Genomic DNA, 72,089 nt, shown 5'->3' with positions numbered 1-72,089 from the left:
TTCATCTTATTTTCCTTTCTCTTGAATCCTAATGAGCTTTGGACTACAGTGAAAACAGTGCTTTATGACTTCTGAAGTCATAAAGTGTGTAACAGGCTATATAGTTTCTTCTGGTTCTCTAGGGACTGGCTCAGGAGACCTGGTCATCATCATGTGGCTAGAACATAGTGAGCAAGCTGTAGAGTAATTAAAGCTATGTGGAAGAGAGAGAGAGACTATGTCATTATTGGATATGAGTCATAAAACCTGTTCTTAAATTCTAGCTTTTCCAGGCAATTGTGTGACTTCAGCAGTCTGTTTCTTCATCAACAAAATGGACGCAACACATGAGATAGATTTTTAAGTTCTTCATTCTAATGTTGTATAATTTTACGACATTCTAAATAATGCAGGACTATAGCAATATTTAACCCCAAGGGAGTTATTCAAGCAAACTGCAATGATGCTTTCAAGTTGCAGAAGATGACAACTCTGATAATAATCAGTGAGGTTTATTTTCACATCTGAAGTTGAGATCATACAGGAACTTATCACGCAGAATATTTTAGTTATGGAGCAACATAATTTGGTTTCTGAAGATTCACTTGACTGCAGCCTTTCTCTGAATGTCTTGTGACAGGAAGTAGAAACCATTTCTGTGACACTTGTTTTATCTATTAGTTAGATGCGAAAACAAAATACAAACACACATTGACATCGAACAACAATATTCTAAAGAACAATAAACTTAAAAATATGGTGATGTCTTACAGTAATGTATAATTAATTGTTAAGTCCATGGTTAGACTCTGCTCACTATTCTGTACTTCCTTGCTATTGCATAGACATTTATAAGTCCCGTGTTTCTTTCTCATATCTTTGTTTTAAAACTTTTGAGTTCCTTGGAACTTCTTAAAACTTGAAATAATTTCTCAAGTCTTTTAAGAATCCTTGTTTATAGATCCCTTAAAGCTGACTCTTCTTGACAAGAATCCTTACCCATATTTTCCCTCTGGTAAATTATTATAAAATTTTCCCGTGGATTTCCCTGATTTTCTTTATATTTTATTCTGTGAAGCCCAAGCTCTAGAGGTGAGAGGAGATATCTTTTACACTTGCAAGATCCCCAAATATCTTTCTTTGCTTTGGAAAATCTTTAATGTCTTTGACAGGAGGAGGCACATGTTGATATCATAACCTCTCTTCATTCTCAAACCACTCAGTGTTTTCACAATCATGCACCCATTAATACTTAAAAGAAATACGCACTTATGTTCAACTCTTACAGAAAATGCAGTAATGCAATATTTCCCCCCTCACGCAGAAGGGCTCTAAGACTTTATGAGAATCATGCAAGCACTTGAGCTGTTAAATTAGAGTTTCTAAATTCTATTTTATCCTTTTCTGCAGAATATTCCTCCGTGGTCCCAGGGAAGCTCATATGTCACACTGTTGTGTGTGGCTAGTGAAACAGTTAAGGGATAAGGAGGAATTTAAGAATCATTGTTGGGATGAAAGCCATCCTGAACTCTTAGTTAGATTAATTCTTAATTAAGTTAAGAAACTTAAAAGTGATAAAAACATATATGAACCACATGTCTTGGCTAAAACAATTTTTTAACATATATAGTGTAATATTTTATGTGAGGATTTTTCAATTCTTCTGAGACAATAGGACTCAAACTTTGAGTGTAAGAAGAAGCTAGAGGGCTTGATAAAACACATATTGTCTGATTCACAATGACCTGAGATTATGCATAAAATTGCATTTCTAACAATTTCCCAAGTGATGTGGTGCTACTGGTCTAGGGAACCAGACTTTGAGAAACTGTATTAGAGAGCCTGGATATTGATGGCTCCTAATTAATGAATAATAGAAGCATTTTTTTTAAGATTTCACATACATAGGTGAGATTATATGGTATTTTCTTTGTCTTACCTAATTTATTTAGCATAATGCCCTCAAAGTCCATCCATATGGAAAGTTTTTAAGAGAATAGATCTTTAAAAGTTTATCACAAGAAAAAAATTTATAAATATGATGAGAGATATTAACTAGCCTAATGTGTCAATAAATCTCTCACTCTCTATATATGTATACCAATATATATAATATAGATTGACGTATATGTAATCATGTTGTATGCCTGAAACAAATATAATGTTACATATTATCTTAATTGCAATTTAAAACAAGTAAAGTTCATCTTTCTGGAAAGTGTATTTTATACCATTGAATCTTAAAATACAATATTATAGTTGTTTGATCAGGGATAGTATGTCTCAGGTACACCATGTACTTTGCAGAATACAATGCAAATTTTCTTCATGAAATTGTTGGCATCATTCCTATGGTGACATTTCTCATGGCTATCTCCAATATGGATGAACCTTCACTGCCACCTTCTGATTCTTGGACTCTGGTGATTTCCTTTTTCTTTCCCTCCTAATTATTTACTATTCAACCCAAACCATCCAGTTCACTCTCATACTAATTACTCTTATTGGATAGCCCTGTTAGTCCATCATGAAATCTCATGATGAATCCTCAACCACTTGCTGCCTCCACCTATCACCTTAAAGAAATGTCTAAGCAAAACTTTTCACTTACTCTTTGATAATATGATTAGTTTTCTCCATTCAAATTCAATTAATCTCTCTGCCCCATCTACTCCTGTCTCCTTAGGATTTGTCCTCTCTCTACTGTATTTTTTAGTCATTCAGATCAAGCCTTAAATGCAACTTCCTTAAGAAGTCTCCCCAAATTTGTAAAACTAGGGTAACCCACTGGGCACTTGCCATCACATCACATCCCTTATTTTATTGTTTTTCACAATTATTATCATCTAGTATTCCTCACTTATATGTTATTTATTGACTCATTTTTAAAAAAAGATTTATTTATTTATGCATACAAGAAATGGGGTCCAGGCCTGAGGTGCAGAGGGGTGAGAGGTTTCACCAGAGACAAAGTGGGAAGCAGAACGGGCAGGTCTATTGAAATACTCTTCTTGGGGGAGCAACAGGTGAGTCAGGAGAGGTCTGCTGTGTCATGTGGGTATCTCCCTGGCCAGGGATCAAACTCGTGCTGCAGAGGGTGCGAATAGCTTCATAGTGCTGAGACTTAACCCCTTGCACCACCAGGGAGGCCCTTGTTGACTCATTTTTTTACTACCTTGGGTATCTTATTTCTTGTTTGATCTTATTTTTCTTGTTTATTCCTCTAATCTCTGTGGCTAGATTCATGCTTAGAACATAGCAGAAGTTCAGTAAATATTGATAATAAGAGAATAACTGTATCCCCTAATATCTTTACTTCTCTTCCCATCGAGGCTATAAACAAGTGTTCTACTATTTTACTTTAAAAACCACAACAAACAAAAGAAGATAAAACTTTTCTTAAATTCTGATAGTAATTTTCTAGCCCAGGGATTGGCAAATTATGGCTCAGCAGACTGTTTTATAAAGTTTTAGTGGGAGAAGCCATGCACATCCACCTATATATTATCTGTGTCTGTTTTTGTTTCCCTCTACAGTGGTACGGTTGCATCTTTACCACAGAGACCATATGACCATAATCCTAAAATATTTACTATCTTGTTTCTTCAAAATATATTTGCTTACCTCAGGACTTACATTTTTTTTTTTTTACATTCAGCATTCTCTAAAGTATTAGTGTGCTACAATTTCTTGCAGTCTTTCAAATTCCATTCCTTCTTTGTCATCCTTTAGTCTGACTCAATCTTTAGCATGATACTACTTAAAAAACTTAAAAACATATCTCCAACTGAGGGTAAGAGGAAAATAGTACTCTCATACATTACTGATGATGTTGTAAATTGAGTTGATCCTTTCACAAGGCAATTTGGCAAGATCCAAGAAGAGAAAAAAAAACAGAAAAAAATCTTCCATATTTTTGGACTTAGTCATTCCTCTTCTGGGAATCTAGTCTAAGAAAATAATTCAAAATATGCATTCAGGTGCATGTCACACATTACTTATAATTGGAAAACACTGGATTGTTCAACACTAGGGAGTCATTAAGATGCAGCTAATTGATGAAATATTGCATATTTAAATGATGATTTGAAGTGCATATGGCAACTATAAGATTATTTTTGTTGTAATGTTAAGTGAAAAATAAGGACACCAAATGTTAGTATTTACTACGATTCCGATTGCATAACATTTTTTGGAAAAAAGGTCCAAAAGGAAACGCACTTAACTTCTAAATTATGATCTGATTTTATAATGAAGTTATATTTTAAAATAAACAAATATAAAAACTTATTTTAAACATCTATTCTGTTGTGTAGCTTTCTTTTTAAAATTAAAAGGATGTGTCAGTCTTGGTTACCCAGACAATGCTCAACTGAGTCTTGAATAATAGCTTTTCTGGTATCTAGCCCTCTCTAAGTCACTTCAGGACACAATTTTAGGAACTATAAAAACTACATATCAAGACCCACACATTGAATAATATATTGATAGGATATAGTCTAAGTTTCATATAACAATGAAAGGTGAAATAACAATTGTTAGAAGTTGAATATAACATGAAGAAGGCAAGTTACACCCAAAGCAGGAATCACTAGTGAATTAGATGGACAAATGCAAACAGAATGGCAAAGATTTAAGGTTTATATTGAGTCAGTATTGCACGATGATTTTAGTTCTCATGATTTTAATATCACATTCTGGATTTTGTCCTTTACTGTTAAGTGACTCTGTACAAGTTTTTAACTTCTTGGAGTTCTCATCTATATATTTAAAATAAGGAAAATATTTGTTTATCCACTGATAGTTTCCTTACACCCATCCTATTTGTCTTCTCCAGCTTTCTTCTCTCCACATTGCATATTCTGTCTATTTTACAGATATGCATATTTTCTGCAAAATCTGTCTCTCATTCTAGGGTTTCCAAATATCAGATCCTCACTTTCTTAGCCCTTCTCTAGTCTGATAAGTCTCATATGACCCAGTTCTGATCATTAAGTTGGAGGAAAACACCAGAATATCTCTAGGAGAGAGCCTCTCCCCACCAAAATATGCCTTCAGGGACAAAAAAGACCACTTTGGTGTTCTTGGCTTGATATGATCATTCCAAGTGTGATATCTGCATTTGTTTTGATCACCTGACCATGAAGGAGGCATCACTCACCCACAAAAGGTAGCAGAACAGAAAGATGGGCAGTCTGAACCTTTAATGACATCACTACCAAGAGATATGAGATAATACCTGGGCTTATTGTTTAAGTCAGTTTTAGTTGGTGCTCCTGGGGCTTGTGGCTGAAACCATCACAGTGTTTTATGTTAAATGAGATAATACAGGTGAAGTGCTCACTTAGCAAGAGAGTGGAATCTGGTGGTCAAAAGTACAGGCTTTTGACTCAGACTGAATTCTTATCTAATGCCAGCCATGTTCCCTTGCACAAACTGTCTAAACTCTTGTTTCCTTGATCATCTGTAAAATGAAGGTAATAGTAACACCTCCCTTATTGGATTTGTATAAGGAATGAAAAATGTAAAACACCTATGAAAATGTCTGGCAGCTATAAAAGTTTATTTATTAAGAATTAAATGTTAGTTATAGTACTATCATAAGGGTTTAATAAATGATATTTTGCTATGGATTGGTGGTTAGGAAGTAAACTTAAAGACTAGCGATTTTATAAAAAAGTTGTAGTGACTAATTATACAATCATATCGCCTAATTTTTAATTCAAGTATTATCCTAAAACATAATTGACATTACCTTTGCAGAAATATTGAGAGCTCTTTACTACATTTTCAATTATCATAAGTTTTATGTTTTAATATTTAGTACAGAGGTAGAATCAATGAATAGATATTAAAATGCCTCCAATTTAATTTGCATAATCTGGACTCTTTCATTAGACACAGTATATTCTTGATATATTTATGTATTTACTACTTTTAAAATAAGGAGCTAGTGAATTACATGAATATTTTTATGTCATAAATTGTTTAGAATAAATTCTGTGTAAACTTCTCAAGCAAGCTGGGTATAGTAAATTTTGCATGGTTTCTCAGAAGCATTCTCTTTTAGGTGTTTATGATTTATATCTTGAACTCTGTTGTAGATATCGGCAGATAAAAATTTTAATAGGTAACAAAACCATTATCATACTGAATATGACAACTTCTGCCACTTTATATGTGTATAGGGCCTCCCTAGTGGTGCAGGCGGTTGAGTGCAGCACTGTGAAGCTGTCCGCAGCCTCTGCAGCATGGGTTTGATCCCCCACCGGCAGGCTGGCGAGAATTTCACATGGCGAAGCAGACCTCTCCTGTCTCGCTGGCTGCTCCCCTCAGCAGTGTATTTCGTCCGTCTGTCTGTTCTGTTCCCCGTTCTGTCTATGGTGAATCCTCTTACCCTCATGTGCTTCTGGCCTGTACTCCGTTCTTGTATATATAAATAAATCTTTAAAAAATAATAAAAATGTGTATAATGTACAAGATAGAGTAGAAAGATTGTGAAGTGTTAACCTCTCTGATTATGAAAGAATCTATTGTGTGAGTGTTTTGTAAAATCACAGCATCACGTGACCTGAACTTAGGTCTAATCTAACCTACAACTACAGTTTCTAAAAATCAAGTGTCTTACTCCTAGCATCTAGAATAACTCAAAATAAAGTTCCATAAAATTCCAAAATGAATGAAAGAAAAAGTCACTAATTTTATTTCTGTATTCATTAAGTGAATTCATACATTGAGAGGACGAAAGTGTCTCACAAGTTAGTAAGCACAAGTCACATTAAGTACTACGAAGACATTAAAATGAAATGTTTTAAAGGATGACTAAGTGGAATAGTTGACAAGTTTAGATGAGGTGATCAGGGAAAACTTTTTTTTTTCCTTTTGTAATAGGTGGTTCTTTTATTTTTTAAATTTTTTTCTCTTTTATTTATTTTTTTATTATTTAAATTTTATTTTTATATTCCCCATACAATTACAACCCCCTTATTTTGACCCCAAGCCCTCCATTCCCTGCCCCCACCCCCCACAGAATGTCTCTGGTTCATAGTTGTTTCTTGATTTTGATATTTCTTTCTTATAGTTATTCTTTTTCCTGGTCTCTTATTTAAGTTCTCTAGATTCCTGCTATGAGTGAGACCATCCGATATTTTTCTTTTTCTTTCTGGCTTATTTCGCTGAGCATGATCCCTTCCGGCTCCATCCATGTTGGTGCAAATTGCATGTGTTTATCTTTTTTGAATGCTGAGTAGTATTCCATGGTGTATATGTACCACATCTTCTTGATCCAGTCATCTATTTTTGGGCAGTTGGGTTGTTTCCAAAGCTTAGCTATTGTAAATAGGGCTGCTATAAACATAGGGGTGCAGGTGCTTTTTGGAATTGATGTTTCTGTGTCCTTTGGGTAAATACCTAGGAGTGGAATTGCTGGATCATATGGAAGCTCTATGTTTAGTAAGTCCAGAAATCTCCACACAGCTCTCCATAGTGGTTGGACCAGTTTGCACTCCCACCAACAGTGCAGGAGAGTTCCTTTTTCTCCACACCCTCGCCAACATTTGTTGTTGCTAGTTTTTTTAATATGTGCCATTCTCACTGGTGTAAGATGGTATCTCATGGTAGTTTTGATTTGCATTTGATCAGGGAAAACTTTTTGATGATATGATATTAGTTGAGATCTGAAAGATGAGAAGAGACCAATATGTGGTTTTCTAGGGTGACTGTAGTATTCTAGGAGATAGTGTGTTCACAAGTCTGACATCAGGAGTTCACTTGGTGTGGACAAGCAAACAAAGAGAACCCCCCACCCTAAAAAAAAAAAAGCAGAAATAAATTTGAAATGCCTGAAGCATCAGCAACAAAGAAGGAACTAGTACACAGTGAGGCTGGAGAGGTTGACAAATACCCGGTCACATGAAATTCTGGTAGAGCATGGAAATTATTTCTCCAAGAACAATTGGAAGATGGGAATCTTAGTCATGCAATAAATGAGTAATCAGATATAAGGTGTTGATTTCTTACCCCTCAGGCACTGTTTACTTATTTCACTTGGCTTAACTTAGCTAATGTAGAGCAATTTTTTGAGGACTGATATGTTAAATGTTTCCCAAAGCTATTCTGCTAATGAGGAGTGCCAGGATTTGAAGTGGGCACTCTGGTTTCATAGTCTTTGTCAACTTCCTTAAACTTAAAGCTCTTTATGGAACTGTGAATGTAACATGCTAAGGAAGTTGGGGAACAGAATGCAGCTGGTCTAACGATAACTCATTGATGTCATAATGACCGCATGGCACTGGCTAAAATTCTGGGGTACAGAAATGAAGAAGATATTGACTTTTTCCCTAAAGAACTCACATATATATAAATATTTATATTGGAAGTGGACCTCTCTGGTGTATTTTACGAGTGCTCATTGATATCCAGTCATCGTCTCATTTGTGGGCCCATTTGCAGTGACGTTGGACCATGTGACTAATTTTGTCTATGGATTTTGAGTGTGTCTCTTTCTGGCTGAGGCATCAAAAGCTCTTGCACATTGGTTCAGTTTCTTCTCCTTCCTTGAAATGATTGAGGAAGCCTTATGTGGCCATGGCATAGACACAGTTGGAAGCAGTGTGGTGACTAATAAAGTCATTTGATGGAGAAGAACCATCCTGGGAAGTTAACAGACTCACATCAAGTTTTTTATAAGCAAGAAATACTTTGCTGGGATAACTGCTAAGATTTCAGACTGTACTTGTTACCATCGCCAGGCAGAGATTATGCTGTATTACTTTAAAAACATATGTGAGCTACAAGAGACAAACAATTTTGGCTAGTAAAATGAACATGTATCACAGAAGAAGGAATTTTTTAATTGTGTATACAAGATTAGAATGACTTAAAGCTCTTTATGGGACAGTCAGAAAGATTAAGCATGAGTTGAATAATGATCAGGAAGGCTATCATAGGAAATATATCAATTGAGTACAGAAAGCATAATTGAAAGTAAAAAAATACATTTGAAAGACAGAATTAAGGCCATGTGGCTAAAATGTCTGGGAATTAGTATAACATAATAAGAAAATAAAGGCTAATGATAGTGAGCTGTGAATGAAAAGATAGATTAGGAGCCACTTAATAAAAGGTACAATAAACCTAAGGACCTTGAACTTGACTTTGTAGAATCTGAGAGAGTAAGAGGTTTTGATGGAGGAAACATTTGCTCCAACCACTCAAGGACATTTAATGAATTGTCTGTAGAAATTATGATTTATTCCTTACCCAGTGTTGGTTGCAAACACAAATGAGATTTTATATTGCTCTAAGATGATTTGCTTAGGTGATTTTAAGTGTAAATCTGATGAATAAAAATACTATTAGAGCAGACTCACAGTGGAAATTATTTTTCTTCAGTGTGCAAGGTAGCTAAGGCTAAGACTTGTAGTAGGAGGTGGGAAGGAATAGACATAGGGGAAGTACTAACTTGAGTTATGAGCTGGGCTCTGGGACTGCATGTAGACTGTGCCTAGGAAAACAACTCAGGCCACAATGTGACTAAGGTCTGTAGTAATGATCCAGAAGAGAAAAATTGGGGCTCAAATTAAACAGCAGTAGTACGCACATGCAATTTGGAGATGAACTGAGTGGGTCAGAAGATCTTGGATGTGTACAAGTGTCTTCTTTGCGTATCTAAATGAAATGACATATATCATTAAATGTTCCCGGTGAGATAGAAGTAGTATATTTGAAGAACCATAAAGATCCGCTGATCTGTTTCAGTCTAAGAGTATAGGATACATGGTAGAAACACTGAACTAGAGGGAGACAGTCTTGCTTCTGATCATAACGTTTTTTCCTATACTTGGTCCTCTTCTGAGACATGAAAGATCTTAACAAAATTAACCCTCTGGATAACAGCACTGGTGTTATTAAGAATAGGACAAAGGGGACTACCTGGTGGCCTTGGGGTTAAGTCTCAGTGTTTTCACAGGGACAGCCCACCGCCACGGTCTGAGTTTGATCATGGCTACATGGCGCAGCAGACCTCTCCTTTCTCACCTGCTGCTCCCCTCAGCAGTGTATTTCAGGAGATCTGCCTCTTCTGCTCCCCACTCTGTCTCTGGTGAATGCTTTTACCCCTCTACTTCTAGCCCATACCACAATTCTTCCATGCATAAATAAATAAATAAGACCTTTTTTAAAAAAGAATAGGATGGAAAAAATAAGTAGAGAGTTATTTTTTCATTTGTAAATTTGTATAGGTAAAAAAAAACTCATCATAAAGAATACTATATTATTTTCAAGTATAAAGAGAAGTCATTATGAATAAAATATAAATCACTAAAAATTATACTGCATACTTACTTTTGTCATCACTGTAATTTTTTAATTACCTGACAATAAAAATATAATTATTATCATGAGCAGGATCTGCAAAGTTTTGGATATTAAAAAAAAAATCCTGACCATGGAAAGGTTGAGATTTTCTGCTCTGTTTCCTAGAAAGTTATTTATGTCACTGATACATAGCATTATATATCTGAGGGAATCTGAAATTAGCAAAATTATTTAGTAAATTAGTAAAATTCACTGTCTGACTTTGAATATACAGAAAAAAAAAGACCAGAGAGGGAGATGATCTTGCTTTGCATAGACCATAGTATAATATGTGCATATTTAAACAGGACAACTGTTAACCAGGAGTTCTGAGGATCTAGTAACTTTTAAAGATTATAAATCTGTGTGTATGGTGGGGAGGAGGAAGGTAGAAGTGGTGAGGTAGGGACTGTAGGAGGAATAGGAGGGATATACAAAGGCTTCAATGGACTTCTTAGCATGTGCCTCTGGAGGAAATCAGCAAGTTTGCCAGCTGTTCACAGCATTTTTAGATAAGTTTTTCATTTGAAACCTCTAGATTCTATGCTTCATGTTGCTTGTGAAGGCATCTGTTACAAACCATGTTGAAAATAGTTTTTTATTTTTTCCCTACCTGAGAATTGGATCCTTTGTGAGATGTTAACTGCAAACGTAGCATAACTTTGCTGAAAACATGTTGCTCAATGGAAGTACCAGAAGGTGATGCATTTTATTGTTATTTCACTGAAAAGTCAAGGAGGGTTTAAGTAAATGTTGTCCTAATAAATTGTATTGGGGAATCTGTAACTTCACTCAGTGGAAAAATCCAAAATAAGCAATTAGCAAAGGCACTGTTTGTTAAGAATGACATTTCCCTGGAAGTCAGTTGTTGCTATCCGCATGCACATTCTCCTACCACTTGTGCCTCTGACTCTGGACTAGCAATCAGTTAACACCAAGTAGCTGCTGATTTCAGTTTGCAGAGCTTTCTTTGTTAACATCTCCAGATACTGTATAAGGCTTTCCATTGGCATCAAAATTTCATTAAGTATTGTCAGTTTGCCTTAGCTTTGACTTTGATTATTTGAATTTCAACTGCCTTTAGGGAGAAAAATACGGAAGTATATTACTCACCACTTCACATCTGTTGCAGTTTAAAAGACTTGGTTGCCAAGAATTTTATGAAGCATCACTTAATAATGATTCAGGAAATGATTAGTCTATGCATCTTAAGCTCAAAGTGAAGGGCACCCTCTGTTGTCCATCTTGCTGTGATGTTTCCTCTTACAGTTTCTTCTAAAATGGACACTTGATAGATAAATGGATAACATAAATACACATAAGAGAATCCTTCAATGTTCTGTTAGAGTATTACAGTAGAGGGAATAGTGGTCTGAAAATACAGACCCAGAAACTAATAATCAACTTCTGTCAATTAACTGAGATTTCTGAAGTTACTTGCTTATCTCTGGGTGTCAGTTTTATACTTTGGGAAATGAAGTGGTTAATAACTGCACAATGTACATTTGTAAAGATTTTATTTTTGCAATTTGTTAATTGCATTTGAAGTGCAAATGAAGTTTGCTAACATTTTTTGTTTTTATTTTTTGCAATTTTAAGATGCAATTATTATTATTAACATTACACTATCATAAGGTCATGGAATTGTTAATTATATCTTGTACATTTAAATATTGGGCTGAAAATTGGTACTTCATGAAGTTTGCTTCTTTAAACTTTCTCCTTATATGACTCCTACGCTCTTCCCTCCCAATTCTCTGCCACATGTCTCCCATCACCTTATTATTTCTAAATCTCTTGCACCTATGAAATTTGTAATGCCACTTTATTATTCATCTGAGATTTGAGTCTTAATGATTTCTAATAGTCTGCACACTAGATCTCTATTTTTAACATACAACTCATTAATTTTTATTGTTTTCAATTATCACACTATAAGAATATCCTCAAGTATTTATTCTAGTCTTACCAAATCTTAAGTATCATGTTTTCAGATAGTTACTACGTTGTCCCACTTGTGTAGTACACAGCATGTCAAACTCATAACCTTTATCCCAAATCTGCTTCATGTTTGATCCCTTTGGTAACACTACAAATAGCGTAATATTTTTACATTGGGAGTCATCTAATACTTTGCTGACTCATTACAACTGAGTAAATCATTGTTTCTACATATTTTCAGTGGATAGTTAATGTAATCTTTTTAGTAGATATAACATGCATGTATATTTGCTATAAATACATATTAAAAATATAAAATATCTTGTGAACTCATATTCATACTTCCTATACAAATTTTAGAATACATTTTACAACTTCCTTTTACATTTCATATTACAATTCTGTGATTTCTCATTTTCTGTATTTCTTGTCTCAGGATAGGAATTCTAGCACTATTACCATGAATATTATTTAAAAAAACAATTTTTTTCATTAGTTGTTCCCATTCATCTTATCTTTTTAAAAATACAGTTACTTTTGGAGGACAATGGGTGCCTTGGTGGTGGGTATGGAGTGGTGTAATGAATCTGACCCTGTAACCCTGAGTCACGTACAGTGTTATAAGCCAATATTGCCTCCATAAAAAAATAATACAATTAAAAACAAATATAAAACATTTTTATTCTGTCCTATATGTGCATTGCCAGAGCATTTAATGTCTCTTTTAAAAATCATTATTTAACATTAATTCTACAAATTATTATATATTCAATGACCACTATAAGTCCTCGAGAGTACATATATTATTACATATAATATATATTAAATATTATATATAATATATTATCTTATACATAATATATATCATATATTATCTGAATATACATATAACTGAAAATACATATTTATGCAGAAGTGCATATTCATCTTTTTTACATAAGAATATTTTCAATTATTGGAATTAACTTCTGTATTTTCAGATACAACTGAAAAGATCATTGGTTAACAATAGCATAAAAATTATTGCAATATATATTGTATCAATTTATTAATCCACTTGTACTAGCGAAATTCCAAATCAAGCTTAATGAGGTCAAGGGAAGAGCACATGGGGCTGTGGGGATGGTGCACAGGTGAACTGGTGGTGGAAGTTCTATGGGGACTACACCTGAGAGGAGAAAGCAAATATTGTTAAAAAATGAACAATGATATAAAATATGTATAAAAATAAAAAAAATAAAAGGAAACAAAAATTTCTGCTTAAAGCTTATTAAGCATACTTTTCAAAAATACAATATATTTTTGTATTTTATTTGAAAATATTTTCCCTTCAGCAATAAATGTTTAGAGTTAGTTCTAAATAATATTTTCAAAAAGCACAGTTAAACAAATATTTTCATAGGTCTACTACATTGTCCTTAAAATAGGTATGTGCTTCAGTTACTGGACATGTAAAGAAAATTGAATTAGAGACTATTGACCTGTTAAAGGATAAGCTCTGGCAATACTAATATAATAAAAATAAACTTCAAAATTTTAAAAGCTTCTTTGAACAAAAACCAGTAAGAATCAGGCAGTGTCAAACTAGACGTGGTTAGAAGTGCTCCACCATCAAGAGCTGAGGCAAGACTTATAGCAAAGAAGTAGAAGCAAAGTAAGGAAAATATTTGATTACTAGCTTAAGCAGTTACATTAAATGGAAAAGTCTGGTTGGTTGCTTGTGATTGATTGTCCTTAGGTTTTGATTTCTTAACCTTGGAGCATTTACATGCTTAGGGTGTTTTGCTTGCACAGATTGCTAAGATATTAAAACACCTCTGTCTATGAACCTCCTTGTTTATTTAATTTAATAGATTTTACCTAAATGTTCACTAATAATTTAAATAAGTACTATATGTAGATTCTTGTTGTCAAGATGCCTTTTTTCTTGTTCATAGATGTTCTATAGTCAATAAGAAGGAGCAAGAGAGGAATGTCTGTTTTGTCTTTGGTTGTTTATTTTTTTTCTCAAATGCTATCATTTATTTACTCTTTGATATTTTTTATTGAAAAACTCATTTTAAAAAGGAGAGAAAGACCCATCATTGTTGCTCAATAAAGAATGACTATTTTATGTCATGTGAATCATAAGAAAGTCAGTATTTATTAGTTTTCTCCTGTCAAGGCACTTTTACTGGTGTCTCCCAGAGTTCATGTTCTAAAACAGCTGGATCATGAGAAGCTGTGGTGACACCTGAATTGTTCCACTCAGGTACAACTCTAGTTACCCTCTCAGAAATGTGTGCTGGAATTTTTTTTGGGGGAAATTTTTTATAAAACATTACAATGTATAAAAGTTAGTACATGAAAATAAGAATAATAATGAAAATAAAAATTTAAGGCATGAATATTGCAATCAAGCTGATTTGATACACCTCACAACTATGAGAATGGCCCATAGTAAAATAAAAAGAAAAGAAAACAAAACAAAACAAAAATCAAAACAAAACTAGAAACAACAAATGCTGGAGAGAATGTGGAGAAAAAGGAACCCTCTTACACTGCTGGTGGGAATGCAAACTGGTCCAGCCATTACAGAAAGCTGTATGGAATTTCCTCAAAACACTAAAAATGAATCTACCGTATGATCCAGTGATTCTACTCCTAGGAATCTACCCAAAAGACACAAAAACAGTAATTCTAAAGGAAACCTGCATTCCTCTGTTTATTGCAGCATTATTTTACAATAACTAAAATATGGAAACAACATAAGTGCTCCAAAATAGACAAATGGATCAAGGAGATGTGGTATATCTACTCCATGGAATACTACTCAGTGATCAAAAAGGATGAATTTGTGCCATTTGCAGAAACACATATAGAATTGAAAGGGATTATGTTAAGTGAAATAAGTCATAAGGAAAAATATAAATTTCAGATGATTTCATTTATATGTGGAATATAGTGAAACCAAACAAATGGTCAGGAAAAAAACAAAATTTGCAAGCTGACCATAGATCTGAGGCATACAGCAGAGGGAGAGGAAGGAGTCAAAACAGGGGAGGGAAGAGCACAAGGGACTATGTTGATGGTTCATGGGTGCTACAGTCGTAGGAGATTTATGGCGACTATACCTGAGGGGAGAAATCAAATACTATCCAAAAATTAACAACAATATAAAACTTAAATGAATTAAAAAAAGATTTGATTTCCAGTAGTGCAAAAAGCAGATTTTATTAATACTTCTTGTATGAATGAGTGAATCAGTCATTCAAGCTTATAATAAATCTTAGTTATATTCCTTATAGATTATGTAACATTAGGCATGTTAGTTGGATACTAAAAACACAGAAAAACTATTTTTAAGACAGGGACTAATTCACAGATTTGGAGTGAAGACAAATGGCACATTGTATGCAAACATCTGAAAAAGAGCCCTAGACAGAATAGTCGATAAACATTTCTTTGTCTTTTATTTTTATTGAAGACATTTGATTCATTTTTTAAGCAATATGTTGTCAAAAACACTGTCAAGCAATATATGATTTTGAATAAGGGCATTTATTTTTGCATTACCAAAGAATTGGGCTTCCAACCAGACAAAGGCCTTACTCTTTCCAAGGTTTAATCTGGGAAATAGCTTGGAGTTTATCAAACCATAAAGCTGTTTGGAGAATTTTAAGGCTCTAAGTAGATATGTAGGAAGGCATTTCTTGAACATCTTGAATGAAACATAACTTGGAACTTTTCAAGGAGACTATTATACAGAATATTCACAGGCGCAAAGAAACCTTTCCTTTATATAAGTTTTCTCATATGCAATGAAGAAGTTACTGAAACAACATATATATTTTTTCATTAAAAATTATTAACATTGGGCCTCCCCGGTGGCGCAGCAGTTGAGCGCTGGGTTGAGAAGCTGCCCGCAGCATCTGCAGCACCAGTTCGATCCCCGGCCTCCGGATGAGGGTCCCCATGGCGCGCAGACCTCTCCTGCCGCCCGCTGCTCCCCTCAGCAGTGTACTTCGGTCCTTCCGCCTGTTCTGTTTCCTGCTCTGGCTCTGGTGAATTCTCTCACCGTCCCACGCTTCTGACTGTACCCAGTGCTTGTATGTATGTATGCATGTATAAATAAATAAATAAAAATAACTCTTTAAAAAATTATTAACATTAATTCAAAATATCATTTACTCTGGTAACAACAGAATTAGAACTAGCTAGCATTAGTTTTGCGCAGTTTACAATATATGAGATGACATTGCATTGAGGACAATGGCAGGAAGGGTTACATAACATAAATGCTGGGTTAGTGAGCCAAAGATCATTATGTGTACAATTCCTATAAAGCAGTTTGATTCTTCACTAGCATATTTTGCTTGAAAAGATTTTGCGATCTGTAAACATTTTTTAAAAATTTTTCATTATTGAGATAACATTAGTGTACAGTACTATATATGATTTAGGGGAGTAAGTTCACTCATTTTCAGGTGTATATTACCACAGCACTCACACTCCCACCATCAAAGCACACAAAATCCTTGACTCTAGGCCATTAAGCCCACTCAAAGCTTTGTTTTTCTCTCACCCTCTTGCCTACTCTAATAGCCTAAATTCTGCAGTCATTTTTCTAGCGTTTTATTTGTTTGTTTTCATTTTATCAACTCCTTTATTTCCCGCCCTCTGTATTCCACATATATGTGGTATTTGTCTTCCCTTTCTGACTTTTTTTTTTAATTAATTTATTTATTTATATAAGCACTGGGTACAGTCAGAAGCGTGGGCGGGCGAGAGAATTCACCAGAGCCAGAGCTGGGAGCAGAGCAGGCAGAAGGACCGAAGTACACTGCTGAGGGGAGCAGCGGGCGGCAGGAGAGGTCTGCGCGCCATGTGGGACCCTCACCCGGTGGCCAGGGATCAAACCGGCGCTGCAGAGGCTGCACGGCTTCGCAACCCAGCACTCAATCGCTGCGCCACCAGGGAGGTCCTCTTTCTGACTTATTTCACCTAGCATAATCCCCTTCAATTCCGTCCATGATGCCCCAAATGACATGAGTTCATCCTTTTTTCCTAAGTGTTCCATTGTATACACATAACACACATTCTTACCCCACTGCTCCGTCAGTGGGCATTCATGTTGTTTCCATAGCTTAACTATTCTACAGAGTGCAGCAAAGAACATAGGAGTGTATACATCCCTTTGAAATAGAGATTTTGTATTCCTTAGGTTGATACCTAGCGGTGGAATTGCTAGATCATATGGTAGATCTATTTTAAATATTTTGAAAAGCTTCCATACTAATTTCCATAGGGGCTAGATCAATGTGCAAGTCCACCAGCAGTGTCTGAGGGTTCCTTTTTTTCTATAACCTTACCAACATTTGTTGTTACTGCTTTTTTCTTTCTTTTTTAAATATATATGGGACATTCTCATAGGTTTGAGGTGGTATCACATTGTGGTTTTGATATGTATTTCCCTGAGATAAATGTTGTTGAGCATTTTTTCATGTTTCTGTTGGGCATCTGTATGTCTCCTTTAGAAAAGTATCTAGTTAACTCTTCTTCCCATTTCTTGATTGGGTTCTTTGTTTTGTTTTTGTTGTATTGTAACAGTTCTTTGTAGATATTGGATATTAGACCCTTGTCAGATGTACAATGTGCAAATATTTTCTCCCATACATTAGGGTGTCTGTTTGTTTTAATGATAGTTTCTTTTGCTGTTCAAAAGTTTTTTTGCTTAATTTTGTACCATTTTTTAATTTTTGCTTTAGTTTTGCATGCCTTTGTAGTGGAGTCCCCAAGACATCCTTGAAGCCAATGCTTTGTTGACTATGTTTTCTTCTATTTTTTTTATGGTTTCTGTTCTTACATCCAAATCTTTAATCCATTTTGAGTTACTTTTTGTGTATGGAATGAGTGGTATAGTTTCATTAATCTGCATGTGGCTGTTGATGTTCCCAGTCCATGTATTGAAGGGAATTTCCTATCTCCATTGTATGCTTTTGAATCCTTTGTCATAGATTAACTGTCCATACAAATATGGGTTTATTTATGGATTTTCAATTCTATCACATTGGTCTGTGTGTTTATTTTTATTCCAATACCATGCTGCTTTAATTACTATAGATTTTCAGTATAGTTTCAGTATAACTTTTCAGTATAGTTCAAAGTCTGGGAGTGTGATACCTCCATTCTTATTCTTTTTTGTTAAGATAGTTTTGACTATTCAGCATCTTTTTGTCATTCAATAATGTTGTTTCAATAATGTTTGCTTTATTTCTTTTAAGAATTCCATTGAAACTTTAATAGGGATTGCACTGAATCTATATATTGCTAACAGTAAATGGACCTTTTAACAATGTTAATTCTTCCTATTCATGAGCATGGGATAGTCTTTCATTTCCTATCTTGTTTTCTATTTCTTTGAACAGTGTCTTATAACTGTCATTTGAATAGATCTTTCACCTTCTGTGTTTGGTTTACTGCTAGGTAGTTAATACATTTTTATTACACTTTAATGGAATTTTATTGATTTTGCTACCCTCTATTTATTATTTGCATATAGGAATGCAATAGACTTCTGTAAAATGAAGACCACATGAGAGACTTATGGGACAGCATCCATAGGAACAATATTTACATCATAGGGGTTCCAGAAGGAGAAGAGAAAGAGATAGACATCCTATTTGAAGGAAGAATAACTGAGAACTTCCAAAGAGTGGAAAAAAAATAGTCATCTAGTTATTTTAAATCTACTCCTAAAACTATTTCTGAAACACTTCTATCTCTCCCTGTATACCTGTCTTCAATTTGGTGGACAGCATAGGGTTTTCCAGTTGTACAACTCATGTTTTCATACATCCACTCATGTAAGCCATGTGTACTCTACCTAGAACAGTATTTTAATGTTTTTTATAATGTATGGTAAAATATTATTTTACTTTTTTTAAAAAATGGGATGCAACCTATCCTTACAATCTTAGTCAAAATCTTGCTTCTATGGGAAGCCCTCCCTAAACATTCAGGCAAAATTTTCTCTCCTCCCGTGTTCTGTTATTGGTTTCTTTTGTTGTATTCTGGGTCCCTTCATGTCAAGAGTCATATCTTCTTCCTAATTATATTACTATGCAATATTTTCATGAAGTTATAGTTTGTACAAGCAAAAAGTTTTTGCTGATACTGGTGAGTAACCAAATAAACAACACTATTTTTTCCAGTTAATTGATTTCAATGAGTATACATTTATTATTTAGTTTAGTGTCATGCACATAGAATTGGTTCCAAATCAGTTGAATTGGATTTATAACTTAAAAATATGAATAACTTTCCATTCTCTACCTCTAACTCATCCAGTAAAATCTGTTTGCATAGTATAAGCATTAATTTAGGTTTTACACAGACATATGGAGAAAGAGTAATCAAATATAAGATAGAATAAAAAATGATATGTATTATAACATGTAAATTTTATATGTAATTATTATATAATTAACATATATTAATTGCTCTATTTTTTCAATTTTCTCACACCATATTATGTCTTTCATTAAGCATATGTGTGTATGTGATATATAATATTACATATTGTATGTGTATATATATATATAAGTTGCAATTGAAGATTTTAGTGAGACTAAGTTTCATGAGGAAAGAAACATGTTTGTGCATCACAGCTGTATTCCTAATCTAAAGTAAAATATTTGCCCTTGTTTCCCTTACCCGAGATCTTGTATGCATAAATAAATAAATCCATTTAAAAAATTATTTCAATCTCATCTTAAGTACTAACTTCTTTTTTCAATCCAACTCAGGAGCAACCAATATTTTATCCTCAGTCCTTAATTGACATTCCTTTTGATTACAGCTACATAAATTCTTAAGTGCTTGGGCTTTTCGGTATACTGGCACAATTTAAATAGCACATGGGGTTAATCTCATTTGTGTGTATCTTGCAACCCAAGGGCACCTTAAAGCTAATGCAATGCATAAGGGCCCTCTGGCATTAGGTGCTTCTTTTACACTATTCTAGTGTAGCAGCTTTGAAGTCATTTGAACTCACCTGTGTTGTCAAGTGTCTCAATTATACTCAATTGTTCTGTTGTTCTCTAAAGAAACAGTGCTTTTAATATATGATAATACTCAATTTTGTAACTTTGTGATATTAGTTTATTTTCTTCCTGTAAATATTATACAAAGATGGAAAAATATCTTGACATGAAAGTAAACTTTTGTTTCACAATAGAATTTTGTGAAAATAAAATTATGTTCTTCTGACATCTACATATTTTATTGACCTAGTCTATTGATTAATATTTTCAAGATTTGTGCCTGTCAACATTTACGTTACTGCACTGCATATTTATTTTCTCAAATAATGGACTTTAAGAAGGTTTCTTAACTGAGGTCTTAACAAAAAGTAACTGCATTCTTAATTATTTTTTACTTCTCTCACACCTTGTTGATGACTTTCACCAAATGAGTACACATGTGTGTATGTGAGATAATCTGTATAAATATTAGCTATAATTTAACTATTACTGTACCCCAGGGAAGATTTAAGATCGTTTAAGGAGGTTGTATTTTAAGTATATACTTAAGGTAGGTATGCATAATTTTCATATCTATTTCACCTTTTTCAACTTTTGTCATTGGACAGATATCCTAAAATGAGATTTAAAAAAATTTGCAAAATATACCAAAAAATCACATATATGTGCATGATGCCTCTCCCTTCAATAACAAATATAAAGGCAGCAAGCAAGTCAATGAGCTAAGACCCCATCCCATTCCCTAGGATCAAAAAGTTAGCAGGAACTCCCTAGGGGAGATGTGCTGTTTCTTCTCTGGTTTTAATGAAAGAATTATAAGAACATCATTAGCAAATCCCCTCCTGCGTGGATAGCTCCTTGACATATCTACAGAGTGCTTCAGGAAAAAGAGCAGCAGCATAATTAAGATTTAATCTCCCCCCTTCATCTTAGAAATACGTTTTTAAAAAGTAATTGACAATTGTGGACTTAGTTATAGATAACCAAAAACTAACAAATAAACTGGGATCTAACACATGGGATCACAAGTTCTAACCAGCACTAAGTTAGTGCTGAAAATGATTTGACACGTTTTCTTCAAAAATCTATTGTTTGACTTGGTAAATATTTAGCTAGTCAAGAGTGCTCAGTTTTCCCTGGTGGTGAGGATTTGATTTCATATTTGGGATTAAACTAATCTCTACAAGTAAAATTATAGCCAAAGTCCTCAGAGGCTGAGGTGCTGAATTATAATTATTATTATTTTTGTTTCATATTAGAGTCTAAACATTATGGCTGGATTGATTTCTACGTAGGAGGAATTTAAAGACCACAACCGGTAGAAAAGCGAATGTGCTAGAAAGTTAACCTGAATCCAATTTTGCTTAGAAAGACTGTGAGATGATTTGTTTACTTGATGTGGTTTGGGAGGAGGACCAATAGAAAACTTGGAGGATATTTTCCTGTATCAAATTACCACTGCTAAACCACCCCTTGCCATTAACACTAGTTTTCAGTTAACGTGCATTTACAAGTTGATTAAAGTCCTGCCTTATGCAACATTTCACCAGGAGTCAAATGTATTCTTATAGTATCCTACATTTTCTCCATATAGGACTTAACAACACATAATTTATTAGCACCCCCTATTAACTTCTAGTTACCCCCCTCTTTGTCCATGAGTCAGAAACAAGGTTTCAATCCAACTGTAGCCCAAAACTATCCAAGGACCTGGCACTTATGTCCCTGAAATTGTTGTTGAATAAAGCAATCATGAAAAGAATATAGAGGTAATTCCCAAAACCATTGTGCCCAGAATGTGCCTCAAAACTTTCTTAACATTTCCTTAAATAAAAGAAAGCTGTATCAACAGCACACACAGCACAAAGCATTTTCAGAACTGGAATTTCTCTTGACTGTATTCCTAAAAAAAAAAAAAAAAAAAAACAACTAGAATTTGAAAGATAGCCTTGGAGCGAGTCATGCTTTCCTTACCATGTTTGGTACTGAACAAGGCAACCGGGCAAATGAGTTTTTCTTTTTATGGTTTTTTGAGGTGTGCATAGAGGATTGTAATAAGGAAATTTATGAATATAGTCTTAATGACCAGCTTCCAGAACTCAAAAAGTTATCACTGGAATAAAATGTTGTGTTGAGTTACTTATGATGCTATCCTTGTATTTGAATTAACATTTATTTACAATGGAATGAAATACAGAAATACCTAGAAAAATACTGTGAAAACAAAAGGTGCCTCTGTCCACGGAAGCTTTTCTAAGTATTCAGAACAGAACATTCATTTAACAATAAAAATAACAATAACTCTTATTTACTGAAAGCTCATTCTGTATCAGTTCTTTTATATAGTTTATATTACTTGATCCTTAGAAGAGCACAATGAATTTGGAATTATCAATTTTATCCTTTTTAGAAATGACAAAACTAAAGCAGAAAGAGATAACAGCCCCAAGGTGAAACAAGATATGAGTCATGAGTGAGATTTAAACTTTAATCTGATTCCCAGACTTATGTTTATAATCACTATAGTATTGTGGACTTAATTCCAGATGATTAAACATCAGTTTTTAAGAAGATGATGAAATGTAATATAGTGATTATTTATTTTTATACAATAAAACCAAGGGTTTTTGAGGTGTGCATAAATTTACTTGTGTGCTATAGTGACCTCGAAAATTCCAAAAAGTTATGAGATAAATAAATGATAAACATAGTAATCTTTAGCACCATTTATGCAGTTTCTTGTACAAAATTAATTGCACACCTTTTTTCTTCCCCACAGCATTTAACTTTTCTTTTTTTTTTTAAATTCCATTTGCCAAGCGCTGGTTTGGAGCCTGGAATATTAAACTGTCATCTCACAACCAAAAAAGGACAAGAGTAAAATGAAAATGGATCTCATCCCAAATAACTAAAAGTTTTTTTGGCATTGTTTAATATTTGGAGGGAAATACGTGAGCTGTAATATAACAGAGCAGAAAGCCCCTCGCTGTCATGGTTTGACTACTGCTTTTAACCTCAGAATTAAACAGAACAGAACAGGACACATTTCTTACAGTGCACAATGAAGTAATATTCCGTCTCAGAGCACCATTTTTGGAGTCAAGTACATTATCTTTAAATCTCCTCTTTTTCTTTTCTAAACCTTAAGGACATCTTGCTGAGTTTTTACACAGCCCAGTTCTTAGTTTATTTAAAGAATATTTCCTTTGCATTGGTAAATTCCTAACTGCATGTTCTTTTGAAAATATAGATTGAAAACTTTTATAAGATCTATTTGGGAGAATAATGTTTTCAAAGATAAAATTTAGAGTAATGTTTCAAAATATGGTATTTAAAGAGTTAGAGCTAAATGTCAACTACATGGAACAAACTTTGCAACTTGCAGCAGATATTTTTTTATCTCCACCCTTTTTGCTGTTTTTTGTTTGTTTGTTTGTTTATTTGTTTGTTTTTGTTTTTAAGTTAAAAAAAAATAGATGTTTTTGTTTTTTTTTTTTAAAGAATTATTTATTTATTTATTTATACAAGCGGTGGGTACAGTCAGAAGCGCAGGAGGGTGGGAGAATTCACCAGAGCCAGAGCGGGGAGCAGAGCAGGCAGAAGGACCGAAGTACACTGCTGAGGGGAGCAGTGGGCAGCAGGAGAGGTCTGCGCGCCATGTGGGACCCTCCTCCAGTGGCCGGGGAGCAGCCAGGGATCGAACCGGCGCTGCAGAGGCTGCGGGCAGCTTTGCAACCCAGAGCTCAACCACTGCGCCACCGGGGAGGCCCAAAAAAAAAATAGATGTTGAGTAGGAAACTCTCCTGCCTTTCAAGCTGTGTTTCCTTACCTTTGTCCCCTCTTAGTTTGCATTTCAAGAGACATTTGCATGAAAACAATTACTGTGCATTTGAAGCTCTATCTGTTTAATTTCTGATAGATTGGGCTCCAAAACTGTAGAAATACATGATCCCAGGGCAGCTCCTCCTTTCTTCTGCACCATAGCCCCTGCTAAATCCTAATCATCCTTAAAAAATCAATTTACCTTCCTTATGGAAACTCTCCTGACACTTAATCTGGACAGATGCCTTGCCATGTTCTACCATAGCATCTTGTGATCCCATCCTCATGATACCTGTCACATTATTGCAACCAATTATTTAAATATTTATAAACCCCATGAAAATAAGGAACACAATTTTGTCTATATCCTCTACTTCCTATAGTGTCTCACAGTTAATAAGTGTGCAATAAACACTTATGATGTGAGTGAGTGAGTAAATATTTTCCAGTTCTCTGTGTGCAGTACTTTGTTAGACTTTGTTGGGGAATCCACTAAAGGTAAAGACATTGTCCAGTAGTTATTTGCATTTCTGGATAGGTCAATGAGTGATGCTTACCTGCAGTACAAATAGTGGAGGAGGTGTAGGGGTGCAGAAATGGAGGTAGGAATCTCTGAAGAACAAGCATCACAAACAAAGGCACAGAAGTAGGATACTGAGCAAGAACATAAGAAAAGGTCTGAGGTGGCTTCTAGACCGTATTAATCCTGGATCATTTCCATATTCCCTGCTATTCCCAGGTGTTAGGGGACTTCCAAGTATCATCCAAATATCACTTTTTTCATAATGCTTTGCATGACCCTTAGAAAGCTATGCCTTCAAGTCCCTTTAGAATTTTGTACTTTTCAAAAATGGAACTGACCTATATGAATAGTAGTCTTTTGGGTGCAAACCCTTGTATCTCTTCTACTCAACTGCAAAATCTCTTAGAGGAAGGTCTCTTTCTGACTCATGCCTGAATCTTGTGCCCACCATAGAAACTGAGGACATAGTAAGTGCATATTATTAGTATTAGTATTAATTTTATTCTTTGACTTTGGGACAATATCCTATCAATGGTGTATGATATGTGGTAAGTGAACAAGGCTCCTTTCTTTGTGTTTTGTCTACCGAATATCCAATTCTGGAGCTATTTGATTTTATTGTCCAGCATCTCTAGCCACTGGTAATTGATCACAAAGGCTTGAAAGCTTGTGTATGAAGTTTACATTCTGTGAGAAACAAAGTGTTATTTCCACTACTTTAAAATCAAGAGCAAAATAGTTAAATTTTGAGTTTGAAGATAGAGGTAAAAATCATTTGTTGGATGAGAATTTTAAAACTTTGATTATAGAAATAGATTAGTGTTCTTTCTTGTTTTGCCATTTCCACCAACTGGAGAGAACTCACATACTCCTGAAAGAAACTTGAAACATCTAAAAGCACCAGTTCCCATGAAAATAGTGCATCAAGATTGTGCCTTTGGCTTTATGCTAGCAAGTACATTGCATGTCTTCTATAAGATAAACAGTCAGGAGACTTCTGTTTCTCATAAGTGTGATCTTGGTTAAATCAGTTAATTTATATAGATCTTATTCCTATAACTTTTTAGGCAATGAGTTTCAATTAAGTGATTTTTAAGATCTCTTCTAATGTGACATTTCTAAGAATTTGTAACATTTTCAGAAAAACAAGGAGAGATGATTGACTTACAACTCCTCTTTCCATATTACACTTGCAGCCAGTCTTATTGCAATGGGACTTATTACAGGTGAGCTTTCCATAAGGGAAAAAGCAAGGAAATTCATAGCATTATTTCCCTTTAGGTGTCTGCTTTATTCTACTGGTAAGATTTTTCCAATGTCTGTCAGTTGCATATATAGATGGTGTATATATATATATATATATAGATATATAGGGGTGACAACCAAGAGGCTCAGATGAGCTCTTTCTTCTTTTAATAAATTCCATTGCAATTGTGTCATAATTTTATTTTATTTTATTTTTTAGATTTATTTTTATTTATTTATTTTTACAAGCACTGGGTACAGTCAGAAGTGCGGGAGGGTGAGAGAATTCACCAGAGCCAGAGTGGGGTGCAGAACAGGCAGAAGGACCGAAGTACACTGCTGAGGGGAGCAGCAGGCTGCAGGAGAGGTCTGCGCGCCGTGTGGGACCCGCCTCTGGTGGCCGGGGAGCAGCCGGGAAGCAGCCGGGGAGCATCTGGGGAGCATCCGGGGATCGAACCGGCGCGGCAGAGACTGCGGGCAGCTTCGCAACCCGGTGCTCAACCGCTGCGCCACCGGGGAGGCCCATAATTTTAAATACCCAATTTCATGAATAGTTATATCCTTTTTAATAGAAGGAAAATTAAAAGATGTATAATTTGTTTATATTTGAGAACACCACCTTTTATTTCTTCAGTTTTAAAGGTACTGAATGACATTAATTCACTTTGAGAAGTGGGAGGCAATAGAAAATGTTTTTGTTCTAAAATTTTTAAGACACCCTTTCTGAAAGATGAAAATGCCAAAGAAGTCCATGAAAATAGAAGTAAAAATACACTGAATGTTTTGCTAGAGAAAAGTATTTAAATACTGGAAGAGGATGACCGACAGAGAGAAGAATATGAAGTAAAGAGAGATAGTAGGAAGAACAAGTTTGTTGTTGGTTTTTTCTTGTAAAATTTGGAAAATAGATTGGTCTATTATTTTGTAAGTAGTTGATTTTATTGAGTTTTTAATATATCGTATTACATTTTGATGATTTTAAACTTTAGAGGTTTTGGAAATTTTCAAATTGAAATTCTATGAACTGGCACTGAATTTTTAAAATACATTTAATTTTATCTGTAATTTCTTTTTTTTTTAATAGAGGCTTTTTTAAATTAATTTATTTTATTTGTTTGTTTTGTTTATACAAGCACTGGGTACAGTCAGAAGCACGGGAGGGTGAGAGAATTCACCAGAGCCAGAGTGGGGAGCAGAGCAGGCAGAAGGACCGAAGTACACTGCTGTGGGGAGCAGCGGGCGGCAGGAGAGGTCTGCGCGCCATGTGGGACCCTCCTCTGGTGGCCGGGGAGCAGCTGGGGATCGAACCGGCGCTGCAGAGGCTGCGGGCAGCTTCGCATCCCAGCGCTCAACCACTGCGCCACCGGGGAGGCCCTTATCTGTAATTTCTTAAACTGAAATCATGCTAACATTTTTGTAAGACCAGAGATTAAATTTTTTTGAACACACTAGTTTAAATTCATATTTAAATCTTTTTTTCATAGAACTCTTATCTCAGGCATTTTAATTCTCCATTCCAACATTTTTTTTTAAATATTTATTTATTTATTCAAGAACTGGAGTACAGTCAGAGATGCAGGAGGGTAAGAGAATTCATCAGAGACAGAGCGGGGAGCAGAACAGGCAGATGGACCCAAGACAGTGCTGAGAGGAGCAGTGGGCGAGGCATGAGAGGCCCGTCTGCCTTTCCATGTGGGTTTCTCCCTGGTGAGCCGGGAATCGAACCGGCGTTGCAGAGGCTGCAGACGGTTTCACAGCGCAGCGCTCAACCCGCTGCACCGCCAGGGAGGCCCATTCCAACATGTTTTAAGAAAAAACAGTCACTTTTTCACTATATGATGTTTTTATGTAATATTAAACAAAAACTATTAAATTGATCACCAGTAAGAATTTAATAGATAATTTTCCAAAGATTTTTTTACATAAAAAATCTTGTTCTATAAATACTTAGTGTAAAGTTAGTAAAAGTGGTTATATAATTTGTTTTAAAAACAAATAAACAAACACTTCAACCTAAGAATGGCTTTTTCTCTTTAGCCCTCTATTTTGCGTCAATAAAATAATACTGCAATAAAAACAAAAGAACAACTTTGACATCAATCAACAATTTTGATTTTGAGTTAAGCCTGGCCCAATAGGGACATGTACATAAAGACCTGATTAATCTTAACTATTACTTCTGTATCCTGAGATGTCAAAAGTCACATTCTCGGGCCTCCCCGGTGGCGCATGGTTGAGCGCTGGGTTGCGAAGCTCCCCTAGGCCTCTGCAGCGCTGGTTCCATCCCCGGCTGCTCCCCAGCCACCAGAGGAGGGTCCCACATGGTGCGCAGACCTCTCCTGCTGTCCGCTGCTGCTCCCCTCAGCGGTGTACTTTGGTCCTTCTGCCTGCTCTGCTCCCACTCTGGCTCTGGTGAATTCTCTCACCCTCCCGTGCTTCTGACTGTACCCAGTGCATGTATAAATAAATAAATAAATCTTTAAAAAAAAAAAAAAAAGTCACATCCTCATATAATACAAAAAATTTTGACAAACCTTGGCATAAAAGAGGATTAGTGATACTCTAGCAAGAAGATACATATGCAGGAAAGCAAAGTAAGATCAAGTGGGACTGTTTAGATCTGAACTTAAGCTGCATTAAAGCTTCCAGAGAATTCCCTGTTGAGCAGAAATTGTTTTGGGGGCAGAAGACTTTAAGGCCTGAAAGACACAGGCCTCCAATCCTGTCTGCTAAGTTAAAAGAACTAATCACAGTTCGGAAAAGACATTTTTATTTTCAACCACAAAATTGTTCTTCATTCCTGCAAAACAACAAGAAAAGTGAAACTGGAAGCAAGCCAGGAGCTTTGCTGGTTTTTCTTTGGGTGTGAATTTGTTCACATAGCTCTAAGTTCAGAACATAATGTTATGTTCTGGAAAGGCCCTGGTGTATTGTTGGGAGATGTAATATCACACTGAGGAACAATCACTTTACAAAAGGAATTTTATATGCTAAAATGCAACCAAAACTATGTGTGTGTACCAGAAGCAGCAAACACATACACTACGTAGATACACACACTTACATGTGTATATTTGTGTGCATATGTAATACGTATGCAAATGCCTTCATTTTGGAGCTGATTAAAGAGATGAAAAGACATTTCTTCAAAGGCGCCAAAACTAGAATGTAAAATACGTTGCTTTCCATTATCAGTACATATTTTCTGATACTTGACTTGCCTTTAGAGTAGGAGAAAAGGGTGTGAATTGCTCCTTATGAAATTTTCTCCTACTGTGACTATTCAGATTAATCAATGGGTGGCACACCTTTATATTAGCAATAAAGTCTGCATTTCGGGACTCAAAGTATAACATCAATTATTTTTCAAAAGTAGTTGAAGCTGCTGACAGCTTCATAGCACTGTGCTCAACTGCCTGCGCCACCAGGAAGGCCCAAATTTGTCCATATTCTAGTAACATCTCCAAGAACTGTAGATAACATATATCTAGCAGCATACTTAGTGCATTTACCTGTGCAGTAATCTGCCATTTTGCACTTTCAGAGAGTTGAGGAGTGGAGAAAGCGGAGCAGAGGACAAAGCATGGAGCTTAATATACAGATCAAGTGATTGGATTCCTTTAGACCATCCTGATGCCATTTCATGCCTGTTGGTTTTTTCTTTTCAGTTGAGTTGCAAATTACTTTCGGGATGGACATTTTTTATGTCTTTCTTTCTTATTTATTTATTTTTTTAAATAGTATTCAGAATAAATATCTCTGTACATAGCAGGCATTCAAGTATACGCTTAATTATTATCATTTCAGTAGTGATATAATTATTATTACATTTCAGTCATCATGGAAGCTGTGAATTTTTTTTGGCTGTTTGGCTGGCCATTAAGAAAGCTTCAAGGATTTTTGGGTTTGTGACCTGCTATGTGGTTGTGGAAGAAACAGCTTGAACTTATGTTTCTGAACCATGGGATGGGTTGAACTCTCTTTTGGATCACCAACTCCAAAATTCAGCAAGTATCCCAGACAGTGCTGATAACAATCTGGTTTTCTTGACCCTTAACAAATAAGAAATGCAAGAATAAAATGGCATTTCATTTCATTTTTGAAAGCAGACTACTGGTTGGCTTTGACAATAGAACACTTCTTTGGCTGCAGGCATTTCCTCAGGCCAAGTCTTGGCTTTAGTCTAAAGTAACCTTTCTTTGACCTGAGTTAACTGAGGTTATTAATAGGGTGTGGAAAATGCACTGACCTGGAGCTATATAGGTTAGGTGAAGAGGAAAGAAAATGCAATTTCTTCAGGGGAGTGTGAAGAGGAGCTTGTGAAGAGCATATACAAGTGACATAGAGGAAATCTTCTCAATGGATTTTAACAACACTTTTGAGAAGCACAACAAAAAAGGAAGTAAGAGTCATCTATTTTCTTAATGTATGTTCATTATATTTATTCTGAGTGATTCATAAACTTTAACACTAATCAAAATCACTTTTGATACTTTACGTTTGTAATGTAACCATTTTTAGATAAAATGTCATGTGACTTTGCAGTCCCTTATGTTACTATTTTGGCTGCCCTTCTATTTGGCATAACCTAAAAAAAATCCTGCATAACTTCACTCAGATGAGTAGCACATTTAAATCTAATTAAGGAAGATAACAAATCAGTTTTTTTATCCACAATAAGGATACCACAACTGGCAGGTATAATTCATTCATCAATTCACTGGAGTGTCTGAGTGTCTGTCTTCTGCACAGCTGGCGGTGTTAGTCTGAAAGGCTTTTAAATATCCCTTTTGTTATACATTAGTGGAGAGGAAAATAGGAAAATCAAAGGATTGTCTTTTCTTTTTTTTAAAGGCACTGGTGCTACAGTTTTACAGATCTGTTTTGCTGATCTAGGACAAATTCCTAATGCAAATTAATTCACCTCTACCTAGTCCAACAACTGACACCAGGTTTAATTTAGATGGTATTCTTATTATACCTTGGGGCCACCATAATTTAGATTTGAAAAAAAGGCATCTAAAAATGTTCAGGCTTTCACAATTAGGGAATTTCCTGGGGATATTTGGTGGAGAGTTCTGAAGGTGATAGTTTGTACTTTCTTAGGGAAATTTTGGCACTGTGGTCTAGACCAGTGTTTCTCAAAATTTAGTGTGAATCAGAATCACCTAAAGTGGTTGTTAAAACAATCACTGGACCTCAACTTCAGAATTTCTGATTCAGATGGTGAGCTGTAAAGAATTTGAATCTGAATTTCTAACTAGTTCCCAAAAGGTACTGCCAGCTTTGGAACTACATTGTGAGAAGCGCTGGTCTACAATATACCCCACCCCTCTTAAAGGTCCCCCTATACTGTTGGCTGATCTGGAAAAGTTAAGGAATAGAGTTATGAAGTTAAAGAGAATAGAAAGGAACAGAGATGCTGTGAGTTGATTGGTCAGGCCACACACAGAAATGGAGGAAACTATGAGATCTAAAGACCTCTTTCCGTGCTACTGGGATTTATCTCTGCTTAGCTCCATAAAAGAAAGCAAAATTGACATTTATATGATGGCAAACTGCAAGGCACCCGCTGCCAGCATGAGCAGTTCTGACTACCCACTGTTATTTTTAAATGTTTTAGACACCCTGGGAGCAAGTGCAAAAAAACAGACTCATGATCTAAACAATATGAGGAAAAAGATTCCAGATAGTCCCCATCACACAAAGACATTCCTTTCCATTGAAGCAGGTTAGAAGTCACAGTGTAGTGGAGCAGCAATTACTTTAGGGGGGAAAAAAAAGACATAAAAGGCTTTTTTGTGAATATTTTCAGCCCTAAATATTCTCACCACTACTAACCGATGCAGTTGAAATGTGGATTATTTCATTTGGGAACATTTCTTACTCATCAAGGAAAGTAAGAAACAGTGTGTACTGCATGAGGGTGTTAGAAAAAGGTATCTCTGTTCGGAACATGTAAACAATTTCTCCCCAGCCCGCAAACCTTCAGCAACCAACGGCAATGGTCTTAGTGCTCAAGGTAAGGTGCACATGTGAGAATTTGGGTTGTATTTTCTGGGTACTATAAGTCCTGAAGAAGAACTCTGATTTATAGTCAACCAGTTTCAACAAGTGACCCTTGGCAGAAAGGGCCTGCTTTTTCAGCTGGCGCTGTTGTTGCAGTTCAGAGGCATAGCTCATCTGTCTCTATTTCAGGCGTCTGGCAAATGGAGAACTGTTTCAGCATTCTCCATCCCACTAAACGCTTACAGATGACTTCCATATTCTGGAGCATCTGCTGGTTATCTCATTTCTTTCATTTTGGGTCATTTTCCCAGTTGTGTTTTGAAAAGTCTCCCTAGCTTTTATTTTGTAAGCAAACTATTGTTGCTGTCATCATTTTTGGGAGGAATCAACAGATGTGTCTGGAGTTAACCCAGGAGACAGGCCAAACCTGTGGATAATCTGAAAAGAGAAATGGTGAGGTTTTTATACAGGAGACAAACAACAAAAAAAGTTAAAAGCCCAGCTGAATCACAATTGTAAAATATGTTCAGGAAATGATTCATGGACTGAAAGTAAACAGTCATCAATAATTTCAGGATCTTTCTTTGAAAGTTCCTATAAACAACACAGTATTCAGAGACATTCTATGCCATGTAGTTGCTATGTATGATGCACATATGTAATATAAATGTTGCTCATAACTTCTTATTATAAATGAGTACACCCATTCTTACCCTCACTGATGCTTTTCTGGGTCTAATGCTTTGCTCTATACCTTGTAAAATATCAAAACAGTCAAATATCTGGGTTCTTCCCAAGGGACTTTTTTCTTCATTTCCATAAAAGACAGACACATATAACTCATATTTATTCCAGCTTTTTCATTTGCTTTTTAGAGTACATGAATGATGTTCTGCATATATTAAAGCTTTTCTTGCTTCCAGTTAATCAGATATACGGAGCACTTACACATGAATTTGAATATTAATGTATTTATTTAAAAGCACAGTGACTAGTGCCATTAAATTTGTGATCTTGAATTGATTAATGCCCAATGAAAATTTCTTTGATGCAAACTGCTAATTGGACAACAAGGATGGGTGTTCTAATTGCAATCATTTCCTTCAAAAAACAGAAATCACAATGGGCATGTGATTAGCTATTAGTCTTATTTTCTTAAATTTTTAAGATATTGAAATACAGAAAAGATGAAAGAACAACATAAAAAACACCCATCATAACATACAATATTAAAACCCCAGCATTAGTTACATTTGTCCCATCCTTCAGAACACAGTATATATTCAAATTTAGCTGATGTCTCCTATCACCCTCTCTGCCATTCTGTTCCTTGTTCTTTCCCAATGATAATCGCTGTCCTGAAGTGAATGGACTTGACTTCCAGTCCATTTCTTATAGTTTACATGCATGTGCTTCATATTTATCCATAGCAACATTGCTTACCAGCAGTGAAAAATAACAATAAAACACTTTAAAAAAACTGGATATACAAAATACCTTGTAACTGCTCTTTTATAAAGAATTAAGTACACATTTTTATAAGTAAGTCATTTGAAACCATCAATCTTTATAAGCCACAGAACTATGTTCTGAATATCCATGTATCTCCAAAATTCATATGTTGAGATCCTAGCTCCCAATGTGATAGTAGTGGGAGGTGCGACCTCTAGGAGGTTATTAGCTCAAGAGGGTGGAGCTCTTTTGAATGGGATTAATGCTCCTGAAAGATCCCTGCCCCCTCAGCCATGTAAAGGTATAATGAGAAGTCTGGACCCAGATGAAAGATTTCACACCACCATTCTGAATTCACCCTGATCTTGGATCTGTCATTTCTAGAACTGTGCAAAATCAGTTTCTGTTCTTTACAAGCCACCCATTCTGTGATATTTTGTTGTACAGCAGCCTGAATGGACTAAGATACACAGGTTTTCTGTGCAACCTTTACTAGAACATATGCCAGTTATGATCTGTCTTAACCTTCTTGTGACTGCCCACTGGATGCAAAGATTAATTTGAAAGGTTCATTTGTTGCTTAGACACATAACAGGACAAAGGGGGAAGGCCAAACACTCTTATGAGAGTTGTCAGGGAAACAAAAACATCATGTTCTTTCTTTGTGAAAATTAGGCAAAATGGATTTATTTCAGCAGCAGTTTAAGAAAACACTTTTGTCATCTTTGGAAGGAGGGTTGATTCATCACATTGACACTGTCTCCTGCACAGAGAAATATTGATCTCTGTCCTTTGCTTTTGGACAGAAATTGCCATCAATGCAACCCTTGATGGCAATCTCTTTGTATGATACTGAAATTAAAAAAAAAATGGAAAAACTAAAATGAGACCAGTGTCCTTGCCATGATTCAGAGAATTGTTGAGAATTGTTGTTGCTGCCAGAGCTATCTATAGATTTCAACTGGTCTAACAAAGTAATGCCCCACATTTCTGATTGCTCTGTCTTACTCACTACTATTAATTCCTGAGTATTTTCAAGGAATTGACCTTTTTGCTATATATAACTCAGTTTCAGTTTAGCTAGTAGAACTCCTCATACAAATGTTGCGTTATCTGAGATTTCTGTGATTATAACGTCTTAGCCAGTGGACTTCTGGCCTTCTATGATCTCATTTGGTAGTGATTCTGCCTTATTATTAAGTATGAGTTTGCCTTAATGCAAAAATATTGAAAGGTCTTAGTAATAGATTAGGAATAAAGACCAAACACCTCCTGAGGGTCAATACTACAGACAATGCTATCCAACAGCAAACTTATTTATATAATGATCTACTCTGTTATCTTTTTAAAAACCAAGATGAAAAAGAAAACATCTTTATAAGTTCTTCTATGAATAAAGATTATAGCCAAAGGACTTCTTTTGACTACTAATGTTGATTACCTGCAAGGCATACTACCTTAAATTTTATCTATAGTTGTTTATATAATCCTATATTATGCTTTAACACCCCAAACAACAAGAAAATACCTGTCAACAGATTCTAGGAGCACAATTTAAATTAAAAAATGACTTCATGGAAGACTGATGACAATTTTAGTTCTTTAATCTATGTGTACATCCCAAATATATATTTTAGTTTATCAATGAGACTTAACCAGTTTCATGTGTTTGAATGTAAGACAAAAACTTCAAAAATAGTAGTGAAGGGGATGTGAATATGAGGGATATTTTGTATAAATCCAGTGATGAAGAAACTAAACTATTATTCATTTATATGATTCTTTTTCTCCAACTGTGCTGAATCCAACTCTCCAGGCAAGTTTAAAAAATACTACATGAAGGTGTGATGCTACAGAGAAAATATTTTTATAAGGTTGTAAACTTTGGTCTCAGACATTTTTGGATCGCTCATGATTGAGAATTTCAATACACCACATATTTGTCCTGAGGCTTTATTTATGTTAAGACTCCCTATGCTTGGCTCAATGAAGGATCACTTTGTCTCTGATTTGTATTCTCATCAGAGCTGTGTTGCACAGTAAATCTAATGCTCAAAAGCACCTGGAAGTTGAACTTCTTGAAAAACATTTACATAGAGGCACTTTTGGTTTTTTTTAAATTTTATATTGTTTTATTTATTTTTTAATGGAAAATGGAGTGAGAACTCTAAATTCCAAAACTATAGTTCTGATGGAATATGCTGCGAGACTTTGCCTCCGAGTGTTTTAATAGTTGGGATGATCTGATTATACTACAAAAATTTCCACTCTTCTTGGTGATACCTGGAATTTCAGTTTGCTTTCAAATGCATCAACTAGAATGTAACAATTTATATCATTACTTTTATTCCAAATATGACAATAACTTTCCTTAGATGTTCTCACTAGATATGAGCTTGGGTAACTGGAAGAGTATGGAGATAGAAAACTCAAAGTCAGTCATGTCACATACTTCATAGTTTTACTTAGTCTTAGGTTTGGGCTCATGGATTGAGTGGAAATGATGTGTAGCTCTTCTGTCTTCCTCTGAATTATTGTATTTATCACATTGTATTCAATTTTGGTAATAGTTGTTTTAAGGTAGTTCTCTTATCTCCTATAGAAATTCTCAGAAGCAACCTCAGTTTCAACATAGTATTTTGCTGTCTCTCCATAACCTTTTTTGTAAGCAAGCCATTTAGCATGGGAATGGGGTTACCTTAAAACTAAGTATGGGGCCTCCCTGGTGGCGCAGTGGTTGAGCGCTGGGTTGCGAAGCTGCCCGCAGCCTCTGCAGCGCCGGTTCGATCCCCGGCTGCTCCCCGGCTACTGGAGGAGGGTCCCACATGGCGCGCAGACCTCTCCTGCCGCCCGCTGCTCCCCTCAGCAGTGTACTTCAGTCCTTCTGCCTGCTCTGCTCCCCACTCTGGCTCTGGTGAATTCTCTCACCCTCCCGCGCTTCTGACTGTACCCAGTGCTTGCACGTATAAATAAATAAATAAATAAATAAATAAATAAATAAATAAATAAATATTAAAAAAAAAAAAAACTAAGTATGTAGTAGTATCAACTGAACTTGAAAAAAAAAAAAGCTCTAGTTTACCATTCTAAAGCAGTGAAATCAGAATTGGCAATAGTACTTAAAAAAAAACAAACAAACACTAAATGCAGTTGGATATGAAAATTCATTGCTTGACATTTGTATGGTTATGACACTTATAAATTTTAATTACTATTCTACCTTACATATAAGAAGAGTAAATTCTACATACCACGCTAGTCTATAGTGACTGTACCACGATTGAAATATAACCTTAAGAATATGTAATAGAGCTCATTTTATTTTGTATTTGTCTGAGTCTCTGAGTCTCAGTAAATATTTGAGACAAAGGAAGTATAATGCAGGTCATATTAGCCCATTTGCAAAAGAATTTATGTCAGATAAGAAACAACAAATGTTTGAATGAATGAATAGGAATGAAAAAGAGGATATCTTCACTTTGAACAATCTTTTGCGGAGACCTCTTGGACAATATTAACAAATGTCAGTTGTATTTCCACTGTTTGTGTATATATTTATTTCTCTCTATAAAGTCTTCATCATTAGGTTAAAATTTAAGTCTTTTTAAAAAATTATAGCATTTTATTTATCAGTATACTCAGAATATTGTCAACTGCCTGATTAAAAGAAATAAATTTGATTTGCTCATATTTAAGAAATTAATTTTCTGATCCACATTTCTTTTTATCTGCAATAACACTCCTTTCCTTCCCTGAACCTAAAGACCCAATGAACAAATCCCTCCATTACCCTGACTTGGGTAATAATCTCTTTCCTTACTATTAAAAGCCCGCCAGTAAGCCTAGAAGAAATGTAGATGTTGTTTTCAGCATAATTCTTGCTCAATAATTCAAATATTACCAATTCAAATTCTCTACTGAACTCCATTTTTCTATTTCACATAGGTAGTAAAACCTTTGAGAGGAAGTTGGGTTTACTTTGCTCTGATAGCACCCAGAATTGGGATCCAAATGACTGTACAATGAAAAGTGAATGTAACATCTTGTACTTAAAGAGCTCCACTCTTTGAGGAACTCAAAGAGCTTTAAAATGTGATTTTGTTAATCTTCACAATATCCCTTCTAGGAACCAACATGTCATTTTAATGTAAGAAAATCCAGGTGCAGTGTAGAAAATGCCAACCTGTCTTATTGGAGGGAATTTTTTTTTAAAGATTTGAAAGTTCTTTTAAAATATATTTGTTTATATATTTCAGACTTTTGGTTTTTCAGTGCTGCATCTGGTGCTTGGTAAGCTTGAAATGATCCAGATGGTATTTCCACACCCCAAAATACTTGCTTTTCTTTTAACTGAGACTTTATATCTATATTCTTTTTATTTTCTTAAAATTATTGTATGCAGACGGTTTGACTATAGGTGAAACATTACCAAATTTGGGGGCTTTTTAATAATAATTTTCAGCTGCTTTAACAAAAAAGTAACTTTCCAATATCCAAAGACAGTATACGTAAGTAATTATTATAAATGAAAATTACCATGGATAAATTTTCTGCACCATTTTTTTGGTCAATCATTCTATTTGTCTCTTTGCCTTCAGTTTAATCATACTCCCATCCATTGTTAACATCACTATATGGCTCCTTTTTTCAAAATACTGGACTACCTCAGGTGATTCTTCTTGCTAGAAGCATCAGTAACCATCAAGGTCCTCACACTGACCTGGCTTCTGGTAGTCATCCTGACACTCACAAACCTAGACCCAAATGCAACATTTACCTCAGATACAGTCACTGTTAGCTCATCATATCAAATTTTTCCATATATTCACATAAACTCATCTCTCCACCTGCAGTGGAAAGCCTTCTTTTCTTTATCTAGCTAAATTCTACTCAGCTTTCAAAAATTCAAATTAAAAAATCACTTATACTAAACAGCCCTTCTGCCCACCTGTGACTATGTAGGTGCTTCTTTTCTCCAATCTCTTCCTTTTGTGGAGTTGGTGAAGCTGCCCTCTGTCTGCCTGTGCCTATGTAGGAGCTCCCTGCTGCAAACTCTCTCCCTCCGCCTGTGACCTGTGACCATGCTCGTGCTTCACTTCACAGACCTCCTTCAGCAGAGGCAGCTCCACTCCCAAGGCTGTCCGATGTGAACATGCAGGCTTCTCTCTTAGCAAACCTCCCCTTTCGGAACAACCCTTTCTGCCCACTTGTGTCTATGCAAGTGTCCTTTATTCTTCTCTCCCCTTTATAATAAGCTTGCGCTTTTGGATATAAAGAAAAAAATTCACCCATACTATATTAAAATATATAGTAGTTGTTGGTTTATTTTTTTTAACGATGTCTTTTTTTTTTTTTTAGATTTATTTATTTATGCATACAAGAACTGGGATACAGGCCAGAGGTGTGGGGGGTGAGAGGATTCACCAGAGACAGAGTGGGGGACAGAACAGGCAGACTGCCTGAAGTACATTGCTGAGGAGAGCAGCAGGCAAGTCAGGAGAGGTCTGCTATATCATGTGGGTAGCTCCCTGGCTGGCTGGGGGATCAAACTCGTGCTACAGTGGCTGTGAATAGCTTCACAGGTTGTGTCTTAACCCCTTGAGCCTCCAGGGAGGCCCCTACAATGCCTTCTCGAGGAAAGAAGCAAGTATTATTTATGTTTGCATCTCAATATCTAACTTAGTAACTGACATATAGTTTAGATGCTAAAAATGGGTCAATTGAATGCATTCATTTCTTCTTAAAACATTTACGTTTAGATAAGTTTCCAAGAAATTATTACTAATGTTAGCCATCTATCTTTCATACTAATAAAATCAATACTTAAATAACTAGAGAAGGTAACCTTAGCCATTCTCTTCATGTCAGTGAAATTTTCATATGACAAACACTGATGTTAACTAAGCATATAGAAGTGTTGACCCTTCACCACATTATAGACCTTACCCATTAAATGCAATTTATATTCATTAAGATAAACCACAATTTAGCCTCCTTTTAATCAGAAGATAATGCCTCAGACCTCAATTATTCACTTTATTCAATGTAGACTGACCAGTAAAATCTTAGGTTTTTTTCTACAAATTTTCCTTCAGCCCACCTCTGTGTGAAGGGACAGGTCTACTCTCCAAATAGAAATCTGTAATATTTTTAAAAGAATGTCATCTTTTTCCTCCAGTTTGTATGATGTCAAATGATGTTCATTTGCCTTTAATTGGCAACTTGAAACATCTTATGAAACATTTAAGACCAAGAAATAATGCTTATGAAGTGCTCTTGAAAGATGTGAAGCCATCCTAATCTTAGTCTAGATGCTTCCTGGGAATCCAGCCATGCCATTGGGATGCAAGTGCACTGTTCTGCCCCCTTGTAGATTGTTATTTGTGCTTTGGCACGATGCCTTCCGTTTGCAAGAAGAGGTATTATAGGAAACTGTAGTATGGAACCTGCTGGTTTTTTTTCATTGCTAAAGGATCTTTTGAGAACATTATGCATTATATTATGAGCGGATTTCAAATTCGACTCCTTGTGAGGAACATTGGAGGCCTTGCTAAAGCAGAGTCCTGTGTTCCCCTTCAAATCTATTAAATTAGAAGACGTGGGAAGCCTCCTTGAGAGGAGTGGTTTTAAAGCTTTTTATTTTGAACTAATTTTAGGTTCATATACTAATTTCAAAGATAGTATAAGATATTCCATGTTCTAGTCACTCAGCTTCACTCAATGATAGCGTCTTAACATTAAAATCCAATACAATGATCCAAAATAAAAAATTCACAGTGGTATAATACGATGAAGTGCAGGCCTTAATTTGTAATTCAGCTGCTTCTCACAAAAATTTTTTGTTTATTATTTTATGAAATGCTATCACCTCTTTGATTCATGTAACCACCACCACAATCAGGATACTATAACTGTTCATCAATCTCAAAATATTCCCCATATTAGCTCTTGTGCCCATACTTTATCCTAATCCTAATCCTTGGTGACTATGAATCTGTTCTGTTTCTAGAGTTTTGTAAATACACAAACATATAGTACATAATCTATGTAAATACAAAGCTATGTAAATACAAACATATAGTACATAATCTTTTGAGACTGTTTTTTCCATTTAACCCTTGAGATCCATCCCAGTTGCTGTGTCTATCACACTGTTCTCCTTTTATTGCTGTATAGCATTCCATTGTTAATCTAGTCACCTACTAACATATATTGGGTTATTTCCAGTTCTATGTTATTAAAAATAAAGCAGCTGTGAATTTTTATATACAAGATTTTTTGTGAACAAAATTTTCATTTCTCTAAGGTACATGCAATCCATTATTCCAATTTTGCTGTTAGCCCCAATACAGTACTATCCTTATAGAATCTGTCAACATTCCCTGTTTGAACAATAATTTATTTATGTTATGAACAATAATTTAGTTAATAAATACCTCTTATGTCCAGATCTTCACTTGCACAGATGTCCCTTTTCCTGTTTAAATCTGAAGTTGTTATGGTCAACATTTGTTGTACTGTTATTATCCAGAAACTTCTTTTCCTCATGGTCCTGTGCTTTATAAAAAGATTCTTTTTTTTTTAAAGATTTATTTATTATGCATACAAGAGCTGGGGTATGGGCCAGAGATGCGGGGGGTGAGAGGATTCACCAGAGACAGAGTGGGGAACAGAACAGGCAGATGACTGAAATGCACTGCTGAGGGGAGCAGCAGGAGAGGCAGGAGAGGTCTGTTGCACCATGTGGGTTGCTCCCTGGCTGGCCAGGGATCCAACTTATGCTGTAGAGGCGGCAAACTGCTTCATAGTGCTGTGCTTAATTAACCCCTTGCGCCACCAGGGAGGCCCAATAAAAGGATTCTGAATTGTAAAATGTATAGGTATTTTACATGCTAAAAAATACCTTCATTCTATTATCCCAGTTTGTAGATTGATCTGATGGTTAAGTTCCAACTGGAAAATAATTTTCATTATAAAATTTGAATATATACTTTTTAATTTTCTTTTTTTAATTTAAATTTTATTTTTATATTCCCCATACAATTACAACCCCCTTATTTTGACCCCAAACCCTCCTTTCCCCGCCCCCCACATCCCCCAAGAGTGTCTCTGGTTCATATTTTTTTGTTGATTTTGAGATTTTCTTTCTTATAGTGATTCTTTTTCCTGGTCCCTTATTTAAGTTTTCTAGATTCCTGCTATAAGTGAGACCATCCAGTATTTTTCCATTTTCTTTCTGGCTTATTTCGCTGAGCATGAACCCATCCAGCGCCATCCATGTTGCTGCAAATTGCATGTGTTTATCTTTTTTGAATGCTGAGTAATATTCCATGGTGTATATGTGCCACATCTTCTTGATCCAGTCATCTATTTTTGGGCATTTGGGTTGTTTCCAAAGCTTAGCTATTGTAAGCAGTGCTGCTATAAACATAGGGGTGCAGGTGCTCTTTGGAATTGATGTTTCTGTGTCCTTTGGGTTAATACCTAGGAGTGGAATTGCTGGATCATATGGAAGCTCTATGTTTCGTAGGTCAAGAAATCTCCACACAGCTCTCCATAGTGGTTGGACCAGTTTGCACTCCCACCAGCAGTGCAGGAGAGTTCCTTTTTCTCCACACCCTCGCCAACATTTGTTGTTGCTAGTTTTCTTAATATGTGCCATTCTCACTGGTATAAGATGGTATCTCATGGTAGTTTTGATTTGCATTTCCCTGATTACAAGTGATGTTGAACATTTTTTCATATGCCTGTTGGCCATTTGCATTTTCTCTTCAGAGAAGTTTCTTTCTAGCTCTTCTGCCCATTTTTGGACTGGATTATTTTCTTTGTTTTTGTTGAGTTTCATCAGCTCTTTGTAGATTTTTGTTATCAGTCCTTTATCATTAGTGTTGTGTGCAAAAATGTTCTCCCAGTCGGTGGGGTTTCTCTTTGTTTTTGTTACTGTCTCTTTTGCTGTGCAGAAGCTCTTTAATTTGATGTAGTCCCAGCTGTTTATCTTTGCCTTCACTATCACTGTTTTGGGTGATGTGTCTGTGAAGATGTCTTTGATGTGAATATCACGTAGTGTTTCGCCTATATTTCCTTCTATGTATTTTATGGTTTCAGGTGTTATGTCTAGTTCTTTAATCCATTTTGAGTTGGTTTTTGTGTAGGGTGTGATGTAGTAGCAAGCTTCATTCTTTTGCATGTAGCAACCCAGTTTTCCCAGCACCATTTATTGAACAAACTTTCTTTGCTCCAATGCATATTCTTTGCTCCTTTGTCAAAGATTAGTTGACCATAAATCTGTGGGTTTATTTCTGGATTTTCTATTCGATTCCATTGGTCTGTATGTCTGTTCTTGTGCCAATACCATGCAGTTTTGATGATTATGGCTTTGTAGACAGTTTGAAGTCTGGGAGTGTGATGCCTCCATTCCCTTCTTTTTTTTTCAGGAGAGCTTTGGCTATTCCGGGTTTTTGGTGATTCCATATGAATTTCATCAATAATTGTTCTATTTCTTTGAAGAATGACATTGAAATTTTTATTGGAATAGCACTGAATCTGTATATTGCTTTTGGTAGGATGGCCATTTTAATAATGTTTATTCTTCCAATCCATGAGCAGGGAATGTCTTTCCATTTCTTTGTGTCTTCTTCTATTTCTTTTAACAGTGTTTTATAGTTTTCTTTGTATAGGTCCTTTACCTCTTTTGTTAGATTTATTCCCAAGTATTGGATTTTTTTTGTTTCGATAATAAAAGGGATGTTTTTTTTGATTTCTTCTTCTTCAGATTTATTGTTTGTATATAGGAAGGCTTCTGATTTTTGCATGTTGAATTTGTATCCTGCCACTTTACTGAACTGATTGATGAGTTGAATTAGATTTTCTGTGGAGTTTTTGGGGTTCTCTATGTATATTATCATATCATCTGCAAATAGTGATAATTTGACTTCTTCTTTTCCTATTTGGATTCCTTGTATGTCTTTCTCTTGTCTTATTGCTCTGGCTAGGACTTCCAGTATCATATTGAAAAGCAGTGGTGAGAGTGGACATCCTTATCTTGTTCCATATCTTAATGGGAATGCTTTCAGCTTTTCACATTGGCAATGATACTGGTTGTTGGCTTGTCATATATGGCCTTTATGATGTTGAGTTATGTTCCTTGTATCCCAAGAATTTCAAGGACTTTTGTCATGAATGGGTGTTGCACTTTGTCGAAAGCTTTCTCGACATCTATTGATATTATCATATGGTTTTTATATTTCTTTTTGTTGATGTGTTGGATAACGTTGATTGATTTTCGGATGTTGAACCATCCTTGTGTTCCTGGAATGAATCCTACTTGGTCGTGGTGAATTATCTTATGGATACATTGTTGGATTCTGATAGCTAAAATTTTATTGAGGATTTTTGCATCAGTGTTCATTAGGGAGATTGGCCTGTAGTTTTCTTTTTTTGTGTTGTCCTTGTTCGGTTTTGGTATTAGTGTAATGTTGGCTTCATAGAACATGTTTGGTATTATCCCTTCCTTCTCAATTTTTTGGAAGAGTTTGTGAAGGATAGGCACTAATTCGTTTCTGAACGTTTGGTAGAATTCATTTGTAAATCCATCAGGTCCTGGGCTTTTGTTTTTGGGGAGGTTTTTGATTACCATTTCAATTTTGCTGCTTGTAATTGGTCTGTTTAGGTGTACTATTTCTTCTTTATCTAGCTTTGGGTGATTGTAGAGTTGTAGGAATTTGTCCATCTCCTCTAGATTGTTGAACTTGTTTCCATATAATTGTTCATAGTAGTTTCTGATTATTCCTTTGATTTCTGCTGTGTCCGTTGTGATTTCTCCTCTTTCATTTATGATCCTGTTTATTTGTGCTTTCTCCCTTTTTTCCTTTGTGAGCCTGGGGTTTGTCTATTTTATTTTGAATATATTATTTTTTTTTTTTTTTTAATAGAGGCATGCTTTATTTATTTGTTTGCTGGTTTGTTTGTTTTGTTTATACATGCACTGGGTACAGTCAGAAGCGCGGGAGGGTGAGAGAATTCACCAGAGCCAGTGCGGGGAGCAGAGCAGGCAGAAGGACCGAAGTACACTGCTGAGGGGAGCAGCGGGCGGCAGGAGAAGTCTGCACGCCATGTGGGACCCTCCTCCGGTGGCCGGGGAGCAGCCGGGGATCGAACCAGCGCCGCAGAGGCCGCGGGCAGCTTCGTAACCCAGTGCTCAACCGCTGCGCCACCGGGGAGGCCCTGAATATATTATTTTAATGTCTTTTAGGTTTCAGTTTTACAGTTCAAGTTTAGTGCCATCTAATTTAAAATCCTTAAGAAGTTTTCTTATATGCTGTAATATTACATTGTGTAAAATTTCTTTCCTTTCATTTGGTTTGTTTTCTCTTTCAGTAAGTATCATAGGTTGTATCATGAACTTCCTAAAGTGTTCCTCTTATTTGCTTAACCTTTCTTCCCTTATTTTCCTCTTCTGAGTTCTTACTTGACTTCCTTGAAAGTTTCCTGCCTTGTTAGACATTTGTCTTTTAATTTTAGATAGGCTGTACAAAACATGGTCATGTCTCTGACTTTTAATTTTTTAATAGTATCATTTTAAATTTTTTTCAATTGTGTGATTTTCATTAAAATAACATTGACTTGCAACACTGTATATGATTCAGACGCATGGGTTCCCAAATCCTTAGATCCCTGTTATTACCCCACATTCACCACTGAGCACCAATCATCCTCTACCACAATCACTAGGTCCCTTCCCCTTTTCTTCCCCATACTCTCTCTTCCTTTCCTGGTAGCCGCAGATCTGTATTCACATTTCTAGTGTTTGTTTTAAAATGTATTCCACACTGTTTCTGATAGGGATTGGACCATTTCTACTTTTTGACCAACAGGGTTGCTTTTGCTGCACAGTCTTGTCAACACATTCAATGTGAGGTGGTATTTCATTGGATTTTGATTTGCATTTTCCTTTGATAATAAGTGGTGATTAGTATTTTTCATGTGTCTGTTAAACATGTAAATGTCTTTGAAGAAATGCCTCTTTATCTCTTCAACCCCATTTTTCCATTGGATTGCTTTTCTGTCAAGTTGTATGAGAACTTTGTAGATCTTGGATATTAGTCCTTTGTTATTTGTATGATGTGCAAATGTTTTTCCCCATTTGGTAGAGTGTCTTTTTTTAAATGATAATTATTTTCCTCTACAGAAATATTGTAGTTTGATGTAGTCCTATTTGATTATTTTTGCTATTATTTCCCCTCCTATTGAAGTCAGTCACTGAGACCAAAGTCACAAGGTATTTTGCCTGTTTTCTTCTACATATTTTATAGTTTCATGCCTTACATCTAATTCTTTAATCCATTTTAAATTAGTTCTGTGCATTTTGTGAGATAGTGGTGTAGTTTCATTCTTTTGCATGTGGCTGTCCAGTTTTTGCAACACCATTTGCTGAAGACTCCCCTTTTCATTGTATATTCTTGGCCCCTTTGGTGTAGATGAACTGTCCATATAAGTGTGGGTTTATTTCTGGATTTTTAATTCTATTCCATTAGTCTGTGTGTCTATATTCAGTCTAATACCACACTATTTTGATTATTATAGTTTTATAGTATAGTTTAAAGTCAGGGTGAGTAATAGCTCCAGTCTTCTTTTTTGTCAGGATTGTTTTGGCTATTTGTGACTTTTGAGATTCCATAAAAATTTTAGTTATATTTCACATTTGACTTTTTTAATGGATATAATATTTTGTCTTATCTCAGGTTATTAATTATATGGTTCTGAAATTTTTTTTATTTCCTACAATGTTTTGGTATCTTTGATTATTTTCTTAGTTTTGTGTTTTTCTTATTCTGTCTTCTATATGTGTCTTGGGTACATCTCTGACAATCAAATCTTCTTGTTCGTATTTAAGTGTGAGGAAACTAATAGCAAGCCTTGAAAATGTGGATGGTGCTAATCAAAAGTGTATATCTCTATAGTGAAAATCAGCTTTTCTTCACTGAGCTTTCCTGAAATTCCTTTATTTATGTTTTTGTTGTTTTTAATCTGTTCATTTTTCCACTGAGTAACACCAGTAGTCTCTTGCATTAGCATAGTGTCTGACTTTAATTTTAGTTCTGGTGGCAAAGACAGAAACAAAGCAAGAGGTTTTTTGTTCCATTATATCTCAAGCACACCTTCCTCCCTCCCCCCACCTTTTGAGGGACTTTGGGGAGATGGATGATGGTGGTGAGTCCATTGGAGACAGAATAAAAAAGCAGATATTCAATATTTTTTTTTACAGTTTTTAATGCCTGTTTTTAGCCTTGACTCTTACCTAGTTTCAGTTTATTATGCCTCTGGGTTTTGCACCTTCTATGGTTTTAAACAGCTTATACTCAGTGGTATTTGTGAAGCTTCTTTTGTTTGCTGTCAATTTTCTGATCATCCTCTGTCTTCCAAAAATCTCTTGTCCAGTATGTTTTCCATTTTTTTGTCCACTATCTTTTTTAAAATTTATTTTCTGTTATTTTAATATGGGGGGTGGTGGTGAAACAAAACTAATACCTGTAATCAATTTGCCATGTTAAATATGATATATAGCTATTTCATTGATGCTTCAAGCTATATAATTATACTTACCTCTTGGATCTGTTTCCAGGAAGACTAGAAGATCATTTTCCATCCATCTCAAAATGTTTTGTTTGCATAACCCCATGTGTCCTCAAAACAATAAGCCAGCAAGTAAGATAAAGCCAGGCTCCTAATTTTTTACAGTTTGCTGTCTTTCCTGTTTTATGTCCATATTCCTATACTATATGTGCTTCTCCCTTTTTCACTTTTCATTTATTTTCTTCTGCAATATTACATGTTTCTGTTAGAAAATATCTCATACCAAATTGGAAAAAGATAAATGGGTAAACAGTGGAAAATAACTAAATGAAGGCAGCTAGATAAATTGTTGGTACTGGTTGAAAGTGTTGAATTAACACAGAAACTAATGTATTCTTACCTTCCATCTTGTGTCAGTTAATGAAAGGTTTTCTTCTTCTTTTCCTCTTTTTAACAACTTCCATTCATAATTCTTATGAAGTCAGTGGGTTTACTGTTGTGATTAGAATTGAGAAAAGAGGTACAATACACATGGGTTTTACTTCTCTATACTTTGTGATCATAAAGAAATTCATTTATCCAAAGTAATCTAATTCATTTATATGGAAAATGATAGTTAATTATACTTTAGTGAAAATTTAAACATTCATTAGCTACTATTATTTATTCTAGTCATACATCTGATGAATAAGTACTGTGCATGGTCAAAAGTTTTTCCTTCTAAAGATTTTGTTATTATAGTGTGTTTTAGAATACCAGTGCATATCTGAAATTAAGCTTATATATAAGATCTCCTCCCTAATTCAAATCCCTTCAAAAAAGAAATATAGGGCCTTCCCTGGTGGCACAGGTGGTTGAGCGCAGTGCTGTGAAGCTGTCTGCAGCCTCTGCAGCACGGGTTCAATCCTGGCCAGACAGCGAGATACTCACATGGTGCAGCAGACCTCTCCTGTCTCACCCACTGCTCCCCTTAGCAGTATATTTCAGTCAGTCTGCCTGTTCAGCTCCCTGCTCTGTCTCTGGTGAATCCTCTCACCTCCCACACATCTATCCTGTTCCCCAGTTCTTGTATGCATGAATAAATAAAAATCTTTTTAAAAAAGAAATATAAAATTGTTTTATACCAGTCTCCGGCTAAAACTTTCCAATGACTTTTTAGGTTATCTGGAATAAAATTCATGGTCCCAAATCTATCTAAAATACAAACTCTATATAAAAATCCTACTTTGACCACATCTGCCTCTATTTCTTTTGCATCTATGTGAAAGCCATGCTGGATTTCCCTTTCTTTTTCAAATTTTCCAGGTTTGTTTCTACTCTAGAGTTCATGGACCTGCTGCTTGCCCCTCTTTTGATTTCCTGTGTTTGCACCTGTCTAGTCATTTGTATTATAACTAAAAATGTCTCCTTCAGAAAGTCTATACTTGACCATGTATTTAATATAAACCCACTGTCTATCATCACTTTCCATTTTACAACCCAATTTTAATTCTTTGCAAAGTAGTTACTATTTTTATGTATTTGTTCTCCCCCCACCCCATATTTTTGTAGTTGGTTTGTGCAGTCATTAAAAGGCAAGGTTTTTGACTATCTAATTTACTGAGGATCTGCCACTGTTTGCAAAATGCCTGCTTTTTTTAGGCACCCAATAAATATAAACCATAAATTAAAGAAATAATGTAAATTTAAAATAGGGTAGTTGGTCAGCCAATTACTGGAGGAATTTGCTAATAGTGGAATCACTAAAACATTACTAGAATTATAACATTTGTATTTTTTTTTTAAGATTTATTTATTTATTTATATAAGCACTGGGTACAGTTAGAAGCGCGGGAGGGTGAGAGAATTCACCAGAGCCAGAGCGGGGAACAGAACGGGCAGAAGGACCGAAGTGCACTGCTGAGGGGAGCAGCGGGCAGCAGGAGAGGTCTGCACGCCATGTGGGACCCTCGCGGGTGGCCGGGGATGGAACCCGTGCTGCAGAGCCTGTGGGCAGCTTGGCAACCCAGCGCTCAACTGTTGCACTACCGGGGAGGCCCAACATTTGTATCTTTAAGATTATGAGTGAGGGGGCCTAAGAATTTGAAAATACAGGATGAAATAACAGTCAGTATGCTTTTTACAAGAGGTTGAACACATACCATTTTGACAATTTTCAAAGTGTTAACATCTTATTTTCATGGGCAGGTGAAGCCCAATGGATTTTGAATGATTGTAGATAATTTCATGTCTTCACATGTGATTTGGCACTTGCTTCATAGATTCAATCATATAAAAATAATTCAAGTATTACATGTTAAAAACTAGGACAGATTGGAGATAAAGTTGGTCGTATCTGTTTCATTAAGTTTAGAAAGATTTCCTAGAACTATTCACGTCCTGCAAAATTACACACAATCTTCACTAGTCATTGTGGAAAGATGAGGTAAAAGCTTATTTCACTAAGGTATTATTGAAAAAAACAAGAAAAGCTATTTTGGAATAAATGCTACTTAGGCTTCAGAGGTGATTTGGACAAAGGTGTTGGTTTTACTTAGAAATTGTAATTTATCATTTGGGAAAACATTTCTAGAGACTACTGATGGGTAAAATTTTTGCAAGATAAATAATTTATATCAGAAATATTAAAATGTGTTATTTAGTTATTAGGACTGTACTCATCTACTTAGTAATGTCTGTCTGTGTTTTATAGAATGTCACTGTTTAAAAGATAGAATGGCTAAGATTAATGAATCATTTCATTACGTGCTTCATCTCTTCTTTATTCTAGTCTCTCCAACACACATTCCCATATGAAGATTCTAGCTAAAAAAAATCGAAGTAAGACATTTGAAAATTGCTTCTATGAAGAAGGTAAGCTGTTAGAACAAAGAGAATAAATTTATTATTGAAATAAGCAGCTCCCAAATGTCAGAGTTTTAACTCAGTTTGGATTTATTGCTTGCCCATGAGACATAGTCTTTTGAATCTGGCATTTCTACTCAAAGTGGTAATACAGAGGCTCAGACTATTCCTCCATCTTGTGGTGCTTCTTGAATCCATGACTTTGTCTTAGAAATAGACAGAGAGTAGAATACAGTATGTGGGAAATATAAGCGTCCAGACATAGAAAGATGCACATTCTATGGACCAGAGCAGAGTCACATGTCCTCACTAACTTCCCAGTGTTGTAGAGCAACCCCGATACAAAACAGGGTGCCTGACTGTGGGTCCTCACCCGTGCGCTTAAAAGCACTTATCAATGCTCTACTGCAGGCACGCGCGAAAGGTTAATAAAGGTTTATTTACAAGGGAAGGGGAAATGAGGAAATGTACAGCTCAGGGAGAAAAGTGGGAAACAAAGTTTTAAATGCGTCCTACCTGATCCACTGATCAGGAATCCCAAAATGGCGCTCTGAGAGCTGGCCGCAAGCCAGGAGCTGTGTAGCCAGGAGGCGAGCGATAGCGAGCCCCTCAAGGCCCACGTGTTTGGTTTTTATATCCAACCTGGCTGCCCAACTCCACCCTCAGGTCCCAGCCACCCTCTCTTTGGTGGTGATGGGATTTGTCTTTCCCAATGTCCTGATGGCTTTAGTCTGGAGTGGGGGTGGAGTCCACAAAGCCTGTATGGGATTAGCTCAGGACATCCTTTTCCCCTAACACCAGGGGCAGGGAAATGTAGTGCTCAAAAGAAGTAGGCAAAGGAAATGGGTTTGGTAAGAAAATAGCAGAATCATGACATCACTCTAATAATAGTTAACACTATAGAAGTAAGCTATGCAGATCTCCAAAAGGACCTAATGTAGGGAGAAGGGTTGATTAATAATTCCAGCTGTTACATGGTTAAATCAACTATCATAGGCAGTGATTTGCTCATATTGCTGTGAATCAATGCCTGAGCTTGGTGGGGATATAAGAATCATATATAAGAAACTAAGTTATAACTATTTGATATAACTAATCAAATATAAGAAACTAAGTCTCTTGAATGTCTAATCTATTCTTGATGCTTATTTATTGGAGGTTCTGAATTGTCATAAATAGTTCTAAATTTGATTTGGAAAATTAGGCAGCAAAATAATTTTTTGATATTGGCTCACTCTTTAACTGATTTGTGAAAAGAATCTTGTCCTAAGTATAATTTAGCATGGATAATCCCTGGCACAAAATGGCAGCCTAATTGTTGGAGATTTCAGCAGTGATATCCTGTGACAACGTCCTGGTAGACAAGAATGAAGGACATTGCTGGTGCAATGACTCTGGTCTTGGAAAGATAGGTAGAGGTTAACTCCTTCAGGGATATTGGATTTGCTTGATTATTACTAAGTTGTATTAATATTTTACAAAGAGAAACTTAGGAAGTGAGGGTGATTAACTAACTGAAAGTTTAATGCTTTGGTGCTTACCAAAAGGCCCCTTTTTCACTCACATGAAGAGCAGACAGGGGTTATGCAAAATCAGCTTATGCTGCTTTAGTAAAATACCAAGACTAAGAGGTCAACAATAGAAATGTATTTCTCATAATTTTGAAGACTACAAGTACAAAATCAAGTTGCCAGCAAAGTTAGTGTCTGGTAAGAATTCTCTTCCTGGCTTGCAGATGGTTAGAATTCTCTTCCTGGCTTTCAGCCTTCTTGCTGTTTTCTTTACTTGGTACAAGTGAGAGACAGCCCTGGTGGGTTCCCTATTCCTGTAAGGACATGTCCTGTTGGATTAGGGCCCCATCTTTAGGATCTTCTGCACATATTATCCTTTCCATCTGCAGGAAGACGACATGGCTTTAATTACCTCAAAATATTTAGATGAGATACATATATGTTCTTTTCAAATTGAATGTCAATTTGACCAGACATATATTATCACAGAAGTCAGCAGCCTGTTTCTGTAAAGAGACAGATAGCAGACATTTTCAGATTTGCAAACTTTATAGGCTCAGTTGTAGTGCAGAAGTCACCATAGACAATCTGTTAACAAGTGGATATTGTTGTTTTCCAGTAAAATTTTATCTATTGAACAGGTGGTGGCCAGATTTGTTCTATGATTTGTGGTTAATTGACCACATATTTTACTGCATCACACTTCCCTCATAACATTGAGGACTTGTTTGTTCAACAAACGCTTATTAAGTATATACTATGTGCTAAGTTTTCTTCGTGCTCAGAACACATTGCTGGACAAGGGGGAAAAAGCCTTTTCCCTAATGAACAAATAAACAAAACATACATACCCCTCCAAAATGAGAGAGAGAGAGAGAAACACAGAAAAATAATGAAAGAAAGAAGGTAGAAAAAAAGGTGGAGTAAATAAGATAAAAAAATCAGATGTAAGACCGTTAACATTTGACAGAGTGATTAGCAAGTACTTTGTAGAGGTAGTAATGAGATGTATTCAATTATACAAAGATCTGGGGAAAATATTCTAGTAGTGAGGCTAAGTTCAATTTTTTTTGTGGTATGATTGAGAAAAGAGAGGCGTGCAGCATCTGAACAAATTTATTGGGGTGGGGAGACGTATTAAGATTTGAAGTATGAGAAGCAAGGGTGGAAATTATAAAGCACTAGGATTTCATTCTAAATGCAATGGTAGGCTACTGGAAATTTTTAAGTAGGGCAATTATATGATCATTTCTTTTGAAAATATCACTGTGGTCCTTTTTAGAGAGATTATGAGGTCTGGGAGGAGTGAGTATAAGGACACAATTTAAAAGGCTATTGCAGTAAATCAGAAAAAAATTTGATGGAACTCAGATAAGGGAGTTGGTGGAGCTGTTTGATAAAAGGCATATTGGAAGATAGAGCCAGTAACCTTACTGATAGGCTGCAATAAATGGAAAAAGGAAAGAACAGAATAAATCATGACTGCTTGGTTTGAATGGAGAAATTTGATGATACTTCATTTTTTTAATTTCTAAAACTGTGAGAAGACATTTATTGGAGAAAGTTTTTGCAAATATTTGATGATACTTCTTATTAAGAAAAGAAAGACTCGGGGAAACAGTCTTTTTCAGAGTCAGGAAGCATGCCTAATTTGGAAGTCAGGAAGTTTGTCCTAATTTGGGAGACAAAAAATATGAATAGTTAACAAAAGCAGAGGCATCTACACATTGGAAATTTCACATGAAGTAATGGAATATTTTGAGGTAATTAATTGATAAAAGTTGTGTGGCACATGGGACAAAAGCTTATAGAAAAGAGAAGAAAGCTCCAGAGTGAACACCGGTCATTCCCAACATGCATGGAAAAGTAAGTGTAGTGCGTAGAGGAAGAAAAGAAAATTTCAAGGAGTAAACAAGTGAAGGAAGAACATGGCTTCTTATCGGCTCTTTTGAATGAAATTACCTAGTAAGTCATAGCTATATATGCTACCTTCTGATGATATATTTTTTTCCCAGCTAGCAGAAGAAAAGGGGCTTGTCTAGCCAGTGAGACTGCATGCAGCTAGGGGAGGGAACAGAAAGTTTCTCACGTGAAATGTGGGATATTAAAACCTGAGGAGCCAGCAGAGCTGAAACCCGTGCCAGAAACTGGATTCTGAGAAGTCAGAAGGGGGCATCTGGGTGGTTACCAAAGAGAAGATGCCAGAATCAGATATCAAAGTTGGGTTATGAAGCCAGAAAGGCAGAAACTACAAAGACTAGAACAAGCACAAGCAAGTTGAGAATAGATGGGAGTTGTCTGGAACTTCTTTGCAGATCAGGATCTTTTCTTTTTTTTTTTTTTTTAAATACACCACCCCTGGTATAGTAGTGCTCGTCAGCTCGTCAGGCTCAGAGAAGTAACAGATTCCAGTTCCTTAGTCTAAACTCTCTTTTCTCCATTTGCAATGAACTAAGTCTTCTCGTGAATTGTTGAATAAAAAAATCCTTAAATGTTCTACTAAGTTCTTGGTGAAAAGTAGCAATTTGGGAAATAGAAAATAATCTCCCATAATCAGGATTAGCTTCAGAACACAGTGCTTAGAAGAGACCCATGCTTTTTTTTTTTTTTTTGGTCGAAGAACTGGGGTGTAGAGGGAGAGGGAAGAGGTGAAAGGATTCACCAGAGACAGTGTGGGGAGTAGAACAGGCGGATTTATCACTGCTAAGGGAAGCAGCAGTCAAGACAGGAGAGGTTGTCCTACAGGTGGGCTAGCTCCCTGGCAGGGGTCACATTCAGGCCATAGGGGTGATAGCGTGATAGTGCTGAGACTTAACCCCTTCTCCACCAGGGAGGCTCCCATGCTTGGTTTAACATTCTGCTGTTACCCTCTTTAAATTCTTAATAGTTTTTTTCAACAGTGGCCCCATGTTTTTAATTTGCAATGGGCTTTGCAGATGAGGTAGCCATTTCTTCCTATAATTGCTTTACAGATTACATATTTTGAATTATTTTCTGACTGTGGGATCACTGTGAATTAACCCACCACTTGGTTGGATTAATATATACAATCTGACCACTAGTTTATATCTAAAAATTAACAGATAGGAGATAGAAAAACCAAAGAATCCAAACAATGCCTTTCAGAATAGGTCTTAAACTGGGAGTCAGATTCATACTCAGCTGTGTGGATGGCAAAGGGAAGGAAATTCATTGCTGAACAATGTGGAGGAGACTAGGACACATAGGAGGGGGGAGGGATAAAGGGACACACTGGTGTGTTCTAGCACCAATGACAGCCAGTCATGAAGGAGAGGCGAGTTCTTGCTGAAATTGACTAATGATATTCTGGAAGCAAATATTGACGGCAAAACATTTTATTTTAGTCCTTTTGCTCTTATGCTAGTCCTTGGCCAGGTATTTCAATGGTTATATGGGCATCCCGTTGGGTAGATGGGAAATGCATGACAACCTCTTCTGTTCTTTGTTTTGCCTCTTGCAAAGCTTTTATTAGAGGATTTATGCAGACTGACCTAGAAATGATTTGAAAGTTGAAACATTTTTAAATAGTATTCTCATTTTTTGAACAAGGACTCAGTGTCTGCCTTTGACCAAGTTGTCGAGGCTGCAATGATAAGATTGTGTATCATATAATAGTACCTTTACCTTCATGTCTATAATGACAAGAAACTCCTGCTTCACCAGGAGGCAAGTATCTGTGACTGATACAAAGATCCTGAAGATTTAGACCCAGGGTGTAATTCCCCCAGTGTAGCGGGAGGACAACATCTATTCTTATGGTGGGATAAGTAGTTTCATCTACTGTCTTAGAGCAAAATAGAGTAAATCATGGTGAAGCAGACAGAAACGCCAAGGGTTGGGATGCTTCATTTGGCAGTAAATATCCACTAAATCTCTTTTCTTGCTGAGTATTCTGTGAATGATATGGGAAAATGAACACCTAAGTTGCTTACTGAGGCATTTAGTGGTGCTCATTCAGGAGCCACTGAATATTCTGAATGTTTAGAACTTTTATATTCAGAAATACTAGTTTTTTGTATACAAGCATGTGAACATTCAACTTAATCTCACTGGAAAAGAATTTCATTTCTAAGGTCCTCAACATACAAGTCCCAGTGCCTGACCTGAGCAGTGAGCACACTCACCCAAGGATTTGTGGGAGACAAAATCAAGTCATCATCAAAAAATATATATTATTTAAGTATTAAATGTGATCAGGGACCACATTGGATCCCATTTCTCTATGTGGAAATTGTGTGATATAATATGAAAATCTATTCAAACTACAAAAGAAGCATCCATGGGTATGGATGTCTTCTTGTTCTGGTGGTTTTACGAGTCTGAACTGTCCTAATCAATATTGTTGCTTCATGTAGCCCTGGGCTTCTTAGGGAGAAGGCTCAGGTGGTGGGGAGGACTTGGACCTTATAATCTTCTCACAGTTGTCTCATTGAGCTGTGATTTCTTATGCAGAAGTAGCAATGTGGGTTTGAAAAAACACTACAGGAATAGAGGACCTGGAGACCCCTTTCCAGTTATGTCTACACATTCTGAGATTTGTGTCTACAGAGGATCTTGGATCAGATTACAAAAAGCTTATGTCACCATTAGATTGGTCCAGTAGTTACTCCGCAAAGTAGGGGAAATTTCTAATACACCTTCTGGTTGGCAGCACATCTATGGTGGGGGCACTGGTCAAAGAAGAGGAGACTGGGGATGGCATCTCAGGGGCTGCCCACAGTGCTGACGAAAATGCTCAGGGGAAAAGTGTAGTTGGTGGGTCCTTCAGGTGATGATGTCCCTAATAAGAAAACACTATGGATGAAGGAAAACGAAGAAAACCACTTATGCACAGAAGTCATGGCCACTGAGTCTAGCTTCATGAGGACAGTCATATGGGGAACAGGTCCTTCTGATGGTAGTTTCTTCAGAAGAGGCCTGAGTTTATCATGGGAGACATTTTGAGAATTCACTGGGGGTCTTTAAACCTTAAAGTCTAAGATTCAGGACAAGGGCCTTTCAGATTACATTGAGCTTTATATCACAGGGAACTTCTTCTTTTTTTTTTTAATTTTGAATTTTGAAATGCATTTTTTTATTTTATTTTTTTTTATTTTTGAATTCCCCATACAATTGCAACCCCCTTATTTTGACCCCAAGCCCTCCTTTCCCCGCCTCCCATAGAGTGTCTCTGGTTCATAGTTGTTTGTTGATTTTGATTTTTACTTTCTTATAGTTATTCTTTTTCCTGGTCCCTTATTTAAGTTTTCTAGATTCCTGCTATGAGTGAGACCATCCGGTATTTTTCTTTTTCTTTCTGGCTTATTTTGCTGAGCATGATCCCTTCCAGCTCCATCCATGTTGCTGCAAATTGCATGTGTTTATCTTTTTTGAATGCTGAGTAATATTCCATGGTGTAAATGTACCACATCTTCTTGATCCAGTCATCTATTTTTGGGCATTTGGGTTGTTTCCAAAGCTTAGCTATTGTAAGCAGTGCTGCTATAAACATAGGGGTGCAAGTGCTCTTTGGAATTGATGTTTCTGTGTCCTTTGGGTAAATACCTAGGAGTGGAATTGCTGGATCATATGGAAGCTCTATGTTTAGTAGGTACAGAAATCTCCACACAGCTCTCCATAGTGGTTGGACCAGTTTGCACTCCCAACAGCAGTACAGGAGAGTTCCTTTTTCTCCACAACCTCGCCAACATTTGTTGTTGCTAGTTTTTTTAATATGTGCCAATCTCACTGGTGTAAGATGGTATCTCATTGTAGTTTTAATTTGCATTTAATTTGCAAGTGATGTTGAACATTTTTTCATATGCCTCACAGGGATCTTCTTTAGCTTACACGGTAGTGTTCATGCTGGACACCTGCACTTGAAGTGCTTGTCCTTCCATGCAAAGGGCTCAACAGCCCTATTGGCCAGTGAACCTTTCTGTGGTCTTAGATTTAAAAAAATGGTGTGGGAGACAGAGGCAATAAACACATATCCATGATGAGCTTTTTGACATTTTTCACTGAATGAGCCCAGAGTCCTTTTCTAAGTTGGGATTATCAGAGCCAAACCATTAAAATCTACTTATGAACTAAAAATGTCCTCTACACACCAAATTCACTCCCTAATAGCAGTGTTCTCCCAAGGATATCACACAATTTCAGCTCCATAAGAGGTCTCTCCATTTTTGTTGGTAGGGGGATTTGTCCACCATTCGCTTTCCATGCACAAGTGGATCTTTAAAATGTCTTTACCTGGAAATAAAAAAATTTTGGCCACAGTAGCTAGGAGAATGCTTAAGCTTTGTCTCATAAATAAGTTCAGATTCTTTGATACTATATGGAGTGCTTTAGGAGAGAGAGACAGAGAGAGAGAGAGAGAGAGAGAGAGAGAGAGAGAGAGAGAGAGAGGAATAGTTACTTTCACATTACAGCATTATAAGGGAGTCTCTCTAACATGAGTTCCAAGAATCTTATTTGAAATTTCATTTCATTACATTCAGCACACAGTGAAAAGCTTAAAAAAGGACTGGAGTGTGTAACCTGGGCCATGAGAGACATGAATACAATTTGTACTTCTTCATTTGTACCTATTTATTGAGATGGGTAAGTATAAATCTCTTCCAGCAGAGAGCCACTGTAAAAATATCCCAAATCCTGTGGTGATACAGTGGTGACTGCTTTCCTGGTGTGCCCACTATAATCCCAGGTTACTGTAGGGGTTTCTTCCACTTTATCTCTGAATGGAGGACTGCTTCAGCTGATGCTCAGACTTTCATTCCAGCCCCACTTCTACCCTGAAGATGGACAGGTCACCTTGAAGAGGAATCTCCTCCTGGTCCAGACATTTTATCCTGAAGAAGTGGTGTCTCTCTGGAATTGGAAACCTGGAATATGTGTTTATTGAAACACTGCCAAGATGTACAACCCACCATGAAATAATTGCAAAAACACTAAGAGAGTCATCACTATTTCTCATTGTATTTATTGCCTACCACAGCTATAATTAATTACCATAAATTACCTGGGGTCTTAAAACATCACAAATTCATTGTCTTGCAGTTTTGAAGAAGAAATTCAAAATCAGTTTTACTGGACTAAAGTCAAGGTGTCAGCAAGACTGTTTCCTTCTTGGGGTTCTATGAAAGAATCTCTTTATTTGACTTTCCAACTTCTAGAAACTCCTGTTTTCCTTGGTTTGTGGATACTTCCCTCTGTCTTCAAATTCAGCAATATAACATCTTCAAATCCTTTTCTTTCTGCTTCCTGCTCATGTCATCACACCATTTGTTTATTCTGACTACTTCTATGTCCTCCTGTAATCTGCCCGTCTCAAGATCCTTATTTTGATCTTAGTAAAGCCCCACTTGCCTTGTAACAGAATATTCACGTATTCCCAGAATTAGGCTGTGACATCTTTGGGGAAAGGACATTATTTAGTTTATCACGATAAAGCATTAATTTTGAAATATGAATTTAGTGGTCTTATTTGTGGTGTGGTTTTTAGTAAAAGTCGCCTATAAATAATTTCAGGGAAAGTTTTTATTTTTGGTAGAATTATTTTATAAAAACAATTCAGTATAAAACTATCTTATTTTGCTATGCCAAGCTAACAAGTAGTTTACAGTTAAATTACAGACTGATTTGCAAACATGACTTTTAAATAGCCAGCTACTTTGGATGTATTTTTATTTTGCTATGTTATGGTAATAAATTAATTTAATATTTACGCATGTACCATTTATTGAGTTCTACTTTAGCTTAGAATTCATTAGAATTTCCTACTGAGAACTACAAAATAACTCTATCCTTGAATATTGTCAAATTACATTGGAGAAGCACAGACACACAAAATCCATGTAACTAGGCATAATAATTCTGAGTAATAATTCAGAATTATTATGAGGCATAATAATAATTCTCTTCCCTCTGAAGGAGGTCATCTGCCATGTGCTGAATTGGAAAGGCCAGCTTGATGAGGAACTGATATCCTCAGCCCAGAGTCAGCAGGGATCTGACACCTGCCAACAGCCCTGTGAATGGATTTGGAAGTGATCTTCCCCTGGTGACCTTTGAGATAATTGCAACCCTGGCAACACCTTGACTATAGCCTCTGAGAAGATTTGAGACAGACCCACCCAGCTAATCTACTCCCAGATTCCATCCTCCCAGAAACTGAGATAATAAATATTTATTGTTTTGTTGTAATTTGTTTTGCAGCAATAGATAACTAATTTATCAGCCTTGAGCATCTTATACTTACAGCCTGTAAACAATTCAAGGTTGTACTCTCAATTAAGTGCTGGATTTTAGGTACTTCATGGAAACTGTAAAGGCAGCATTAGGAGAAGGGGAGATATGAATATATGGTAAAGCTTTGTTTGTTTTAAGAGTTTAAAAAGCCTGGTATGCACATGACACTTACAAGGTGGGGGTGCTGAAAATATATTTGTATGGCAACTTAATGGCTTCCTGAAAATAGTTCTTCCTAAGGACACTTGTTCCATCAGCTAAGCCCTTTATTCAGAAGAGGAATGAACACAACTTGGTAATTCATTTACATAGACAATGCTCTGGACAACAGGACTTTTTAAGAATGTAAGAAAACATTTCTTAAAACAGGTTTTAAGAAAAACCTGAAACTGGGAAACACCCAGAGGGAATGGGGGTGACCTAGTTTTGGTGTTCCTCACCCACAAGCTTAAGAAATTGGGACAAGGCCCAAAATAAGACAGAAAGAGAAATTTTTTTTTTTAAAGTCTTATTTACAAGGGCATTTAGAAACAGGGAAGAGAGAGAAAGAGAAAGAAGAAATGTATCAACACTTCCTATCAGCAATGCCAACTTAGCTTAGAAACCAGAGTGCAAGTCAAAGCCACAAAAGCAAGAAGAACATGAGTATCAAGATTTTAAGCCAAGCATATCTGCTTAATCCTGCTCTTAATTCCCAGTGGCCTCCTGTTCAGGAAATCAGGTTCATGGAATGCTGGGAGTTGTAATCCCAGGTGCCTGAAATCTCACCAGAATGAATGTGGGGATGGAGTCTGTAAAGACACCAGGGGATGCCATTCATTGGTTTAGAGTTTGCTCCCTATGGTTCCTCTAACAATTTCTCTCCTTTTAATTTTTGCCACCATTTCTATGGGGATGAAAGTCAAATCTGTGCGTTTCGGAGTGTGTTCTCAGAAGAACATCATTGCCAGCCTTCCAGTGTGTTCAAAGGAAATAGCTAATAGTCATGAGGCATTGTCCAAGGGTAGCCAGTATAGCAAAGTCTTCCATTTTTAGAAAAAAATCAGTTTAAGTAAAAAGCTAGAGACATTAGTCAAACAGAATATCAGAAAAAATCAAGAGAAAAATGAGAAAATTCTTAAAAATGGTACTATTTAAAAACATTTTCTTTCCACCTTCATCTCAATTTTCTTAAATAGTGGAGCAAAATACTTTTGTAAACTAAATCTAGTTTAAATCTATTTTTGCATAAACTCACAGGGCAGAAAAACCAAATAGAATTTTTGTTGACTTTGCTGGAACATTCTATAAAAGATCTTAGACTGAACTCTCAACATTTGGCCTGCACATTCCTTGGGAACCAGGTCATAGTTCAGGTCCAACAGACTGCACCAGCAACATCTGTACCTTTGGTAGATTTCCTATTCTGGAGGTTTCCAAGGCTTTTCTCTGAGGTCTCCAACGCTGCGGATGGAGGTCAATTTCCCTGCTTCCCTCAAAGGGCTTTCGAATCCTGTACTAAATGTGGCAAACTATTTTCTTCTAGACTTTACTCAATTTCAGCTTTCAAAAGATATCCCAATCAAAACTTTGGTAATCAGCTAAGTTTCCAATTATCTGTTTTTAGGAGAGACAAATAAAAATCCCTATCAAAATTATGAAAGATACACATTACCATGAGTAAAATAAGAGTACTTCTGACAATTTTGCCATAATATGATGGCATAATGGAGAGAGAAAATGCAAGCAAAGATTAGTTCTGCTTGTAAAATTGCAATTTCACATTGCTGCAGATCCTGGTCAGCTGAAAAAAGTAATGTTCTTGAGTAAAAAACAAAACAAAATGAAAAGCATTTTAAACACACACTTATTAAAATTATGTTCAATTCTAGTCATCCAAAAATTTGCACTCTTCAATTGCATCAATTAGCATGGGTCTTAAGATAGTGTTGAAGTTTATAATCTTATTAATTTCTTGAGAAATAATTTATGTAAATGTAAAAACTTTGCAATAACCAAACTTAAAATCTGATAGTGACATAATTGCCAAAGAAATTAATTCAACATTACAGTTTACAATGTTGCAGAACAACAATCAAAATCAATAAGTAATATTATGTCAGAATATATTTAACAAGTTTAACCAACTTAATTTTAGAACACTAACATTAATATTCATGTTTATGCCATGTGATAATGTTCATGTTTTCCCCAGTGACAATATTTGCCATTATGTTTCCTAAATTTACCAGTAAGTACCAAATAGTATGAATGCCTTTCCCAAAAGCAAAGGAGAAATTTCATGGAGTGTCCCAGGAGATCTGATCAATCAAATAAAACACTACCAATGTTTCCTAATTTAGATTTCTGGGAAGTTTTGTCATAAGTATTAGGGAATAACAGAACCATTTAATTACAATCAAAGCTCTGGTTACTCAGCATATTTTGATCCCATAACTGGAATTCTCAATCTTCTTAAAAAAAATTTCCTAATTCACATTTTACCCAACAAATAAAGCAATACCATGATTTTATAGATATGCATGTTTCAAAACAACCCATTTAATTTAAAATTAGTTCTCATTAATCAAAAATTATCCCACTTCTTAGAAGCATACTTCTTCATGCACACTTCTTAGAAACATGTGTGCAAATTTCCATCTTATTTCTGAGCTCAAAATTTCAATAGGTGACATCTTTATCAGTTTTATGCTCCCCAGTGGCTAGAATACTTGGACACAAAGGGAAATATACTAACATATAGATAGAGAAAATCCCTTAGGTTTTGTTTAATCCAAACAAAGTCATTCATGTAGAATGACTTATGCAACTGTAAATTTACTCATATGTATACAAGTTTTTTTTTAAAAAGGATTTATTTATTTATACATAAAAGAAGTGGGGTACAGGCCAGAGGTACAGGGAGGTGAAAGGATTCACCAGAGACAGAGTCGGGGAGCAGAACAGGCCAATCTACTGAAATACACTGCTAAGGGGAGCAGCGGGCAAGACAGGAGAGTTCTGCCGGGCCATGTGTGTTACCTCCCTGGCCAGGGAATCGAACTCATGCCCCAGTGGCTGCCCATAGTAGCTTGATAGCATGAGACTTAACCTCTTGTGCCACAAGGGAGGCCCAGTCTTAGAGCTACTCTTATCCAAAGTAGGATGATGGACAATGCCTAATCTTAACACAGATGGGCATAGTTTTGCCAAGGTCTTCCTTAAAGCATGGTTCATTCCTTTTTGAGTTTGTCCTATTGATTGTGGTCTCCAGGCAGCATGAAGCTTTGAATTAATCTACAAGGCAATATTTTCTGAGTGACTTCTGAAACAAATGCAGGTCTGTTGTTATTCTGAACGGCGTTGGGTAATCCAAAGCAAGGAATTATTTCTTTAAGCAATTGTTTGGCAGTCTCTGCAGCTTTTCCCCTCCTAGTGGGAAATACTTCCACCTATCCTGAGAAGGTATCCACAAAAAACAAAAGAGATTTATAATTACTAGTGGTTTTGAGCACTTGAGTAAAAGACACTGCCAGTCTCCAAAAGGGAGACTTGCCCTAATATGGAGCTGTAGTATCTTTAGGGTGTGAGCTAGATTTTGCTTTATTTTTGGTGCATAAATGGCAACCATGTTGTTCCTTTGAGCTGTTCTGTGTAAATAAGGACCTTTTAAATATGGGCACATGTAATCTAGCAAGGCATCTCTCATAGTAGGATCTGTCAACACTGTATAGAGTAGGGTCTCTGAGAGTAGTATCTTACAATGTGAGTTCATTCTCCAAGAGGAGTTGCTGTCAAAGTTAATAAATCCTTATTCATGGGTCCTTTCCTTATTCCAAACTGTAAATTTGGTGACAAATTGAGATAAGTCCATGAGAGAAATGACTGCTCCATGGAGAGCTCAATGAGTGGTAACCTTGGCCACATAGTTGACTGGTCAGTTACATCCTATAGTTTTAGACTCATCTCTGGTGATTGGGGCAATGTGGCAAGGTTGTGGCTGATGGAAAATCTACTGCTTTCCTCAAGACCAAGATTTCCGAAAGGTGTTGAATGTCTTTCTTTCTTTTGTTTTTTTTTTCAAGATTTATTTTACTTATTTATGCATACAAGAAATGGGGTCCTGGCCAAAAGTGCAGGGGATGAGAGGATCACCAGAGACAGAGTGGGGAACAGAACAGGCAGATTGACTGAAATGCACTGCTAAGGGGAGCAGCAGGCAAGATAAAGGAGGTCTGTTGTGCCACATGTGGGTTAGCTCCATGGCCAGGGATCAAACTTGTGTCACAGTGGCAGCGATAGCTTGATAGCACTGAGGCTTTAACCCCTGCGCCACCAGGGAGGCCCTGAATGTCTTTCTTATTGATGGTGAGGATCCCCTTTTCTTTTCATATGGCCCCAATGGGTATCGTAGGGCCATGAAAATTACTCTGAGTCAGTGCATTTATTTGCCCTCTTATCTGAAGAGATTTCCAGGGCTCAGGTCAAGGCAATTAATTGGGTCTCCTGTGCTAAGACACCTACTGGGAAGGCGTTGGCTTCTATGGTGTCACCAAGCATTGCCACTGCGTATCCTGTGTGCGACTGGTCTTATTGGATAAAATTGCTCCCATATATAAATAGCTTCTGCTCTGAATCTGCCAGGGACTGGTCAAACAAAGCTGTTTGGCTAGAATACACTGTTTAATAGCTTCCCAACAGTTATGTATTAAGGCTCCAACCTTAAGGGCCTCTGCATTGATTAGGAGGAAGGTAGTTGGATTTACAGAGGTAGTGACTCACAGTTGTATTTAGAGATTATCTAATAAAGCTATTTGATATTTTCCTTTGTGACCAGCAGTCAACTAAAGTCCACCTTTTTTTTTGTAGTAATATCAAAACCTGATGTGGCACATACACAGTGATTGGCTGATCTAATATAAAATATTCTGCTACATATAGAAGTTTACAAATGGAAGCTACAACTAGCAAACACAAGTCCATCCTTTAGTTGTGTGGCATAATTGTTTGGACAGATATTTGATGCGCTACATTTCTGGTCCTAATAATTGGATTAGCACTCCCAGACCGACTCCCTGTCTCTCACACCTGTAGAGTCAGAAAGACTTCCTGGGTGCTGGCAACCCTGAGCTTATTGTTGAAATCAACCTTCCCATTATTTTTTTTAAAGATTTATTTATTTATAGAAGAGCTGGGGTACAGGCGAGAGGCGCAGGAGGGTGAGAGAACTCACCAGAGAGGGAGCAGGGAGCAGAACAGGCAGACAGACGAAAACACTGCTGAGGGGAGCAGCAGGTGAGAAGAAGAGGTCTGCCTGGCCATGTCGGTATCTCCCTGGCTGCCCGGGGAATTGAACTGGCACTGCAGAGGCTGCAGACAGCTTCACAGTGCTGCGTTCAACCCTCTGTGCCACCGGGGAGGCACCAACCTTCCCATTATTTTACCAAAGTCCTGTTGACATTCCGACATTCATACAAAGGTTTGGAGTCCAGGTCTCTGAGGGCTTCATATAGGGGTGTGCTATCAACACAAAATCTGGTATCCAAATTCTGCAAAAACCTAAGCATTTTCAAAATCTACATAATTGCCTTTGATTGCAGGGGACTTAGAGAGTTGAGACCACCTGTTTTCACTCAATCATGTGGCTTTGTTTGGCTTTTTTAAAATCTCAGATTCCAAGTATGTCACCTTCTGCTTTTATATCTTGGCTTTCTAAGGTAACACCTGTAGCCACTCTACCAGGTGGCTCAACAACGATGTGGTACTCTCCACATTCATTGTCAGAGCTGGCAATTAGAAAATCATCCACATGTTCCAGGTACGTGTCCTGTTTTAGTGGGACTTTTCTGAAATCTCTTACAAGTATATCCCCCAAATAGCCAAGGAATTCTTAAATCCTTGCAGAAGCAAAGTCCTGGACTTAAGCATCTACTGGGATGCAGAAAAGGCATCTTTCAAGTGCAGTACTGAGAACCAGCCAAAATACTCCAGGTATAGCAATGAATAGGGTCTAAGGATTTGGTACAGTTGGATATTATTGCGCAATTTCAAAATGGCCCTCTAATCCTGAACAAAATGGTACTCATTTATGTGAATTTCTTTACCAGCAAAATTGGAGCATTGTAGTGGTGTGGAAGGGCTAAGTGATGTTAAATTGAAGAAACTTCTGCAAATACTTGCTAAAACTCCTTCAAGCTCTCCTCTTTCAAAGATATTGTTTTCTCCTTGGGGCTCTGCTCTCTTCTACCACCTGTATTTGTACATGATTTTCTGCAAATCACAGGGTTCCACCAGCCCAAACCACTTTACTCTTTTTTTTTTTAAATTTATTTATTTATGCATACAAGAACTGGGGTGTACTCCAGAGGTGTGGGGGTGGGAGGGGGTGAGAAGATTTACCATAGACAGTGGGGAGCATAACAGTCAGATGTACTGAAATACACTGCTGAGGGGAGCAGCAGGAGAGGCAGGAGAGGTCTGATGTGCCATGTGGGTAGCTCCCTGGCCACTCAGGGCTCAAATTCATGCTCAGTGGCTTGGGATAGCTTGACAGAGTTGTCTTTAACCCCTGCACCACCAAGGAGGCTCCCAAACCACTTTACTCTTTTGTAGATTTCTGAGGGCAGCACTTTACCTTTTGTTGGCACATCCCGAGTGAGTATCATCTGGAATTACAAGGCATGCTTTGGGGGTACTCCTAGGTACAGCTTCTGATCTTGGGGTGAGAAAGTCATCTGTGCATTAAGTTTACTTACAAGTTATGACCATAGAAGTGGTTAGAGAGTCATCCATGTTGGAGCTTTGTATCATAAAATTGTTTCAGAGGTTATAGGACAGCTTTTGGTGTGGCCATCCCATAAACCAACTGTGACTGGCAAACTTTCTTTTGTTCTCCTGAGCTAAATTCAAATTCAAAACCAAATAGGTTGCTCTAGTGTCTACAAAAAAAAAAAAAAAAAAAAAAAAAAATCAAACAGATAGTCCCCCATAAGTTTCTCACAGGGTTAGAAAAATAGGCATTTTTGGATCAGGTGGAACCTTGGGCCCCCCTAACCTTCATCTGAGCCCCCACTCTAGACTACTACTTATATCCTTGCATCTCTCCATGCCTCTGGGTTCCTTCTGCTCTGCCTCTATGCCCTTCAGTGACCTTATCTGAATCTTCATTCTGTGCTGTCATCTGCTCCCTTTTCTTTCCTCTTATTTTCTCACTCCTCCCCACGGTTGTTGCTTCCAATCGGGGATACCTGTCCTTCCAAAATCCCTCTTTCTTCAGTCAGCACACTGATTCTTCCTCAAAATTTCACTTCTTCTGCTTTGTCTCTCTTTATGTCCCTTCTCTGTTCCTTCTAATTCCTGTCCTGTCTTCTCTCTGTGAAAACTGTTGTAGGCCTAGGCCTCTTTCTTTCATTTGCAATTTGTACTCAAAATGTTTTACCCACCAACTATAGCACCTTCTACTGGATTTATTTCCTCCTTATATCCAGAGCACTCTGCCCAATGAATGCTGCATCAACCATCTGAACATTTTCTGAAGTGTCTGGACTCATGTCTATGTAAGTGTTGTAAGTTTGGATAATCCTTTCAAGAAACTCAGGTGGCTCCTCATTGACATTTCATTGAAGTAAAACATATTTGCGTAGGCATTTCCTGCTCAGCTCTACTAGTAAACACCTCTTGTAGTGTTTTGGTCTTTCCAGTCCCCCCTTACTGAGGTTAGGTTCTACCCTTGGGACAACCTCTTCTGATTCTAGGGTTTCAAGATCCTCCTGGTAGAGATAACAAATCTCTTCACTGTCCTTTAATACTATGCTCCACTGATCTTATGCTAATAGCTTATGTAATATGGATTGTATATCTATGTAGGTAGGCTAATGGGAGGCAAAAATAGAAACACATAAATTAGCTATCCTTTTAAGATCTTGCTGGTATGGAGGGATAGAATTTCTCCAATTCAGGAGGTGCCTGAAGGAAAAGGTAGTACGTGACCAATTGTGTTGAGCAGGTTGACTTGCTCACTCAGCACACCTGTTGGGAATTGATGAAGAGGGAATAGTTCTACCCTAGGAGTGCTCCTTCGGCCAACTTGGGTGCCCTGTCTGGTATGAGAAGAAGAAACCATTCCAGCCCCCTCAGAGGGAATCATGAGGTAGGCAAAGCTTCTGTATCTTTCCCAGGAGAGACTCCAGCTTCTAAAAAGGGGATCTCAATTAGTGGATTCAAAACCTCCAGTAAGCGGTGGTCTTCTTCCTTCTACCCTTTAATGCTATCAGTGTAAGGGGAAGGCTCTTTAACTCTTTGTTGTGCTATCATATGTGTCACTGAGTTTTCTAAACATTGTTTATAGAGAGCATACAGAATTCTTCCAAACAAATACTCTGTTAAAACAGAAGTTTCACATCCTCTCAAATTTAAAGCAAAGTTATAGAATATGTTTCCACATACTCCTGAGAATTCCCCCAGAAGAAAAATCCCAAGTTGGAGGTTGAAACTGAGTCCAATATGTGTAAAACCAAAATCATCTTCCATACTTTGGACTTCACCATATTACTCATACAAAAATATAAAGAAAAATACAAAAGATAACTGCCTAAACTACTACACCTAAGCTATCATTTGATTTATTTCTAAATAAAAAGATTGAGAGAAAGAGTTTTACTGAAGTAAAACCAATCTCCTCTATATTAGAGTCAGGGAAATCCTGCCCAGAATCTTAACATGCTCACAGTGACCAGTACAAGGAGTTCTCTTTGGGTTGATCAGTCATGGATATGATAGGCCCACTATCATATAAGGTGGTATAGGGTAACCCCAGGGAGAAACAGGGGTGGCCTGGGTTGTGAGTCCTCATCCACATGCTTAGGAACTTAGGACAAGACCTAAAAGCAGACAGAGAGAGAAGCCGAAAACAACAACAAACAACTACATAAAAGGGGAATGAAAAGAAAAGAACAGAGAGGGAGAGGGAAGATTCATTTGTCAGCACTTTCTACCAGCAAAGCCACTTGAGACATCAGGGTGCAAATCAAAGCTAGAAAAGCAGGAGAGTGAGAATATGCATATGTTCAGTTTTTAACTCAAGCATAGGAGCTTAACTCCACCCATATTTCCCAGTGGATCCCATTCAGGAAGTCAGGTCCGGGGCATGCGAGGAGTTGTAATCCTTGCACCTGAAATCTCATTCAAGAGGAGATGGGATGAAGTCTTTAAGACATCAAGAAGTAGAGTTCATTCAGGATGTCATCCACTGGCTCAGAATTTGTTTCTTACTATTCCTTTATCAAATCACTTGTTTCACCCAATTTTCCTGGAGTTGACTTATTGGTCCTTTAGCAATGTTGCCTTGTGCTCCCAAGGTGTGACTACATAGGGGAAGAAGAGCCTTCAGATAGATTGAAGCTCCTAAATTACCTTGGACCCTGGTAGGAATTAAAGTGAAATGGCACTGATGTCTATCCTAGTGGAGAGAGGCCCCAGAGGTGGTTATCTGGACCACCATAGATATCAAGATCAGAGCAGGAAAGTAGGCAATAGCAGAAGAGCTTAGTTGTTTGTATTCATGAGCCTAAGAGATGAAGGCTGCATATCCTACAGTCATGAGAGGAAGCCCAAGCAGAGAAATAATATATTGTCATTATAATAATTTTAAGAAATCCCCTGGTGGTGTAGGGAGTTAAGTCTCAGTGCAATCACCACCATGGCCTGAGTTTGATCCCCAGCCAGGGAGCTAATGCACATATGGCACAACAGACCTCTCCTGTCTCATCTGCTGCTCCCCTTAGCAGTGTATTTCATAGATCTGTCTGTTTTGCTCCCCACTCTGTCTCTGGTGAATCCTCTCATCCCCCACATCTCTGACCTATATACCCCAGTTCTTCTACGCCAAAATAAATAAATAAATCTTAAATAAAATAGAATAAATCTTCAGGCTGGTATGGTCTATGAAAGAAGAATTGTATTATGTGGGTTTCTCTAAGTAATTAGTAACCCTAGCACAGCATCTGTTATAGAATGGACAAATTACTATCCCTAAATTAAAACTAACTACCTTGGGGCCTCCCCGGTGGCGCAGCGGTTGAGCGCTGGGTTGCGAAGCTGCCCGCAGCCTCTGCAGCGCCGGTTCGATCCCCAGCTGCTCCCCGGCCACCAGAGGAGGGTCCCACATGGCGCGCAGACCTCCCCTGCCGCCCGCTGCTCCCCTCAGCAGTGTATTTCGGTCCTTCTGCCTGCTCTGCTCCCCGCTCTGGCTCTGGTGAATTCTCTCACCCTCCCGTGCTTCTGACTGTACCCAGTGCTTGTATAAATAAATAAATAAATCTTTAAAAAAATAAATAAATGAAACTAACTACCTTGTGGTTAGTGGCAGAGTCATGAAGACAATACTGTGCAATGTCAGATTATTCAGGCTTCAAGCCTGGGCATGACACTAGAAAACTGGTTTAAAAATAATGAAAATAAGGGCCTCCCCGGTGGCGCAGTGGTTGAGCGCTGGGTTGCGAAGCTGGCGAAGCTGCCCACAGCGTCTGCGGCGCCGGTTCGATCCCCCGGCTGCTCCCCGGCCACCGGATGAGGGTCCCACATGGCGCGCAGACCTCTCCTGCCGCCCACTGCTCCCCTCAGCAGTGTACTTCGGTCCTTCTGCTTGCTCTGCTCCCCGCTCTGGCTCTGGTGAATTCTCTCACCCTCCTTACAGTGCTTCTGACTGTACCCAGTGCATGTATAAACAAAAACAAAAAAAAAAAAAAATGAAAATAATATTGCAGGTAGGAAAAGTTTGTCCAATGTCTGTGTAAAATAGTAGTCTTCTTGGAGAGTTTGTGTGGTCTCTGCCAGCCTTACGAGGAATGAATTCTGATTTTGGCTGGAACTTTACCTAAGGTAGCACTGTAAAAGGAGGTAAGTATAGGAAGTAGTAATAAAAAAGTGTGGATTGGAGCTTGCAGACCCCATAAAAATAACATGTACTCTCTTGGGGTAGAGAATGTTACAATTATAAAGGGATGTTTGGTGATGTGTAAATAGGTGCTATAAACCAAGGGAAATCACATGAACATAAGATTAAATTTCTAAAGACATATCAGTAGGGAAGTTGTGCTTGTGTGTTAAAGGGATAAAACTTTTTACAGACAGTAATAAGAACAGGAGGTGAGGCAGCACCCACTAGAGGCAAATGTTGCCACCTTGAAATGTTTCAATGGCAACTTAGATTGCAGGACAAAATAAGCATAGCACCCTAGATTCCCATAATTAATACAAACTAGTAGTAGAGGAGGAGGAGGATTAGGAGAACATTTTTAGCATTAAAATGGGACACAATTAAATTAAAATGGGTCACAATTATGGGAACTGCGACCTGACTAGCCAGCATTTCAGGATGCTTAGCGCCTTATCATTAAGTGGCTTATCAAGTCATTCTCTAATGTTGTATGTAATAGATTTATGGCACTGTGAATTGAAACTGCTGACCATTTTGTAATTGCTTCATTCATACCATTTCTCCAGTGGCATGTGACAAGAAAAACAAAATCTTAGAAGTATAGTTCTACCTGGTGAGCCATGTTAAATCTAGCCGTTCTGGCCCTTTAAAGAGAAGACTTAATGACATTTTTATTTGTTTATTTATCTTTGGTTCTCAAGCATTTTGTATAGTACAATGGTAGTGTTCAAAGTTTGAACTTAAGCTCCCTGTGAAATGGAGCAAACCTGGGGGAACTGGGTTGACTCATTTGGGAGGTCGTCACTCATGCACTTAAGAATGCAGGCCAAGACCAAAAAGCAGATGCATGTTGAGAAAAAACAATAACTGAATTTATTTACATGGGGTGTGGGGAGAGAACATTTATAGGCTAACACATGGCCAGGTGCTGTCTGCCCTTCCTCAGATTTTGTCTGCTGAGCAAAGACCAACATCTAAGCTGAAAACTCAAGCAGCAAGCTGGAGACAAATCTACAGGCCCTCCTCCTCACCAGTGATTTAACTGCAAGAGTACCAACTGTTCAACTGCCAGTGCATAAGCAGTTTCTAACTCCCAGTGGCCTCAACCCCTTCTGAGTGGTTGGAGTCCAGAAAACACTTTCTGCATTGAGTCAGCCATGAGCATCACCCAATGACCTGGAGGTTGCTTCTCACTGTTCTTATACCTGCATCTCCATCACCTTAAAGTATGTTGAAAAAAATGCATACATTCTTGAATTCCCCATTTCCTTATAGTGTGAGCGCTGTTGGAACCACACTTTAAGACATATGATTTCAGTCGTTTTGACAGGTGAATTCTAAGGAAAAATAGTGGGGTGAAGGATGCCACCAGAGAAGGAAAATTCAGAGCAGATAATGTTACCAGGAACCCAATGATCTGCCTTTAAAATTGATCATAGGCAGAACTTGATTGCTAATATTCACCCTCTCCAATTATTTGTGCTCTGAAAATCAGAAAGTGAAATTTCACTCTGGGAACATTATGGATTTAGCTGAGGATGTGACCTGGAATGTCAGCTCCAGGTTGGACTTGTGTTTGTTATGAGTTTTCAGATTATTGAGGGAGTTTCCCAGAATGCCAAGAAGCTCTGTTAAAGGTCCAATAT

At 36.8% G+C, this 72,089-nt stretch overlaps 1 long non-coding RNA gene across 1 annotated transcript; it reads left to right on the top strand.

Annotated features, from left to right (window-relative positions):
- Positions 1-30,270: 30,270 nt before the first annotated feature.
- LOC129144733 (uncharacterized) lies at positions 30,271-58,159 on the top strand. The gene is made up of 3 exons (XR_008549235.1): positions 30,271-30,292; positions 49,694-49,776; positions 58,060-58,159. It is a non-coding gene; the product is annotated as an uncharacterized LOC129144733 (long non-coding RNA).
- Positions 58,160-72,089: the final 13,930 nt, after the last annotated feature.

This window comes from Talpa occidentalis, unplaced genomic scaffold (assembly GCF_014898055.3).
Source record: "Talpa occidentalis isolate TD23 unplaced genomic scaffold, MPIMG_talOcc4v2.1 talOcc4.6, whole genome shotgun sequence".
Taxonomy (NCBI): Eukaryota; Metazoa; Chordata; class Mammalia; order Eulipotyphla; family Talpidae; genus Talpa; species Talpa occidentalis.
The sequence above is the reverse complement of the archived record's forward strand: the minus strand, read 5'-3'. Positions and strand labels throughout refer to the sequence as shown.